General features: G+C 52.3%; 2 protein-coding genes and 1 non-coding gene across 3 annotated transcripts; 1 reads left to right on the forward strand and 2 right to left on the reverse strand.

Moving 5' to 3' along the window:
* Nucleotides 1-7866: 7866 nt before the first annotated feature.
* On the reverse strand, nucleotides 7867-33584 carry Rtn4r (reticulon 4 receptor). Its single transcript, XM_036197504.1, has 2 exons — nucleotides 33064-33584; nucleotides 7867-9550 (listed from the first exon to the last, which is right to left on the reverse strand). Exons 1-2 carry the CDS (start codon nucleotides 33083-33085, stop codon nucleotides 8151-8153), a joined length of 1422 nt encoding a protein of 473 aa, XP_036053397.1. The 5' UTR covers nucleotides 33086-33584; the 3' UTR covers nucleotides 7867-8150.
* LOC118589857 (translation initiation factor IF-2-like) lies at nucleotides 32198-35797 on the forward strand. The gene is made up of 2 exons (XM_036197505.1): nucleotides 32198-32315; nucleotides 32764-35797. The coding sequence occupies exons 1-2, from the start codon at nucleotides 32292-32294 to the stop codon at nucleotides 33781-33783; spliced, it is 1044 nt and encodes a 347-aa protein (XP_036053398.1). The 5' UTR covers nucleotides 32198-32291; the 3' UTR covers nucleotides 33784-35797.
* A 6115-nt stretch (nucleotides 35798-41912) lies between these two features.
* Nucleotides 41913-41983, reverse strand: Trnad-auc. The gene has a single exon. It is a non-coding gene; the product is annotated as a tRNA-Asp (tRNA).
* Nucleotides 41984-69931: the final 27948 nt, after the last annotated feature.

Below are 69931 nucleotides of genomic sequence, written 5' to 3' on the forward strand. Positions count from 1 at the left end.
ATAGGTGTATCTCACTCTCTTTTCGGGCCATTGTGCAGAGGAGGGACAGATATAGCCTGCAGCTTGGGACCTAGAAGGGAGACTTCAAGACAGATCTCTCTCAGTGACTAATCTTCTCTTCTGCCAATTCAGGTCTCTAGAACTGTCTGGAGATGTATGATAGTGAAGTGAATGGGGGGAGACTGCCCAGTCATTGCCTGACCCCAGAACCCATCTTTCCCTGCTGGAGCTGGTCCCTAGGGTCTGAGGATCTCGCATGGGTCCCAGGAAGCAGGCTGTGGAGTCTCAACAAACAGGCCAGACCCGAGGACCCTGTGGATTCCTCTTCCCTATGAATTAACATCTGGCTTGGGCCCAGTGTCCCACAGTGCTAGCAAATAGTCAGCTGCTGGGGAATTGGTTCCTGGAGGACATGACAAATTCCACAGGTGGCTACTGAGGGCCCATGTAAAGGTCTAACCATTGAGTGCATGCCTGGGCCCGTCTAGATTGAAGCCAACTTCAGAAGAGGCAGTGGTGGTGAGCAGAGGCAAGGGCCAAAGTTAGGAGCACCTATGGACAGCAGGGTCTAAGGGGCAGAGGCTTCTGCTGCTCCCAATCAGGGGTCAGGTCTGTGGGTAAGAGCCTCGTGGTGTCCTGGGTGCTGGGAAGCGTCTCCTTGTGTTAGCTGCCAAACATGACAGAGCCAGAGCTGCCTCAGTGGATGGGTGGTCACAGCCTCCAGGAAGAGGCACAGGAAGGACATTCTGCTAGGTGCTGCTGACCCTGAGACACACACCAGCTGAAACGGAAGGAAGATAGTGGCTGAGACCCAAGGCTAGCAAAAGGAGACTTCATGGGTTGTGGGGGTCCATTAAGGAGGTCCTCACACAGAGGAGACGCCCCCTCCCAGGAGGTGCCACCTCCACAGGCTTCAGAAGGGCAGGTCTGCATGCCCATCCATGCCCATTGCAGGGTCTGTCAGTGAACTGGGCCTACTCCACATCACCCTTGGGCCAGCTTACTCCAGAGGTGAGCCCAGCTCCTGCTAGACCCAGAGTCTGTAGCTGTGTCTGGAGCCTGGGCATCCCTAAGGAGGTGAGGGACTGCAGGGCTGAGCCCCTTTCTTTGGGGTGAAGTCCAGCAACACTTGGGGTCCCTGTAGTGGGGGAAGCCAAGGCGGGAGGATATGGAAGGCAAGATGGCATTGGTGAGGGTCCAGGTGCCACGAAGGCTCGGGGAGGATGGGTGGCACCTTCCAGATGGTTCTAGGCACTCCCACCCTGGCTTTGTCCACCTAAAGCTGTGGAACTGACAAGTGGGGGCGGTGCTCCATTTCCTGTTTGGGCCTCACAAAGCTCCACGCACTGTCATGGTAAGCAGGGAGGGGCCAGGGACCAGGGTGACAGGATCAGGGTCTCTGAGCCTCCTTCTTTCACTCCTCTTCATACAGGCCGGCTTCAGGTTCCCTCTTCCCCAGTGTTGACACAGCCCTGCCCCCAGCCCCCACGCCCTCATTACCATCACCGCTTCCACTGGCTCTGTAGGGCAAGTCCTGCATCTCTGAACTGCTCTCGCTTCATATGTGGTGAGCCAGGGCCAGTGGGAGGCAGGAAGCACATCATGGCTGTGCTCTGACAGCTGGCACAGCTTCGTGGCAGTCTGGCACAGTTGCTGGGCAAGGAAATCTGGGACCCCAGACCCTGAACCATGAGCATTCAGGATCCTGCCTTTCGACCTGCTTTACGGGCAGGTCTTGCTCCATTCCCTCACCAAAGGCCCATTGGGCTGAGTGAATGGTTCACCATTTGTTACCTAGAATGCAGAAGGTGCTCTCTGCCTGATCTTGGAGCTTCTCCAGTCCTGGCCTAGACATGAAGACTACCCAGTCTCAGCACCCTGGCCTGGTGAGCTTTGCCTTCAGGTTCAGCTCTCACAGAACCGAGACTGGGTGGACCAGGATAGCCCTCACTTTACCAGCCCAAGTAGATGGGGGGGGGTCTGTGTCAGCTAAGTGCTGCATCTCCAGGGGGGGAGCTTGTCTACTTCCCCACACTGTTGTCTGTCTGTCCCTATGGCCTCTGAGCCAGCTGTGTTTCTGTCCTTATGCTGGCCTGGTGGGGAAGCTGTACCTGTGGGTACACAAGTGGGTTAGTGAAGAACCCCTTAAGTCCCTTGGTGGAGGGTGGTGGGGATGGTGACTCTGGGTGGTATTTGCATTGACTTCTCCAAGCTGGCCGAGGTGCCAGGCCGCCTCGGTGGTAAGTGGCAGGTACACTAGGTGTGGCCTACTCCTACTGGGCAGTGCTGAATTTAAGGTGTCTGCTCCCTGAGATTAGCCTGTACAGAGTAAACCCACAGAGGTGCTGACAGCTGCAACCAGCTGCTGGCCTGAGTTCAGGGGTAGGCTAGGTGCAACTTTTCTCCTCTTGTCCAACCCCCAAGTGCAGCTGCCCTGACTCACCCGGGCAGGTGGAGTGGCACCATCCGTGGACCTCATTCAGGCCTCTGAACATGCCAACCCAGTGGTAGGGTCAAGAGGGACCCAAGGAGCCACTCTCAAAGGCTTTCTGGAGGGTGGCAGAGGGACTGTGGTACAACTCCCTAGGCTGGAGTCCCTACTGTGGTCCAGGACTATGGCTAACTTGTCCCTCTACAGGTCTGGAGGGTTTCTTGTGTGGAACTGGGAAAGACAGAGTCCTGGAAGGTACTGGCTGGGGATGAGATGGCATGAAGGCCATGGTCACTCCTCTATCGCAGAGCCTTTGAGGGTGGACAGATGGACAGACCACAAGCTTACACGATAGTTAGAGGAAGTGGAGGGAGGGTGCAGCTGTAAGCAGGCTGACAGGTAACAGCAGCAAGATGGGCAGAGAGGATGGCATGGGGGCCAGGGAGGGCTGGCCAGAAAGCCTCAAGATGAAGCAGCAGCCCTAGGGAGGGCACCTGAGCAGAGTCCCTGAGCACCTGCGGCCCAAACCTCTTACACCCTCTGCCTAGCAGCATGCCCACAGCTGCCCAGAAACCCACAGCTCGGCCAGGGGCACAAGTTCCGCTCTCTTATCTCTCCCCTCCCCTCCCCCTCTCTCTCCTCCATCATTTTTCAAAAATAATTGTGAGGCAACTATCAGACAGTGGCTGGGCCTTGCCCCAGAACCTGGGCCCCAGATTGCTGGCTCAGTTCAGTGTCCCCAGATCCTCACAGGGTGGCCTGGCTGGCAGCTGGGTGCAGAGTTCGCCCTGCGAGGTCTTCATCCTTCTCTAATTGTCCACGTTTTCTTCTCTCCTTTGTCAGCAGCTCTGCAAGGCCTTGGCGGCATCATTAATGCAACTGGAGTGCTCTAGAGTGAGGAGGGGGCTGCCCGGCTGCCGCTCCTCTTCCCGCCCTGAGATGGATGTTCCTTTATTGCCCATAAATCTCTGCACAGTTCTCTGTGAAGACAAATAGGAGGCCTGCTAGTCCCTCGTGTTTGTTGGGCTGGTCGGTGGTGGGCTTAATGAGGCCCCAGCACGCACAGGAGCAGCTCTGGAGAGCGGAGGGGCAGACCACACCACGCTGGGTCTGCAACGGAGCAGTCCTCTGCCCTCTTGCTTTGTCTAGGAGAACTGAGGCTGGTCCACATGAGAGAATAATATGCTACTCCTCCCTCACGCATGCTGGACCTGCAGCGTGGCCCGCTCTTGCCCATCTAGCCCTGAAGCAGCCCAGGTCCGAGCTTGCCTGAGCAACCTCAAGCAGTGCCTGTCAGCCCTCAGGAAGCCTTCCTTTCTGTGGCTTCCTTTGGAACACAGTTGGTGCCTAACAGAGGCATGAACCAGACAGATGCCTAGATGAATGGGGCCCTGCCTCTCCCTGCCTCTCCCTGCCTCTCCCTGCCTGTGCTGAAGCATGAAGACATTTCTCCAGGTCCAGCCACAGTACTGGCCAAGAGGTCAGGATATAAATGGGAGCTGGGTGTCTACTGATACTGTGCAGGCTGCCAGCCCTCATGTGGAATATGTTATTTGAGCCAGGGAGGTAGGTAGATGTAGGTGTGTGTGTGTGTGTGTGTGTGTGTGTGTGTGTGTGTGTGTGTGTGTCTGTCTGTCTGTCTGTCTCAGGATGTCAAGTGGATTGCCCTGCTGGTGTGCCCACAGAAGTGAGGTAGGTGTGTGCTGATAGCCCACTAGGCCCAGTCAGGTTTCCTTCTATCATTTGCTACATGACGTTGGGGGCCTTTGCTCCACTCAAACCTAGAGTGTGAGGGCCGAGAAGACCCATAGCCTTGTGGGTAGGCCCTGGAGCATGAGAGGCTGTGCCTAGACGGCTCAGCCAGCATGGAGATGCTGATTTTAAGGCTAAACCCACAGGGGCTTGCAATGACTTTGGGGCCATATGACTAGAAAGCAATTGTAGTGGTCACATAGTCAGCATGGCCTAGAGTGTTGTCCCCCTCCCAAATGACAGAGAGGTTGATACCTAGAATTCTGTGACATTTCTGTATTCCAGAATGTCCTGGGGTCAAGCCTAAAATCATAGGCACTTATGTAAACAAGTGTGACCTCAGGTCCATCCCTGTTCAGACATGTCTCTTCATTCCTCTGGCCTTCACACCAAGGATATCAGCAGTGTCCCTGTGGGGCCCTGAACGAAAGGTTCCCACCCCATGCTGAGGAGGCAGAGACCTGGGGCCTGGTCTGTGGCTGAGGCACATGTCCTCCCACTGTGAGGAGAGGCTCCCCACCTTGCTGCAGCTCCCCTCTGTGCTCAGCTGGTCTGACAAAGTCTCACTTCTCCACAAACATGTTTCTGGCATGTTCCCAGTCTCACTGGACACTAACTGGACATCAACTGCTGTGTATTCTGCTGCTTCTATTATTTCAGAACTAATTTAAGGATTAAAAAATAACTCTCCCAATTACTGTGCCAAGTCCCACCAGCGAGGTTAACGGGACAGATGCTTCTCTAAGTCCAGCTGTGCAGCTCTGAAGCAGCTTCTGGGACACCTCTGTCTCCGAAGGACCTGCAGGCATACCTCACCACCCTCTTAGGGTCCTGAGTGACCTTAGGAGATCCCAGCTCTGAGCCCAGCGCCTCAAGAGCTGCTTGCTCTAGACCCATTTCCCAGAGTAGCTATAACCACTGTGAGCCAGGCTCCAGATGTCAGGCTCCAGAAGTTATGCTCAGTGGTGTGGTCTTGAGAGGGCTTGGGACTGAGCCAGGGCTGTGAACAGGGGAGGATTCTATCACAGGAGCCCTGTGGTTGGCCTAGAAACCTTGGAAGGGGGCCAGGTGTGTCCATGGCAAAGCAGTGGGCACCCAAGGGGGGCTGGCACTCTCCACAGTGCTTCCCATGGCTTTAATTAGCTTCCTGCACAACCCTCAGGGACCCAGAGACCTAGGCTGGACAGTGGCCCAATTGATGCCCAGAACCTTACCTAAGGGAGTCAGCTGAGCCAAGCCTAGGTGGGTAGGGATAAAGAGGGGTTAGGGTGGGCCAGAGTGGAGTCCTGGGGCTTTGGTCCAACCCCCACTCCTTCCAGGTCCCTCCCCATCACCGGCCGGTGATCTCATCCATTCCCGGGCTGTAAATATCACCCAAATGCTCACGACTCCCAAATGTGTCCTCCAGCCGGGCCCCTCTCCTGAGCTCAGCCTGCACAGCCCACGCGACACCCCCGCCCAGATGTCTCCTGGGCCTCAACAAGCCGCTCCTGCTGGAACCCCTCCTCGGGGACAGGCGCCCCTTGCCGGCTGCTTAGGGCAGACGCCTGGGAGCCCTGCCCACCGCCTCCAACCATCCTGTCAAGTCCAACTTGAAACACATCCCCTGCCTTCTGGATCACCCACCCCTCAGGTCTGGCCCCTTCCTGTGTGCAGGCCCCACAGTGTACACCACTGCCAGAAGAGCCGTCTCAGAAAATTAGAACTTGCTCACTGCCCCCCCCCCCCCGAGGCAGTCAAAAAGGATGCATGCTCTCTCTCACACACATACCTCTGATCATTGCCTGCATATCCCGTCCCCTGACTCACCCTTAGCCTCCATACCACCTTCATTGATAGCCTGGCTAGACCATTGTCCCCACTCTATAACATGTCCCAGATTTCTCTCTCTGGGGAAGGGAATGAATGTACAGGGACAAGGGACAGCATGGTCTGTAGAGGCAGCACCCAAGTGATGCATTTCCGGCTGTTAGCCTGGTTACAATACGGCATGTGGTCCTGTGGTAGCCTTCTTTGCCATTACTGGGGGCTGGCTTCCAATGCCCACCTGTGGGCCAGCTATTGGGAACAGAAACAGAAATTGGCCTGTCAGTGTGGAATAAGCTCAGCATAGGTTGTGAACTCCCTGCTCCTAAAGGCATGTGAACTGAGATGGGACCCTCTGCTCTGTAAGCCACCAAAAGTGCCAGTATCTGCTGTACATGTCCAGCTCAGAGCCTAAGGTTCTTTGCCAATGGTCCTGACTTACATTTTGGAACACATAGCCTTACCTCCCAGCTCTGCCCGTCACCTGGACTCAGCAGGCTGGGTTGGTCTTCTCAAATAGGCAGGAGCTCCTTGGAGGTGGGAGGAGTCAATGAAGACCCCTGTCCACTGGGTGCAGGCCAGCAGCCTCCTAGGGTAGCTCCCATGGTAGCTGTCTTCTTCACAGGCTGTGCATAGAGCCGCCTCTGCTAGGGATGTGAGGGCAAACGAGGTGTTGGAGGATGCCTCCTGAGAGGAACTGGCAGACCCTAGGCAAGCAGTGATCTCACCTGTGAGACCTGCTCCAATTGCAGCATTCCCAGCCTGGGGACAAGCAGTGATGCCCAGGCCTGGAGCTCAGGCCAGAGTCCACTGTGCAGAAGGGCAAAATGCAGGTGTCGGTGTAGACAGCCATGCGGGTATGGGCGGTATCACCAGCAGGCCCAGCCTGGGGCAGGGGGAATTCCTGGAAGAGGCTCCCTGCTGAGGAAGGGCAAAGCCAGACTGGGCCTCAGCACTCTACCTTTGCCCCCCGTCCTTCCTCAGATGGTGACTGTGAGCACATTTCCCCCACCCCAGCCTCCTCACTGAGTTTCTGGATCCCTGGCCGCCCCCGTGGCCATCTGGCTCCCCCAGTCCCCTCCCCCAGTCCCTACATTCCCTCCTCCCTTTCTCCCAGCTCTTGCCCTGTGGGAGAGGCAGACCCCTATCCTGTGCCCCTCACCACTACTTCCACCCACAGTTTTCTGGCCAAGTGGCTCTCTGCTTTGTCTCTGGGCTTTTCCAGCTCAGGCCTCAGGGAATCACACATGCATCTTCTTGTCTGTGCTGTTTTTAAGCACATGCATACACACGTGTCTGTGAGGCTCTGCTCTGCCATGTGTGTCTGTTATGTGCTCACGTGTGCTCATGGGTACATGGATCCTCAAGGGCTGTAGGGTGGTGTGAGGCACCCAGGCATGAGGGCTGTGACCTGGGGCAGCCATATGAAGGTGCCCACAGACCTTGCAGGGTCTTGAGATCTCCTTTGGAGCCACCCCATTCCTGGTCATTCTTCCAGCAATAGGAAGGGGCATGGGCTTAACATCTCACTCGCAGCCTCCTCCTGGGCTGGAAAATCCCAGAGTAGATGGCCCCACAAAGACAGCTTGTTCAGAGCTATGTAGAGCTGGGCAGCAGTCAGCCCAGCTTTCAGAGAAGTTGGCTGAGCTCAAAGATGTCAGCTACGGGACAAACGCACTGGTGCAGCTGGAGGATGGCAAGAATGTCACTTCACTCCTGTATGCGAGCCCCCACCCCCACTGCAGCCCAAACTGCCCCACCAGTGAGGGTGGGCAGTTCTATCTCCTCTCAGGCCTTCTGTGCCAGTGTCTGAAGGAGATGCTATGCTGGGACCCACCCTCGTTTCTCACCACCCACAGTACCGCAGCCCAAGAGGCCACAGCATAAGAAAAAAGCTCTTTATTCCACGTCATCCGATATTTTACACAAAGTAAAATAAAATTCATATCTCTATATACCGCAATCCGGGTGGGAGGCGGCGTTCTGGAACAAACGCCACCCCCGGAACCCTGTAAACATGATGGGGTGGAGATGTGGGTGGGCTGGTGGGGAGGCATCTGTCAGGGAGGGCCTGGCCTGCCCCACGGAACCTGTCCCTGGCTCTGGCTGGCGGCATGGAGGGAGACCCCATATGTACACACACCTGATGGCTGGTGGCTGGTCAGCAGGGCCCGAGCACTGTCCAAAGTACCAGTGCAAGGCCCAGAGGAGCAAGGCTGCAGGCCAGAGCAGGCAGGGCACCTGAACCCTCTGCTTCCCCGGCCCCACTGCTTCCACTTCCTGCTTGGCCCAGACGGCAGTGGCTGCGCGTGCGATTCTTTCGGGAACAACCTGGCCTCCTGCGAGGGCCGGTGGTGGGCAGTCCTGGTGGCTCGGAACCCCCAGGCCGCAGAGCAGTCAGTGGGGGCTCTGCAGAGCTGGGCAAAGTCCCAAACGGAGAGTCATTGATGTGCCGTGGGCCTGAGCCATTGCCTGGTGGGGTGTCACCAGGAGGCACACGTCCCTTGAGTGCATTACCAGCAGAAGCCGGCCGTCCAGGTTCCAGCACTGAGGCTTTGTCTACAGCGTCTGGCTGGCAGCACTTGGGGAGACCCAGTAGCTCCTCATCAGTGAGCTGAGTGGTCTGGATTGGGTGGAAGGGCCCTGGAGCCACGACACAGCCCTCTAGGTCACTGGCAGCCAGGCGCTTAAGATCACGGCCAGCCAGGCGTGGGGGCAGGCTGCAGGGCACCTCTGACGAGGAACCTCGGAACTTCTGCAGCCAGGCCCAGAGTGGACGTGCCCGGCAGTCACACACCCAGGGGTTGTCATTGAGTCGCAGGTACTGCAGAGACCTCAGGGGCATTAGGACCTCTGCGGGTAGCATGGAGAGGTTGTTGGCAAACAGGTAGAGGGTCATGAGTCGGCCAAGGTCCTGGAAGGCATGCGGATGCACACGCATCACATGGTTCTGGTGTAAGAGGAGGCGGTCAAGACTGTGCAGGCCACGGAAAGCGTGCTCAGGCACGCTTGGGATACGGTTGCCATGCAGAAAGAGGTGTGTGAGGTTGCCCAGGTCACGAAAGGCATTGTCGGGCAGCGCCTGCAGATTGTTGTCTTGTAGGTAGAGGTACTGCAGAGCTACCAGTCCACGGAACAGGCCGGGACCCAGCTCCTGCAGGCCACATCGATCTAGGTGCAGTGTGTGCAGGTGGCCCAGGCCACGGAAGGTGGTGGGGTCCACAACACGAAGCTGTGCATTGTCGCTGAGGTCTAGTTGCTCCAGGAGGGTCAGGCCAGTGAAGGCAGTGGCATCAATCCGGGCCAGTGCATTGGAGTGCAGCCACAGGATAGTAAGATTTCGGCATGAGTGGAAGCTGGCAGCTGGCACATGAGAGATGCGGTTGCCATGCAGGAAGATTCGCTGGCTGGAGGCTGGGATGCCAGTGGGCACAGCCTGTAGGCCCTGCTGGGGACAGCTTGTTGTCACCTTGGGCTCACTGTAGCACACACAAGCACCAGGACATGGTGCTGCTACCCGCCAGGCCTGTAGCCATAACATCCATGCCAGCAGCCGGCTTCCTGTAGGCAGAGGAAAAGGTGATCAAACCAGGGCCCTAAGAGGTGGGAGCTCATGCTGGAACCAGTTCTCAGGGAATTGGGCAGGGTCCAACCCTGCCAACCCTGGGAATAGGGCTGTAGGACCTCTGCCTTCCATGACACAGACAATACTGGGCTGGAAGTTGTCCTTGGAGGCACATATTCCACACTGGTGATCAATCATGCCTGCACCCCCAATCCTCATGCCACCCTTCCTCACACACCTGCTGGCATGATTGTTGCACTGTTGCTCACCCCATAGGGTCACCCTAGTCCGTCACCAAAAACACGTATGGGAAGGCCTTCTGGGGCAGCTGCACACACCATCTCAGGACTCCAGGGCACACAGCCCCTGGGTCCCGGCTGCTGTTTATCTCCATTGGTCTTAGCCTTATCCTTGGTCTGGCCGACTCAGCCCCACCAGGCTACTGGTTAAGATGGAAAAGGGGAGTCTGAAAAAGACCGGAGGAGCAGCCTGAGACACATCCCTAGGCCTACAGGTCCCTTGACCCAGTCTGTGTAGGAGGTCTGAGGCTCACAATCACATCCTGCCCAGCCCCCTACAGCTCTTGATAACCCCTGGAATTACAGAGAACCCCCTCATGCCAAAATGGGAGCTATGCTTGAGCCCCTGAAGAGCTTTGTCTGTAGGGGTCTCCTGAGGCCTGGGGTAGTCTCCTTATTAGCTATCTGAGGAAGAGGAGCCTGGGAGCGGGGAAGGTGGGGAGGGAGGGCCCCTCCCAGGCCCCCAGGGCAGGCTGCTCCCTCCTCCACACAGCCTCCCTTTTAAGCACTTCCTGACTTGGCTCTGAACACCTTCTGCAGCCTCCTCCCCCGGCCTCATTCTCCGTTCCATCCCTTCCCAGCCTTCCTGCCCATCCTGTTACCATTCTACCTCCCTGGCGGCCCCAAGGCATAGGCCCCATCCTAGTCCCTGGGCCAGATATACCTAGGTGTGGCCAAGGACCAGGGCTGGGATGCCACATTCCTAGGAAAAAGCTCCTTGGCCTGTCACTAGAGCCCCATTCCTTCCGATGCGATGCCGAAGGCTCTTTCAGGAGTGAGTCTATTAAAATGTGAATCCCCCTGGGAGGGTTATGGCTTATCAGCTAACACCGTCATTGACAGCTAACTCCTGTGTTGACAGCTAACACCTTTCCTGGCAGCTAGCTAAGAGCAGGATTCTGCAGACAGGAGGCCAAGGCTGGCTAACTGCTTGGAGGTGGGAAAGACCAGGAGCCAGCCTTCCCTACCCAACCTTGACCTCTGGGGACTGCTACTCCACACTAGGCCCCTTACCACAAAGGGTCCTTGTCTGGCTGGTGCATTCTGTTGCTCAACTCCGGAGCCCCACAGGCCAGGCAAGCTTTCAGGCTCCTGGAGCCCTCTTCTCGGACTCAGTGACTTTATTATAGCAGCTTGGGTTTGCTGGGCCTGGGGTCATTTGTTGGCAGCTATGGTGGCAAGTCAGGCCTAGGAGCCCCCAACCCATGGATGCCCCCCCCCCCCCGGCTGGCCATGTGTGGGTTGCACTTGGACCTGAGGCTCTGTCTAATGAGGCTCTCACATTCTCTTCTTACATGACCTCCCTGGGACACCCCTTGATGCCTTAACTGCTGTCACAACCTCAGGACCCAAGGCTGTAAGTAGGAGGCTTTCATGCACCCAGGGCCAGGCTGGAGATTTTACCAGCATGGGTGCCTGGGAAGGGGGCACATCACCGGCCCTGCCATGCCACAGACTGCCTACTAATGCAGAATGCCATGCTGCCAACTGGACCTCACATACACACCAATCTCTGTGCCATCCACCACACCAGTGAGTGGTAGGCTGTAGCTCCCAGTCCTGAGGTTGCCCAGCTCAGCTGGGGTCAGTGGGGGTCCAGGGCTGAGCCACAGTAGGGAGGTGGACAATTGGAGGAGCCGCTGTGTGGTGCTCAGCCTCGCCAGGCAGATGGGAAGACACAGCTGTGTTCCTGTTGGAAATCAACTTCTGAGAGGCGGCCCTTCTCACTCACCCTGTCAGCACAGGGGCTGGGTGGGGTAGGCTCTTCTGCTGTAGCCACAGTAATTGGCTCTAGCCTGGCCCCCCTTGGGGCCTGCCTGCTGGTCTCCATGGCAACCCCTGTGCTGAGCAAGCATGAGGGGACATCTTTTTATGAGATAATCAAACCCAACTTTGCAGCATAGCTTGTGTTCACAGCAGGGTTTTGGGGAAACACCGGACACCTGACCAGGCGGTGAGGATGTTCCCTGACCCCACCCCAGGGCTGCCATATTCAGTCTCTCTGTCTGCTGCCTTGCACGGCCTGCTTTGGCTCATCCTTGTGGCTTCTGCAGTGCTTTGAGCCACAGGCCTCCGAGTTTCAGGTCTGGACCCCCATACTCTGTTTTCACTCCAAAACCTGCCCACAGATTCTCAGTGGAGACGTCCTTCCTTCTGGGGAGCAGCCTGGCCCTCTTGCTCCCCTGAGGCCCCCACCAGTCTCTTTCATGTTCCCATGGGCAGAAAGTGGTCCTGGAGGTCCATCCCTCTCACATGGAATCCATGCAGAGACCCCTCAGGACCCTGCAGCCACTTCAGCCAGCCTTCCAAGCTATGCACAAAGTGGTATTTCTCCAGCTATACCCAAGTCAATTTTCATCAGACTTGTGTGTGGGGCTCCTCCAGGGCTTTTCCGTGGGGAACTCACTGGCTGTTGGAACTGGGTCATGGCTAGTGGCTTAGCTCAGGTCATCTAGGGAGCCACAGGGACATGAGGTGATAGTGGGAAAGGGCTGGCATTCTAGTGCACATGGCTTGGAGATTTCCCAGGGAGGGCAGTAAATGGATACAGACCCTGGGGTCCTCCTCCACCTGAGGCAGCCTCATCAGGCAGGATACAGCCACTGGGCTACACTGGGCTACACTGGGCACTCGGCATCCGCACCAACAGCTCTTTTGAGTCAAGAGCCCAGAATCACACTCATTGAGGAGGGAGGAGGGGAAGAGAGGAAGGAGATGGGAGAGGGAAGAGGACCAGGGAGGAAATAGGAAGCAGAAAGAGGGCAGGGGCAGAGGGAAAGAAGCCAGGGAACTGGAGGATGTGAAGGGAGAATGGGAACGGGAGGGACCGGGTAGGGTGGAGGCTTCTGGGGCCTTGCCCAGCCGCTCTTGCGCCAGCAGGCAGGCACTGCTGAGGTCAGCAGCTCACCTCAGCAGCCTAGTGAGCTGCTGAGCCGAGAGTGCCTTCTTTAGCATCTACCCAGCCTGCTGCGCTCTTGCATTCTCTCCACCCTAGCCTAGCCTAGCCTGACATCCCGTGGGGATGTCCTCTTGTCCTCACCTGATAAGGCGAGTGACTATGTAGGCTGACAGCTTCACAGACCCAGGACACTGACTTTTGTCTTTGGGTCCTGGTGTCTCTCTCAGTGACCACCCCCACAGACTCTGGAGGGTCCAAAAGCCTTAAGTCAGTGCCTCAGAGAATCAATCTCCTTCTCTTTCTATCACCATCATCTATTTACAAACCAGGAAACCGAGGCAGTGAGTGTTGGAGCGCTGCTTCTACATGGAGGCAGTTTAAAAGGAAGGGGAGGCGAGGGTGGGATGTGTGTACCTGGAGGGCTATCAAGGAGAGCCCAGCCAGCCCATGAAGGACAACTGCTATGTGGCCAGGGCAGTCAGCGGGTGCTGGACTTCTGGCCTGCTGGATAGGTCTGGGGGCATGAGGATCTCCCATGCTGCCCACAGCTGGGAGGATATCTCCTCCGATACACTGAGCTGGAGTCAGAAGGCTGTAGAAGGGGCTGCCTGCTGAGGCAGTGCAGAAGAGACCACAGTTACAAGGCAGAACAGCTCAGCCTACAAGACCAGAAATAGCTCTGGGAGAGGGTGGAGGGACCGATGTCATCCCCACACTGCAGAGAGTCAAGACACCTTCTCTGGGCCCACTCCCCACTCCTGACAGCCCATCCCTCCTGACCCATCTGTAGCCCCATCTTCACTCATTTCTCACACACACTGCCCACCTTCCACCCGTCCTTGGGCCCACAGACACATGCAGTGGCAGCTTGCATTCACACTGTGCTTTCTGGGGCAGGAAGATGGCAGCAGCTTCCACAGAGGAAGGCCACCCTGTATCTCTAGGGGTGTGGTCACCAGCATCTGCTGTCCTGTCCTGGTCCCTTGAGGCCTTGTTTCTTATTGATCTTAATTATAGAGCAAAACAGGCAGGCCAGGTCGATATTGGTAAGGTCACTTACCACAGCCGGCAGATACAAGACCCAAGCTGACGTGTCCCAATGGGGAAACTGAGGCCTTGCATGTATTCTAGCTGCTGGACACCATGCTGCAACTGGAGCAGAGCTGTTGGAAATGGCCTTTGACTGCGTCCAGTTATCCTCTTGTCACCAGAGAACTCAGAGAAATCCACCTGCCTCTGCCTCCTGAGTGCTGCAGTTAAGGGCACGCCCCACCAAGCCCGGTCCTTTCCATTTTATTGTTGAGACACAGGGGCATGAAGTTGCCCAAGCCGTCCTTTAACTTGTGATTCTCTCACCTCAGCCTCCCAAGTAGCTGGGACTACAGGTGTGTGCTGCCAATCTCTTCCAGGGATTCATTTTTGGTCCCACTTCCATTACCTAAAGGGCTCCAGAGCCTCACCAGGTTCTGCAATATATTCTACCCTGATACTCTCCTCCAGACCCGCCCATGAACTCTGCTCTGCTGGCCTATGGTGCCAAGCACCTAGAGGTTCTGCCTGGGTGAAGCCCATTGAACCTAGAGACTTCAGTGTCCCCTCCCCAACAAGAGGCTAGTGGCCCCCATCAGGTGGCCAGCAAATACCTGCTGCCTAATTACCTGCCTCCCACCCCAGGCCTTTGTGGTCCTGCTGCTAATTCAATCCATCTTCCAGTCCGGACTTCAGTCCCCAGGACACTAATGAGCAACCAACCAATGACTGGCATATCCCTACCATAGGTATCCTATGAAGGAGACCTCCTTAGGCCATAGTCTAAGCCCCAGGACTGCCACATAAATGCCCCTACCCCCTCCTCCCATCTGATGCTGCCCTGGATGGAGTGCTTAGCCCGGCAGGCCTATAGTTCTGCCTTCTGTGTCTCATATCTGTTTCTGGGACAAACATCCCAGACTGAGCCCTGGGTCTCCCACCCGATCCCCAAATCTGCTGTTGACCTGTGAGGCCTGGAATGTCAGCATGTGGGATAAACACGAGACTTGGGGTGCACGTGGGAGTTATATATACTTGGCCTCAACTGGAAGATAACATATGCTAGAGGACATGCAGTCAGGTTGGGGAGGGCAGACACAGAAATGTGTTGTTAGTACACGTGGTATGCAAAACAGGATGAATGTATTATAGAAGCCAAGATCCCTTGGGCATGGGGCAAAAATGAGTTGGTACAAGGGGGCTGTGCAGACTTTGGGACCTAGAGGAGGGTCTGCTACCTGCAGCAAGAGGAAGTAGATGACAGCTCCCCACGTGTTCTTGCATTTGTAAAACATGATCAACTAAGCAAGGAGGTGGCCTCTGCCCAGGCTGAACTTACTTTGCTATTAAAAAAAAGAATAATAGTATTGCAGGTCTTGAGGCCATGGTCAGTTTGCAGCCTCTGGGACCCACCTACTGTGCCTCTCGGCCACTCATCAGGAGGGAAGCAGGCAGACAGGACCCACTGGAGAAGGTCAGTTAATAGCGCCTCTGTACACCCTGCTAAGCTGGGCTGCCCCAGTCTCCAGAGATCTCTGTCACAAAGGCAGTGGCAGTGGCAAGGCAGGCAGGGAGTGCCCGTGGGAACAAGTATGCCAAGAGGAGGCATACAACCCCTTCAGCTAGATGCTCCCATTGGAATTACCTTTCAAGGCCAGAGTGCTGAGACCATGGAGCTAGAAGAAAGGCTGAGGGGCCCCGGGCAACCTGGCCCACGAGCTGGCTGTTACATTAGCAATAAGCTGGTTTTTGGCATGCAGCCACATCTATGTGTCACCCACGATCCATGGCTGCTTTCGGTACAGTGATGCTGGCACAATACATGGTGTGGCCCTCTTACAGGAAGTTTGCCAATCTGCTTTGAGACTGAACACCTACTGTGTGCAGTGTTGCAATCTTTGCACTCATGGCCCAGACAAGGCTACTCAACCTCCTGACTGAGGAAAAGGAACCTGAGGGTCAAAGAAGACCATCACTGTCCTGCCAAACACACGAGGCTGGGCAGGCTGAGTACAGTGGTCTCTCACCTTAGTGCCCCATTAGCAGAGGAACACTGGGCAAGATCAGCATTTGGGAGGATTGGAGGTCGAGTGTGAAAGGGAAATAGTGAACACTGAAATTCTGTTTGGGCCATGGAAAATCAAGTATCTTGCTGAAGACACTGTCAGCAAGCAAGAAATTAAGCATGCATAATGGAACACAACTCAGAAATCAAACAGGGAAGCTGCAGCAAGATGTCACAGGCTAGCCTTGGCTAACAGACATTCACAGTTAAGACCAAAGGAGTTACTATGGATGAGAATACTTAGCTCAGGAAAGGTGAAAGCAATACTTTTTGATAAACAGGAAGGTCTGGACCACTTCTGATGACCTCAGAACCAGATGCTTATGCAGACCCATGGCCAGGGTCACAAACCGAAAGTGGGCATCTCTGTGATCACTGTCATCACCAACACTATTGTCACGATCACCACCATCATCACCAGGACTGTTGCCATCACCACCAGCTTCATTAATGTCGCCAACATGGTAATTACCATCGTCACTGTGCCACGGTCATCGCTGTCCTTACCACACCATCGTTGGCATCGTCATGGTGTTAGTCAGCTTTCTGTCACTGTCACAAAAGCTGAGTCCACTTTTAGGGAGGTAAGGTTTATTTTGGTTCACAGTTTTAGAGGTTTGGGCCCATGGCAAGGCAGGGCATGGCAGACATGCACAGCAGGGGAGTTACTCATTTCACGGAATCCAGGAAACAAAAAGAGAAAGAACAAGAAGGGGATGGGGCCTTACATGCTTTCAAGGGCACACACTCAGTCACTTAACTTCTTCCCCTAGAGCCAATCTTCTAAATATTTTACCACTTCCCACCATGGACTGGGGCTAGGTGTTCAGTACAAGGACCTCTGGGGGACATTCAGGATCTAAAACGTAGAAATTACTACCACCATCACTACCATCACCATCATCACCACCACCACCACCACCGTCACCACCATCATCACCACCACCATCACCACCATCATCACCATCAGCACCACCACCACCATCACCATCATCACCATCACCACCACCATCACCATCACCACCACCATCACCATCATCACATCACCATCACCATCACCACCATCACCACCACCACCATCATCACCATCATCACCATCAGCACCACCATCACCACCACCACCACCATCAGCACCACCATCACCATCACCATCAGCACCACCACCATCACCATCAGCACCACCATCACCATCATCACCATCACCATCATCACCATACCACCATCATCACCATCATCACCATCAGCACCACCATCACCATCACCATCAGCACCACCACCATCACCACCATCACCACCACCACCATCATCACCATCACCATCAGCACCACCATCAGCACCACTACCATCACCATCATCACCATCATAACCACTACCATCACCATCACCATCAGCACCACCATCACCATCACCATCAGCACCACCACCATCACCACCACCATCACCACCATCAGCACCACTACCATCACACCATCACCATCAGCACCATCAGCACCATCACCATCAGCACCATCAGCACCACCACCATCACCACCATCACCATCACCACCACCACCACCATCACCATCAGCACCATCAGCACCACCACCATCACCATCAGCACCACCACCATCACCATCAGCACCACCACCATCACCATCACCATCAGCACCACCACCATCACCACCACCACCACCACCATCACCATCAGCACCACCACCATCACCATCAGCACCACCACCATCACCATCACCATCAGCACCACCACCATCACCATCAGCACCACCACCATCACCATCACCATCAGCACCACCACCATCACCATCAGCACCACCACCATCACCATCAGCACCACCACCATCAGCACCACCATCACCATCACCATCAGCACCACCATCACCATCACCATCAGCACCACCATCACCATCAGCACCACCATCAGCACTATACGCATGATAAGCAGCTACAAGCAAAGAATTTGATGGAAAACACACTGAGACAAGCTTGGAGCACTCATGGAGAGCAGCCGGCTTCACACAAAGGCAGGGAATCACAGGTCAGCGAGCAGGGACCTTGTCCCAAGGAGGTTCCATTCTAGCACCAGAGGTTTGAATCCATTCAGGAGTGTCTTGGATGAGCAGCTATTTCCTAGAGGGGCACTGTCACGGCCACCATAACTTCAACCTCACTGGAGGCTCAGTAGCAAGGCAGGACAGAGGAAAGATGAAGGGAAGAAGGGAACATTCCCGGACAGCTGTCTGCTGAGGGTCTCTTGACCTCCCTTTGGTACAACCCCCAAGCGGTGGTGTGAACGAGAACGGCCCACATAGGCTCATATATTTGAATGTTGGTCACCAGAGAGTGGCACTATGTTATTAGAAGGATTAGGAGGTGTGGCCTTGTCGGAGGAAGAGTGGCAATGGGTGTGGACTTTGAGGTTTCAAAAGCCCAACCCAGGCCCGGTCTCTCTCTCTCTGGGAATCAGGATGCAGCTCTCAGCTCCTTCTCCAGCACCAGGCCTGCCTGCTGCCATGCTCCCTGCCATGCTGATAATAGACTAAGCCTCTGAAACTGTAAGCAAGTCCTCAATTAAATGCTTTTTTAAATACAAGTTGCCTTGGTCATGGTCTTTTCACAGGAATAGAACAGTGACCAAGACACCCCATTGCACAGTGAGCAGGGGATCATAACTTCTACTTCATACATAAGAGTCCCGAGGCATGGCAAAACCCAATAGGGTACCAATGAGGCCAGGGGACTAGGCACATAATATGTGCCCCAGGATCCCTGCAACCTTACCCAAGCCCCCAGGGATCACAGGGCAGGAATGGATAGCTACTCTGGCCTTCTTGATCCCTGCAGCAGGCCACTCTTAGCTCAAGCCTTGTTCCTTGGGCTGGCTGAGGGTTGAGGCTCAGTAGGCTCCACCCACTTTTGGAATAGCTGGAGAAGAGGCCAGGCCCCTAAGTCTGTCACCACACCAGCAATGTGAGAATCATGCTGGGCCAGCACCATCACTCCAGGGCCTGGTGCTGCTTTAGCCTGGAATCCTCACTGAGGTGTCCCTAGCAAGGTCTGGGCTGGGGCTAGTGTCCTGTCTCCCTAGAAGTTAGCCTAGAGTCTGACACCCAAGATTGGTGTAGCCAGTCTGTATATCTGGCCTGGGTCACTGTGATTCAGGTGAGGAGCTGGAAAAGGTGAGGCCCAGCTCAACACAGGTGTTGTCCTGGAGCCACAGAACCACCCTGGCTTGGCCTGACTGTTTGGTCCCTGCTCTGTGCAGAGAGTGCCATGTCTGTAGCGAAGGATAGCCCGGCAGGTAGGCTGTGCCTGACACACCTGGAGCTGTGTGTCCTGCCCTCTCTACATTCATCTCAGCATGTTTGTGTCCTGCACAGCCTGCCACACTTTCCAAGAGCCTGGAGCTCGGGCAGCAACAATGCTTCTGCTTCATCACCAGGACCTCTGTTCTCCCTGCTCTACCCAACCATCACCACATAGCAGACTCAGGGAGCCAGATACAGACACTGTCCACTCCCCTCCAGAATGACAGTGACTGAGGAGCATGCCCTATGGAGAGTAGGGAGCAGAGAAACATCCATCTTAGTATATGGGAAGCCCAGGGCAGCTCCTGCTTGATGGTTCAGGACCTGCCAGCTGACATGCGCCATCTCAGCAGAACCCTGAACCCGCTGCCCCCGAAAAGGTGATCAGCAGCCATCACCTGTGTGGAAAAGGCACCAGTGCAGACACCAAAGGAAGTCATTCAAGAAGCGGCAAATAGAGGGTCATGAACAGCCAGAAATTAGGGGGATCTTCTCATCAGTGCACCCAGGGATAGAAGTGGATTTCAAAGAGGAGCAGGGTGCTATGACCAAGGAGTCACCAGAGAACAAGAAAGAGTGTCTAGAAATTAAAAATAGAATTGCTAAAATTAAAAGAATCAATAGAAGGGCTGGAAAACAAGGTCAAGAAAATCTTCCAGAAAGAAAAACAAAAAGAAAAACTGAATGAGATTCAGTGGGCAAATATAGGTCGAATGTGTTTTAGGGCAATTTTGTGAAGAGAAAACAGCAAATGGAGGTTAAAAAATTACCCAAGAAATAATACCAGAAAATTTCCTAGAGCCAAGGACCTGGACCTTCACTGGGCATTTATGGCAAACTTCAGGCTCCTGGGGACTCAGGGAAGCTTGAGTCCAGGAGGAAAAGCTGGTCACAGGTAAGGCAAGGTGGCACCAGAGCCCCCCAGAGCATCCTGGTGCCAGGTACCTGCAATGCTGCAAGACTCCGAAGAAGCTTTAAAATATGGAATTCTGGCCCCAGCCAGTCCAGCTTAGACACATTTACAAACATGGGAGGCTCAGATGGCCTTCCCCTATACCTTCCTCACAGGGGCTTCAGCCAAAGGAAAAACATACACTCACAGAAGTTAGTGTGCTTCTCATGAAAGAAGAAAGTCGTGCAGTGGCAGGGCAAGGGCCTAGGATGGGGCCTGGGGTGGGCGGGGGTGGGTGTGTGTGAAAGATCCTTAACCTTGACCCAATGAAGAGCTCGCTCTCTTAGATGGGCAAGAGGAGAAACAAAAACCAAGTCAACTGCACCCAAGCAACAAAGGACACGTGAAAAGGAAGAGGAAGTGCACCTTCCTGAGCAGAGTCAAACTCGGGTCAGGAAGTAGAGCTGGAGGGCACAGAGCATGGACACCCTGAGCAGGGGCATGCCGTTCACTGGTGCAGGCCCCTGCTCAGCCAAGGGTGGCTGAGAATGTACCTGGGTCTCTGATCCACTCTACATTCTCTGTTATAGGGGCTTCTGCAATTAAGATGATGCTCACAAGTTCACCTCTGCATCCTCTCCCTCAGCCAACCCAGATGTCCCTCCGCATCCACTGTGTTCTGGCTCTATCAACATGGCCAACCCCCACGCAGACACTTCTCACAGTGCTACCTCCCTGTTCAGGCTTTGGTCTCCATCTCAGGCTGTTGTGGGGAGTGGGGACGTAGTTGAAAGTCTGCAAGCGCCATCTTGTATTCAAAGTAGGACTGCAGCCGCTGGGCCTCAGCCCAAGCCTCAGCTTCTCTATTTTCCCAATCCTAAACCTGCAGCAAAGCCCACAGCACACAGACAGGGGCAATGTGAATAAGTAATTGCTCTTTTATTAACGAGTGATAAATTATTCCTATATGATTGTGTGTGATAACGCTTGCTTATTTGAAATCAATTTGGTATGGAAATTGTTGGCGGCTTCTCACCTGCGCGGGTGGAAGCCAGGCACTCTTGCCTCCTACAGAAAAGGAGGTCACTGTATTTTGGCTACATCCTGATGCTGCTGCATTTAGGGTGCTGTGTCAGGCATCGGGGGGAGGGTAGTGGCCCTGGGGCTGTGAAGCCAGGGAGCTCAGGTACCTCTAACCTCACTTCTGGGCAGCACCTCTGTCCAGGGTGCAACATAGGTCAGCTCAGACTCTCAGGGTGGCTTTTCTGAGGCCTCTATCTGCAGCTCTAAAAAGTGCAAAGCTCTGTTGGTAAGGTGCAAATGTGAGGACCCAAGTTAGGATCCACAGCACCCACAGAATAGCCAGACATGGTAGTGTGAACCTGTAATTCCAATATTGGGAAGACAGGGACTGGAGGGCCCCTGGAGCTCACTGGCCAGCATGTTCAGACAAATTAGCATGCTCTAGGCTTGTGGAGAGACCATGTCTACAAAGTAAGGTGAAAAGATCCCCATACTAGTCCAGGACCCAGACTCCCTTTGGGCTGGGAGAGTTCCCTCCCCAACAGGCCCTAAGCCCTATTGGGGACCACTCCAGTGACCATAGCATGGCCAGCAGTGTCAGGGGCCACTCCCAGATCTGGCTGCATCATCTCTCCCATATAATCCTTGAGGACCTGGGAGCCCTGTCACCTCACACGGGTCACACCCAGTGCCCACTGCCCAGCTCTGGCACTGCTTGGGCCACTTACAGCTCTCATTATCAAGCCTCAAAAACCACTTACCTTTTTCCTGGTCATAGTTTCCACAAAACGTGGCTCCATTCTATTCCCTCCCTGGAGCCCAATGCTAGAGGGTCAGAGAGCTCCGCCTCTGCATGGAGGCCCCCTAACCAGGTCCTACTTTAGCACCTCTTCTTGGGGATACATATTTACAACTCAGCATCCAACAAGCCAACCACATCCTCCCTCCACCCAGGCCCCACCCACTCCTCAGCTGTTTTGGGGGTGGCTGCAGCAGGCACTGGTGATGATGACTTGGCCAGTAGGTGTCAGGGGTTAGTCCCAGGTCTGGCTACACTCATCTCTCCCATGTGACTGTTGAGGATTTGGAAGGAAGCAGCGAGGCTGGGTCACCCTTAAGTACAGCTACACCGGCCAGCTCAGTCATCACTGATGCCTCATGAGCCTGGGTTTCTTATCTGTGAGGCAGGAGAGCTGGTCCCAACCTTCCATCCAAAGCTAAGGTTCCCACCTGGCCGCACAGGTTGGCCCAGAGACTGGACAGAGACCTAGCTAGTCTCTGCCATGCACCTTGTTTCTGTCCTGGGCCCTGGGGGCACCATGGAGGTAGAACCATGGCCTGTGACAGGTGTACAGCAGGAACACTATGTATGTTTGGCACATGTGACGACATGCTCACTATGGCAAGTGGCAGACTTTGGGTAGCTGTAGAGATGGTATCCCCCGAGGATGGCCAGGGCTGGAGGGGTACTGATCATCTCCTGACTGGCGGGGGGCTTGTGCACCCAAGTGCTGAGGTTCTGAGTGGCCCTCAAGAGTGGCTTCACTTGTGTGATAGATGTTTGTACTGCTCCTTCCCACCACCGTTTTTTTTTTTTTTTGTTTTTTTTGAGATATTGTCTTACACTGCTGGACAAGTTAGTCTAGAATTTACTGTGTACCCAGGCTGGCCTCAAACTCATGGTGATTCCCTGCCTCAGCCTTCCAAGTAGCAGGATTACAACATGAGCTACAGTGCTAAGCTTCCCCCCAAAACATGTACTGAAGTCCCAACCCCCAGTGTGACTTATTTATTATTTGTTTGTTTATCTATTTATTTTGAGAGCACCAGAGGCCTAGGATCTCGGACGCTTTGTGTTGGGCTTCAGGGAGGAAACAGAATGTAGCCCTGTTTTGTGGAATCATTAGGACTATGAGCAGGGAAAAAGTAAGGGGTTTTTGGGACTTGGTAGTGAGAGCTACGAGAGACCTGAGCTGGGCCCTGGGTGTGACCTGTATGAGGTGACATCCTAGAATAGTTTGGGTCACTTTATTTTATTTTCCTTTTTGAAATGTTTATGGATATTTTGCCTACATGTATGTCTGTGTACCATGTGGATGTAGTGCCCCTAGAGGCTGGAAGAGGGCGTCAGATCTCCTGGGACCAGAGTTACAAATGGTTATAAGATGCCATGCGGGTGGGGACCCAAATGTGGGTCCTCTGGAAGGGCAGCCTGCAAGCATCTCTCCACCCCAGCCTGGAACTCTGTCTTTCTTCCTTGGTCAAATGTCGATGCTTTAGGAGTGTAGCCAGTGTACTCTACTCCTGACATGGCGGTATTTAAAGGGGTTAGTTAGTAGGAGGTGGCTAGGGTTGACACCTCAAGATAAGGTCTTAAGGGTGAGGCTTTGAGATGGATCGGTGGCCTAGCAGAGACTCCAGAGAGGTCATTTCCTACAGCAAGAAAACCATCTGCCCGCCAGAAACAAGTAGCTCACTGGAATCTGACTGCGTTGACACTGATCTTGGAGTACTAGCCTCTAGAACTGAGAAAATTAATTTCTTCCATTTGTGATGCCCAGTTCACGGTATTTTGTTACGGCAGTATGAGCTAATACAACCTCCTTCTCAAAAGTTTGGAGTTTCTTTTCAGGTTTTCAGCCATGAGTATGATCTGGTAAAACCCAAAATGTTTCTAGCATGTTCTGTTTGGTCTCATGTTGGTGCCAGAGCAGCCCTGTGTCCTGAGGCCCCTGCACACCACAGTCAATCTTGTAGGGCAGCCCTGAGTTTATCAGGGTTTGGGAGTCCTGGGTCCACTTGTGTGTGGGGGGGGGGGCAGGCTGAGGTGGGGTCCCCAATCTCTAAGTTTATTCTTTCATCTAGAAATAGAGGTCAGGAAACCTACCTGGTTCATGCAGGGCAGGTGCACTGTGGCTGCATAAGAGGCGTCCAGCTCACAAGCTCAGAACTGCCAGAGGCACTTGGCTTCTTCCTGAGGAACTGTCCTCACCTTGTGGAGGCAAAGCCCATCCCACCCTTCCCTTACCTCCTGCAGGTCTTTGTTCAAGCAGCTCCCCCTTGGGCAAGCCTACCTTGTTCCCAGGCCCATGGCCTCAAGGAAGCTCTTCTTGCCTGAACTCCACCCACCACTTTAAGGAGGCTGGATCCTTCCCACTCCTTCGACACTCCTGGCCTTGTTCCCGCCCACCTTCAGACCTACAGGGCTTCTGTGGAGCCCTCTGGAATCAGAGCCCACAAGCTCTATCCATGGGGCACTAGGGTCCTGGACATCCTGACCACAGCAGGTCTCCACCTTAGATGTTCCCAGGCAAGGACAATGAACAACCTGGCCAGAACCAAGGCCCTGGGCTGAGGGCCTCTCTCTCCCTTTCTATCTGCCACCTGAGAACCACATGTAGCAAATCTTGCCCTCCCAAGGGCTGTTGTCACAACTGATAAAGATGGTCCTATGACCTAAGGGTCTGGAGATGCCGGGAAATTCATCTCCTGAGGTTTTGGGTCTTGGCAGCTGTCTTGGGGTGGGGTGTGCTTAACCAGAGGGGGACCAGGTTGGTTGTGGAGATGCTGGGACCAGGGACTGCCCTGGAGTTGCTGGATGTGACTGAGGCCCTAGGGGATGGGTGGGAATGGAGTAGGCTTCAGTGTTAGGGAGGGCTCTGAAGAGGTCTGATGCCCCCCCACACACACACCTTGAGCCACCTCGTAGCCAGGCTGTGGCTCTGGCAGCAGGTGAAGAATGGAGCGTATTAGGGCCACCATCTGTCTCGGCTGTGATGGGCTCTCTCTACTGACATCCAGGAGCTGTGTAGATGGAATATCTTTATGGGAAGAGTTTTTCTTTTGCCAATTTTCAAACAGGAAGCCAGACACTTGTCACACCTGTCCTCGTGTCAGCCTCTGCCTGACATAAATTGGGGCTGAGGCAGGGAGATGAAAGACAGCCTGGACACGGCCCAGTGTGCAGAGACCACGTGTCAGGCCGCAGAACACACCGCCACGAGGGTGTCCTGCTGGGGCTCGGTGCAGTGAGTTCCTCCTCTGCCTCCTCCCTTCCCCTGCCCAAAGGCCAGCCTGCCCTGGCACCCCTGCCTCCCATGGAGCAGGGAGACATCTGCTCTGACACAGCCAGCCCCCTTCCCTGGCCCAAGCTCCAGTTCCACTGGAGAGGAGGACCCCACACAGAGGGCAGACCTCAGGGCCCCCATCCACTCTGTTGGCACCCACACTATACCTTTCTCTCTTGAGATTTGAGGACACCTCTTTGGAAGCCGGGATGGCTTGGGGAGAAAAGATGTTACAAGGATCTCCAGGTCTCCATTGCCCAGCACAGGGCTGGCCTGTAACTGGTGATGCCAGAAGACTTTGGTGAGAGAAAGGAGAGAGAGGCCAATGCTACCCAAGGCCTTCCTGCAGCGGGAGCCACCCAGAGCCCAGCCTCCATGTGGAGAGCCCAGGGCCCATCAGCTTTACCAAGGGCAGGTCTAGGGCCCTCCCAGAGGCACACCCAGGACCACAGCCCTCGGGGACATGCAGGTAGGCAAGGGACAGTCCCAGTGGGGAACACCAACAGTCCTGCTACTTCCTCAGACAGTGGTGAAAGTCTGTGTCTACAGCCCTCAAGGAGACCTGAGAGATCAGCTCTGCCAGGCTCCCAAGTCACCATCATGGGTGCGGGGTGGGCACCAGGCCACTCTGTACTGTCTGGGGATGGGGCACTGGATACATCTTGGCTAGGGCAGGTGAAGAGTGAGAGATTATCAGGGGGCCCACCAGAGCCCCATGAAAGGGAGCCACTGGTCAGGTCAGTGTGGAGGCAGAAGCAATCGTGAGCACTGCAAGTGGCAGGTTCTGGGTGACCTTGGGCTGGCCTGTAACCCTCTCTGGACTGCTATTCTGGAGGCTGGCCAGGCTCAGACAGCAGCTACCCTGTCTTTCTGTGGAACTGTTTCCAGCCACAGTTTTGGGGTCCACTGCCAAGACTTCTTCCAAGGATCAAGTAGGCACACAAGCTGCCCCTCTCACGGGCTGCCAGTGGAGATAGAAAGTCTACAAATAAAGGAGGTGCTACTCCTGGGTCAGCCAGGCTCCTGCCCAGTGGCAGAGCTGTGCCTCACATTTCTCAAAAGTAAGAAGACAACCCCCCAACCCGATCCCTGACAGAGATCCTAGCGTCTCTCTGCATTCCCTGGCTGCTGCTGGGCCTGCCTGGGGAGAGTGTATCCCACTTCACCCCACCATGCCCTCTCTTCCCAGTGACCACGAACTAGAGCATCACCCCCCTCAAGACAACTGGTGAGGAGTCTCTTGGCAGACAGGCTGTGTGTGTGTGTGTGTGTGTGTGTGTGTGTGTGTGGGGTGGTCCAGACATGCACCCTCAGAGCTATGCACAGGCTTGTGATCAGGAGCTCACAGGGCTCACACACCTATTCCCACTTCCTGTCTGGGGGTGGGGCAAGGGCAGGTGGGACTGACCAAGAGTCAGAGGAAGTACAGGAATTGTACTCCCACCAAGGGCTCCAAAGCTATCCCCAACCTCTTTCCACAGCCAGTTCCCTCGGTCTATGCTGGAGGCACAGGACTGTTGCAGCCTGCTGGGAGGAGTCCCATCATCCGGATGACCAGGAACTGGCCAGCATGGCCAGATCAAACTCCCCGCAGCCAGCTGGCTTTCACCAGCATGTCCACCTTCACACTATCCACATGCCAACAGGGAGGCTCAGGAGCCAGCATCCGCCTTTGGGTTCTGGAGCCTTCACCTGGAGCCATCTTGGCCAACTAGGCTGCCCTTGACTGCCAGTCCTGAGAGCTACCGGCGTGGATATTTCCCAACAGATACAGGGCAAGCGGTGGCCGGGAAGAGTGCTCCTCTTTGCTGACACCCAGCAGCCTCTGGACCTCCCTCTGCAGCTATTTATTTGCTGGGGTGACTGCCCACTGCTCATGTTCCCCAAACCCTCAGGCCAGGCGGGCTGTGTGGAGGATGTGGGTGGGGAGTCGGGCACCTGGAACCCCGGTGACAAGAAGGTCCCCATCAAAGGGTGGAAGAGACAGTTCCCACACAAGATCTTCTGGCCCACCCTGAGAGCAAGCGAGCAAGGCTTTAGGGGCAGCCAGCAGAGGCTTTAGGTAGGCTCAGAGGCCACCCGGCAAGCAGACAGCCCGGGGTGGAATGGAGAGCATCTGTGCCGATAGGCCAGGGAGAGGGTGGCTCTGAGATGGACTTGCAGTGAGGGCTAGAAGGGAGTAAGACAAGAGGTCAGACTGGACACTGGACTTGTCTTTGGAGATGAGAAGGAGGAGGAGGCACCGACTCTGGGCTTGGATGATGGGTGTAGAGGATAGGACACCATCTGGCTGAGTCTGGGGAACCTGGGATGCTCGGGGAAACACAGCTGGGGAACTGTGGTATCAGTTGGGAGGCAGCTGGGTATCAGCAAAGATGAGTGGCCTCACTGGTGTGAGAAAGTGATCAGGTGCCTGTTCATCCCTGCACCACCCAGGAGATGCTCAAGCCGGTGACCCTAAGGGGTGGCCTATCTGGGGCTAAGACGGGTGCAGGCTGAGTGGTCTTGGGCACTAAAGACCTCTAATTGGCCGCACTAGCCTGGTACTTGGCAAGGAGGCACATTTTGAGCACTTACCACTGCCAGGCCAGGTTGAGCTGGACTGGACATGGGGTGGGGGCGGGGCACATGAGTGTAGGGCTGTGATTCCCAGATGCTGTCACCTCTTTTTTGCTTTCCATCCATGTCTCAGTTTTTCTTGTGTAGCTAGTGTGCAGGGCCTGCTCCTGGCCCAGCTGCCAAGTGATGCCACACGCCAGCTCTACTGTTAGCACTCACACCACCCGCCATCCCCCAGAGAACAGTACTCCTAGTATTGAGGAGGACTCTGTGTGTTCCTGGTCCTCAGGGCACTAAGCTGCAAGTACCACTCTGGGAAACAGCCACAGACTACAGTGACCAGCAAAGAGTGGTGAGGCCCAAGGTCACACAGCAAGCCAGCACTGCATGAGCTGATCCTATGGCTGCCGGACTCGGAGGAAGGGGAACTCCTGGCAGGTTCCCAAGCTGGCCCCATCTGGGCCCTGGCAGGAGGGTGAATAAAGCCAGCATCTTAACAAGGTCACAATCGTTGGGACAAATTGAGGACACAGTGTAGGGATTGCAGACAGGTCAGGGACAATCTGAGAGGGCTCCCGGGAGGCAGTGAGCACCCTAGAGCCTCACTCTGGTCTGAGACCCTGGGCACTCTAACATGTTCAGTCCTACCCCCTACCTCAGTGGGCCCCTCACCCAGCTCCAGCCTTTGCCTGACATTTCCCGTGACATTTGCTGCAAAGAAATAGAGTCATAAATGCAAAGGTTAAATTTGCACATTGCCTTACAATGCCAGGGAAACCTGTCCTTCCATCCACCAGGTGCCCCAGGGGTGTAGCTTGGTGTGGGACGTCCTACCCATCCCCTGGTCCCTCCACCCACACAAGGGTCCCCCAACACCATTTCCCTAAATGAATCCACCAGGCCATGAAGCTTGTTGCATAGCTTCCTTGTTGGAAATGCCTGCCCCATCTGAAACCAAGGCCCTGAGGTGCCCTGTGGGAAAGGCGCTGCCCGAGCAGCTTAACCCAGCCTACTCCAGATTCAACCATCAAACCTTTGTGTGAAATCCAGTAAGATCCCATGGAACTCCAAATCCCAGGAGGGTCAAAGAGAACTCTTGGGCAAGCTGCTCCCAATGAGGCTGTGTCAGCTCTGGACACCTCTACAAACCACCTCTGCCAACCTCCACGTGCCAGTGTGCTGAATGGGGCTTACTACCTGGGTCAACTTAGGGAGGCTGACTTCTGCCTGCTCAGCACCTCCCTAAAGACACTTGGGAAGGTGTACCAACAGTCCCTGCTTCTCGACTCCATTTGCTGGGTCTAGCAGTTCTGGGGGAAGGTTATGGGGGTGCATGGGAACACCTCAACCACCTCAGCCTCCAACCTTCCACAGCACACAAAGTACTAGGAGCTATGTGAACAGGGCTGGAGAGAGGTGACCCCAAAGAGTCCGCTGAAGACATGGCCACCCTTACAGTTAGAATCTTGGTATACTTACCATGTCATCCACCTGACATGTATAAAAAGGTGGGGCGGGGCAGATTAGGCCCTGGCTGGAAGTTGGCCCAAGTGTGTAGGAAGGGGCACACGTCCTGGCCCTGATGAGGCCTTGTCAAGATGTATATGGTGAGTTGAATGGCTGAAGGCAATGCAAAAGGCCAAGGCATGTTTAAATGAGTACGTTTTGGTGCATTCTCAGGAAGGGATTCCACACTCACCATTTAAGCATGATTCACAAGAATAGTTCCCGATGTGCAAAGTGTTTAAAATACAGTGACAGAAGAAGAATCTGCAGTACCAAACACCGGGTGTGATGGGACCTAGCCAGGCCCACGCATTCTGGGGACAGGCAGGGAGATGGGGGGCATGTCCCCTACACCCACTGCTGGGCTTCCACTGATGCCGGTGTGGTCACCCTTCACTGTCTGATCAGAGTAGGATCTGCAGGCCACAATGAGCAAGTGAGTGATGGAGGGTGGTGAGCAAATGCAGCATCTGGGATTTGGCCACGTGGATGGCACAGGTGACCTTGGCTGCGTGTAGCCAGGCCACAGGGCAGGCATACTGAAGGGTGCAGAGGGTGCCAGGCCCTGAAGAGATGGGCAGAGCAGCCACACTGGTTCTTATGGGTCTGGGGGTCGAGGCCCTGGCTGGCTGCTGAGAGTTAGGCAGCCCTGCCCGGGGTTGAAAGTCAGGGCTCACAGAATTGGGGAGAGCAGCATAACCTTCACTGACCAGGTACAACGCAGTGCCAGGAGTCTGGTAACTTTATGACAGGGTCAGACCCTCTCATATACTTCTTCCATATCACACACACACACACACACACACACACACCAGTCTTCCTTCTCCTGACCCATTTCATGGATGCGCAGCCTGAGGTTCCTGGGAGTCTTTCTAGGCCACAGCCCCCAGAAGGGCTCCCTCTGCCTCCTTTGCCAGCTGGACCCCTCCCCTCCCAAGGAGGACATGGTATCAGGAGGCTGGCAAGAGGGAGGCATGATCCCACAAACCCTGCCCCTCCTAGACAACTTACCACTTGGAACAAACAGCAGCAAGCCTGGGCTTCTTCACGGCCAACGAGCCAGCCTGAGCCCTCCAAGACTGCAGGCTAAGACCACCTTCCAGGGCCCTGGGCAGCCTCGGGGTTCTCTACTTCTTGTTAGCCACTAGCATGGCTCTTACTCTGTCACCACAGGTCAGTCCTGCCTGAAGGACACAGGCTTGGCAGGGCTACCGGGGCCCTGTTGGTATAGGGCAGAGCCACAGGCTCACCACCATCATGCTCCCTGCTCACAACCTTCTTCAATATCCCAACACATCTTCAGGAGGAGGGAGGGGCTTAAGTTGGCAGGAGTCCCAGGAAAACCCCTGTTGACTAGGAGTTGAAAAAGCGTATTTGGGGGAATTTTAAAGCAGAAATGCTGGGGGCCCAAACTCTTGGGAAAGCAAGGTTTGGTGGCTGAGGACAGCATTTCCAGTACTTGGGAAGCTGAGGTGACTCCAAGTTTAAGGCTAGCCTAGGCCCTGTGGTTGCACCTGCCCCAAAAGCAAAACAACACTTAAAAACTCCTTGGAACAGGGCATGGTGGCACATGCCCTTAATCCCAGCACTCGGCGGATCTCTGAGACCAACGTCATCCTGTTCTACATAGAGACCCTGTCTCAACCCAGGACAAGCCCCATGCCCAGGAGTAACTGATCAGCACAAAATGGTCCTTTTTTAAAGCTCTTTTTTATATTTTTGTCTTACTGAATTTTTCTTTCTGTTGTCTGTTTTGATTTACATTTTTTTGGTTTTTGTTGTTTTTCTTAGGTTTTGTTGAACATGAAGTTGGGTTGGTAGGGAGGTGGGGAGGATCTGGGAGGATTAGGGAAGGGGAAAGGATATAATAAAATATATGGTGTGAAAAATTAAAACAAACAAACAAAGCCACCTCCTTGGGAAATGTGGGCAGACCCCACTGGGCGTCAGCTTGGAAATGCTCCCAACAACCTCAGATTACCAGCAGCTGAAACAGGGAGAGAGCTCTTTAAGAAGACACATTGGCAGGCCTGGTGAGCTCCCCTTTGCCAGGAGGGATCTGGTGCAGACCACACCTGGCTGGCTGAGGTCCTACCATGGGAGCATGCCTTCCTCCCCTGGGCTAGTGTAGGACAAGAGAGATGGGAAGACAGGTCTGGCCTTAATGAAGGGAGTGGCCAGCTGTTACCCACCTGAGCTAGGTGAGCACTACAGAGCAGTGCACCAGAAGGTCACCAGGATGGGACGGTCAATGTGCTAAAGGCAGGGCCTCCCGGAGGCCACACTGGGTCAGATGCCTCAGTTGGCGGAGCTGCAGAGGCAGCCAAGTGTGCTCAGGCTCACACTCCTCGACTGTGGTGCTGACCTCAAGCTGGGAAAAGAATCTTCCTTGCCCAGGTAGGTTCTAGTCCACCACAGGCCATCACTGTCCCCACCCTGGCCAGTGGGAGAGCGGCTGGAAGACTCTGAACCTCACAGCTTGGGCTGGGGATACTGAACAAAACATATTCCCCAGGCGTTTGGTCCAGATTTGAGCAGGGTAGAGCCAGAGCCCTCCTAGGTACACAGGGGCACCCACATCCAGAGGCAAACTGAAATATGAACATGTGCATATAGGCACATGTGGTCATGCACACAATCACATATGTGCAGATACATACCATGTTACACACATACTTGCACACACAGACCCAAGCACTGTGAAGGAGACTCCAGGTCTTGCCCCTCTGTCTGTGGGTCCAGCTGCCCAGAGCCTCCCTACTCAAAACCGGATCACATTTACCTTTGAGTGGGTCCTGCTAAGGGGCCCCAGCATGTGCTAAGCATGAAGATCACAGCAGGCAGACTGCGGAGATGCATGTGTATGGTCATAGGTATGTAGGCAAGGAGTGAGGACAGCGATATGCACCCTTAGAGTCCGTGTGTGTACCCATAGTGTTTACGCATGTGCACACTAGGGCAGATTTGGTATAAGTATGCACTGGAGGTATGCAAGACTATATGTAGCCCACATAGACACGTGCAAAGAAACGTGTGTGCAGCCTGCGGCACCATGGACATCAGCAAGGTAGATAGGGTGGGCACCTGGGGAAGGCAATGTGTTCACTCCAGATTCTCCAGGTAAGGCATGCCCAACCTACACGAAGCCCATCCTCCCTTGCCCCTACTGCGGGGACTTCACACCCGGATGGGAGGAGGGATCCCACAGGGCTGCCAGGGAGGGGGTGCTTCGAGCACCAACGCCCCTCAATGGAGCCTCTCACTCTCAGGAGCCCTCCCGATCTCGGAGGAGGAGGCATTGCTTTGTGTGTGTGTGTGTGTGTGTGTGTGTGTGTGTGTGTGTGTGTGTGTCCGTCCTCGCTACCTGCCCCAGGGACAGCGCTGGGATTGCCCTGTCCTCCACGCCCTCTGCCGCCGCCGACACCCCTATCATCCCTATTTCGTTTGACCCCAAAGAAGCAGCTTCTGAGCTGAGTCCGCCCGGCAGGCGAGATACCCCATCTCGGTCCAGTGCCCACGTTTCTGCAAACCCCGCTTATTAACCCATTCGCCGCCTGTGCGCTCGCAGGTGGGACCCCGCCCTTCCAGCCCGCAGCCTCCACCCGGCCCTGGTCCAACATCTGGAACCTCCGACCCGCCATCCCTGGCCCCGCCGTCGTCGTCAACTTTCCCGCAAAGCCGCAACTTTTGCGGCTGCCGCGGGCTCCGCCCTCGCGGGGCCCAGCAGCTAGCGGCCAGCGCGCGGCGTGGCACTGCGGTGGCCCTCGGGAGCGCCCGGCGACCGGTCCCCGGCTCCGGCAGCGCGGGCCGTGCCCTCGCCCCCGCCGCCCCGCTGCAGCCCGACTCTGGAAGAAGCGCGGACACTCACCTCCGGAGGACGCCCTCTTCATCTTCGGGGTCGAGCGGGGCGCGTCGGGCACTGGAAGCGGCTTCGGGGCGGGCGCCCGTCTGCGCGCGGCCGGGTCCGCATCCAGGCGCCGCCGCTCCGGCCAGGTCCCGGCCCGGCCGCGGGACGAGGCTCGGGCGCTCCGCTCTACCGGGCCGGGCTGGGCTCGCGAGCTACGGGCGCGCAGGGCGAGGGCGGCGGCGTGGACTGGCGGGGAGCTCGCAGCACGGGCCGGGAGAGGATGAATGTTTTATGGGATCATGTGGTTTGACGCGCGGAATCCGCCCGGTCTCCCCGCCGGCCCGGGCGGGGCGGGGCCGGGGCGGGGCCTGGCGCCGGGCGGGGCGCTCACCTGGGCGCGCGGCGCGGGCGCGAACCGGTGGGTACCGGGTGCAGGACCAGCCGGCGGGCGGCGGGAGGGGAGATGAGGGTGCCTGGCGCGCAGTCCAGGTGGCAGGAGGCGCTCAGCCACCCGGTGCACGGGCCACGCGCGGCCCCAGACAAAGGCGGCGCATTCCTGAAGAGGCGGCGGCCCCTGCAGGCGACCGCAGGCACCGCGTCCCGGAACGGGCCGTGGGCGCGGGCTCGAGGGCGTGGCGGCCCAGCCTGGCCGAGTCCCGAAGGGAGTGCTGGGCATCGGAGAGGCGCAGCAGGCCTTTGCGTGGCCCGCTTCCTGCTTGCCCCTTAAATCCCTTTGCTTGAGAACTGAGTAAGAAAACTGAGAGACAGGCTTAACAGTGTAGTGATGCTCCCCTCCCCGGTGGTGAAGCCCTCTATACCCCACCCCCCACCCCTGTCCCAGGAGGGCACTCTGGCCTTGTCTTCCCCTGCTTCTGCACAGGTTCCCATCTCTTTCCTTTTTGCGATGGAGATTATAGAGTCCGAAGACTCCTTTGAACCCACCCTCCACCAAGCCAGACTAATAGAAGTCAACACACACACACACACACACACACACACACACACACACACACACACACGTCTCATCTCCCACTCCTGCTTGGGTGCTCCACCTGGAGTTCCTAAGTGCATTCTGGAAAACTTCAGCTGGCTGCCAGGCCATTGTGTGTGTCTCTCCGGCACATGAGCCAGCCAGGGAGCTGGGTAGGGCTCATGGTCTGCCTGCCTCACTAGGGAAAGCCAACATCAAGTAGGCATGGCATAGCTTGGAGACCGCTGAAGTGGCTGCAATGGCCTGGCCCTCTGACCAGACGTGGAGGTTACACTACTCAGGCCTTCCCTGGCTGGTGTACTGTGTCCCCAACCACACCTTTGCCTGCCTTGACCCAGTCTTGGATTTTCAGGTCACTGGAAAGTGGATTCAGTTTCCAGGCACCTGGGAGGTGAGGTGGACCCAGAATGGGCATTCACAGGCACTTCTCCATTGCATACTGGTCACTGAGTGCCATCAGGTTGGCCCCTGAAGTGGCTGAATTCTCATCCCCCTCCGCACCACATGGGAAGTTTGTCACTCAAGGACAGATGAATAACCCAAGGCCAACCTCAGAGAGCCAGCAGAAGGCCATGGCCTATCATCTAGGCCAACACCTTTCTTCCGGCATCCTTGAATATAGCAGTGTCCAAACCAGAAACTGAGCTCTCCTCAAAGACTACCTCAGGCCGTGTGACATGGCTGAAAATCTGAGGACAAAGCTTGAGTCCTGGGCTACAATCTTGGCACTAAGGTTTGGAGAAGGCATTTCTCTGCTGACTGCCCACTGGAGAGGTAGAGATTGCGACCCCCTCCTTCCATTGGTAGGGCCTGGGATAGGTGTGGGAGAGGAAGGAGAGCCATTGCAACCACGGAGGCTTCTAGAACCACAAGTCTCTCTAATCAAAGCTGTTTGCTCTGGGCTGGGGCCTGGACACCCCTGCCTGCTCACCCCTGCCTGCTCACCCCTGCCTGCTCACAGGTCTGTGTGGTGGGAGCAGGGCCAAGATTTGTAGTGTGAACTGGGTATCCATAGTCTATAGGCATGTTTCTGTGGTCTGCATACCCATTCTGGTCAGGACTTTGGTGCTCCTCTCAGAGGCTGAGTCTGTTGGATACCTGGATGCCGGCTAAGGTGTAGGCCAGCTCTGAAGGGGATCTACTATGGAGCAAAGTGAGCTGGGTGCTGACCAGTCTGCCTCCAGGAGGACATTGCTCTCTTCTGAGACAGGGGATGTGGGAGGTTTAGAGAGGCATATTTATCAGGGTGTGGGCAGTTACTGGGCAATTCAAGGAACAGATCCCTTTGCCAGTGGGCAGGCACTGCACCCTCACACCCAGGGCCCCAAGGATGAGGGAGAGCAGCTGGAAGCTAGTGATGGGCTGGTGGAGGGCTTAGTAGGAGCTGAAGTCTGGTTAAGAAACATGGACAGCCTTAGTTGACCCCTGGAGAAGAGTCAGAGGTCCAGTTGGAGAAGCTGGGCCACTTATTGTCCTGTTGATGAGGTCTACAAGGATTGATTTCTGGGAAGCTCCATTTGGGCTGGAAGGTGTGAACTCTCCCAGCCTCGTGCTCTTGTGGCTTGGGGATCGGAAGAGGATGTGGAGTCTGCAGACAGCTCTCTCCAAAGCCTTGGATATATCAGTCATTCCCTACCTGGGCTGGACTTGCAGGGCCAGACTGGAGGTCTGTCTGGATTGCCTCCTCACCCCTAGGGTTAGCTTCCCCCAGCACTGCCTCCTACAGTGAGACCCTGCACTATTGGTGAAATTAAGGCCACTCCACATAGTTAAAAGGGAGGTTTATTTTGTGGGGTAACTTACAAATGAAGGGATAGGTTGCAGGGTCTGGGAAAGGTATGGCGCAGTCCAGCGGTGTGCTCTGGAGAACTCTGCTTGGTCTACCTCCAGCATCCAGGGTCCTGGAACCAAGAGAAGCCTCTCCTCTGGATCCTGGGTCTTCAGCGTCCTCCCTCAGCCCCGCCTTGTGGGTGTGACCATTGCCGAAGCCTCAGTGGGGGTTGGAACTTCCAGGCCAAGGCTGGGATGGCTACCCACTCCACAGCAGTGCTCCAGCACTGTCTCACCTTCCTCTCCTGTGATCTGTGTGTGGCATGAAATTGCCCTGCCTGGCTGTGTGACCTCAGCCCAGTTCTTTGCATGTAGATAAAGCAGAGGTTAATGCTTTGGGGTGTGATCAGATCACTGTTCCTTCTTTGTCTATCTCTTCTGTCCCCTGAGAGAACTATGTGGGATCCTAGCAGGGATTACAGGGATGACTCAAACCTCCAGGTCCACTCAGAGTTTAGCATAGGGCCAGCCAGGGCTGACAGCCTTGGAAAGTGGCCACTGTGGCAAGGGCTTGGGGAGCTTATGGGCACAGGCCCTACTGGGCCATCCTTCTAGGACACCCACACAGCCTCAGGCTGTTGGTGTTCTCTAGGAAGGGAGAAAGAACTAAGGGGACTTGGTTCTTCTTGTTCTGCATGCTCTGGGCCACTCTGGGACAGTGCAAAGAGGGACCAGGAAAGAAGCGAGAAGGTCAAGCTGTACAGCTGCACCTGCTGCCTAAGCATGCCAAGGCCACCAACCTGAGTGGGTGGCTGGGGATGAGATCGCAGTGCCAGGGAGATGGGGGCCATCTGCTCTCACCACAGAAGGTGGCTTTATGCCCAAGGCCTGAGAGGACTCTGTGCCAGGCCTGCTAATGCATGGTGCTATTGGTCCTGTGATGGCAATACCAGTACCTATTTTTCCAGACAGGAAACAGGGCCGGAGTGTTTAGGTAGATGAACACTGTGACAGCCCCTTTTGGATCCACACCTCTGCTCCCTCAGGGGCTTCTGGCCATCATCCACCTTGAGTTCATCAGCTCTGAACCTCCGAGGAACCCACCCTGAGTCCCTCTGCCCAACTTTGGTGCATATCAAGCCATAATTAATCAGCTTCCTCATGTCTTATTCATCAAAGGCACACACAGCAGCAACCGGGGCTGGTGCAGGGAAGGGGCCTGGCATGTCCCAGAATCCCACTGGGCCTACCCATCTCACAGCACTTTTGGACTTGGCTCTGAGCCACGGCCTCCTACAGGGCACCATCCTGGGTTCAGCAGTGCTAAGCATACCTCCTGAAACATCATGTGTGCACCCCACCTCTGAGAGGTTTCTAGGGGATACTGGGTAGGGTGTATGCACTGCAGGGTCAGTTCGCAGTGGTCACTGTGGCCCATCTTTAAGATGAGAGGCTGAGCCTCAGGCCAGGCAAGATACCAGTGCTGATACTTGGGCCCAAAGGTTCGATCTATCCCGTCTTCCAGCTCCCATAAGGATAAGTGAGTTCCCAGAACTTCCAGAACTTAGGCGTGCTTGGGATACTGTGATATAGTTGCTATAGGATAGATTCCTGGGGTTGTCTCCTAGGGAATGCTGCTGAGCTGGTGATCTTGGAGTGGGCTGGAGATGAATACTATGTCCCAGAGGGCCCAAAGTTTGGTATAGGGATAGGGCTCAGGGAAGCACAGTCCCAGAGCTATCCCAAGTCATCAATCACTGTGGCTCCTGGCCCCTCCTTGGCCACTGTGGGAGGTGGATTCTTTTCCAGAACCACTGATCTAGCAGTGATAGCTAAACTGGAAGCTGCTGTTCAGGCCAGGAGACCAGAGGGCAGTCAAAACTGGGTTGGGGTACTGTCTAAGTAGACTTATGAGCTCTGGATGAGGAAGGCACAGCTCTCTCATTGAGAGTAGCCATAGCTTGCCGCTGTGTGAGCTGGGGTTAGAAGGCATCTCAGAGCCCTTCCTATGCCCTCAGTGAAGGGTTTCTGCTGGGCCAGCTCCACTCCTGACCATGTTGAGTACAGCTCTCCCCAGCACTCCCACGGCCCAAAGCACATGTTTGGGCCACTGCCACCCACAGAACATGAATATTTGATTTATTTTCCCAATGGGGACTCCATTGGTTAGCCTTAGAGTGCTCAACTGGGGACACACATGGACTAGCTTGACTCAGCCTAGTGGTCCCATCGGATGGGCACTAAGGAGGCTCTTCATCATCTTTTCCTTATTGCCCTCGACATTTAGGCGTTTGGTACTTTGGGAGGTTAGCTCACACTTCTGCTGGATTTTGACTCTTCTCATCCCTTCAGGGTACAAAAATGAGGACTCTGCACCCAAGAGGGAAGGATCTTGCTCATATAATACAGAACAAAGAGTCTATCCATGGTATGTGGTCAGCCGGAAGCTCAAAGGGACAGGACAGAGATTGCCTGGCCCTGCCTAGCTGCACCCCCATATTCTGTTCCACGTTCCACAAGCATCCTGAGAAGCATGGGACAGCCCTGCTGCCAAGATTGTCCTAGACCAAGCCTCCCCTCTGATTCATGCCCTTGGGCACCAGACCTGGCTTTTGGATGAGACAGAGGTCCAAAAGCTGGTTCTGGAGGCTGAGCCTGGGGTTTGAGACATACTGAGTACAGAGAATTCATTTTTTCACATTCCCAGTGAGGGAGGTCGGGGGTTCATGTGGTCCTATGTGAAGATGGTTCTGAGAGAAGGCAGCAAACAGTCCTCTGAGTCTGTGGTGTTTTTAGCCAGGATTCTGCTAACAGTCCAAGATGACCAAGGTTTGCAGTCAGTCCTGTATGCATGTCTCCCAGCTTGTGGTGGACATCCAGGGTCTGACCATCCCACCCACCCTCTGCTCCGGGCCCCACTTCCTGCCTTGGACCTTCCCACTCATGTGCTGGTCTACCCCAACAAGTCTCCCACCGTGGGACTGTGCTTGATGAGTGTGCGGCTGAAACTGGGCTAGCCAAGGATCCCAGGGTCCCAGCCACCACTCTACCACTCTCAGGTGGCTGAATATTAGGTTCCCGGAGACTTCACTCCCCAGGCTCAGGCTCCGCTGGAATGCCCACAGGCTACTGTGTCCCACCTGTTGGAAATACTGCTTGGACTGAGAAGCTCATCAGGAAGCCAACAACCATCTTTCCTGCTCCTGGATCCTTTCTGTGACACCCTTGTCTAGAACCGTCTACCGCTCTGATGGCTGGGCCTCTCCAGCTGGCTTGGCATGGCCAGGTTGATGGTACACACACACACACACACACACACACACACACACACACACACACACACATGCAACAGAGGCTGCACTTCAACACATGGAGCTTCCCATGTTAGCCAGGAACACTTATCTTCCTAGACTTCAGAGAAGGTCCTCTGCTAGGCCCCTTCCCAGGCCTCTCCTTTGTCCCGGGGATGAGGCCAAGCCCCGGTCTAGCACCCTGGACAGCACCACGCCAGCGTCTTCCATCTGAAGTCCAGGGAAAGGCCAATGTGATGAACCAGATGACAAAGCCCAGTGCTGGAACCGACCCACGAAAGTCCTGACTGTCCCTTGACTGTGTGGGTATCCATCCAGAGCAATTCTGAAGGTCACAAGGCAAGAAAAAACAGAAGAGATCGCGTGGCAAAGGACGGATGAAGTAATGAACCCCAGTCATGAGAGCGTTATGATAAAGCGAACCGTTTTTAAATCCTAACTCTCGTGGATTTGTTTCTGGTGAAAAGGGAGTAAACATACATTTGATAGTGAAAGGACAAGATCCAACTGAAGTTTCAGCTTCTGTTCGAAACGGCTGTTCCACGGACAGAAGCTCCTCAGTGCCAGAGGCTTCGGGTTTGAGGAATTATGGCATATGACTTGTTTGTTTGTTTGTTCAAGACAGGCTCTCTCTACATATCCCTGGCTGTCCTGAAACTCATGATGTAAATCTGGCTGTCCTCTAACTTACAGAGATCTCCCTGCCTCTGCCTTGTGAGTGCTGGGATTAAAGGCGTGCGTCACCCCCGCCGGCTGCAACTTTTTATAATAAAGTTCTGTTTGTTTTAGAGAAGAGCTACAGAGAGTGATTGAAAGCACTGACTTCTCTTCCAGAGGACCCAGGTTCAATTTCCAGCACCCACATGGCAGCTCACAACTGTTTATAACTCCGGTCTCAGGGGATCTGACACCTTCTGACCTCTGAGGTCATGAGGCATGCATGTGCTATACAGACATACATGCAGGCAAAATGCCCATGCACACAAAAATAGTCTTTTAAAAGAGAAGGAAAAGTTGAGAAGGGGGGGGAAGGGGTAAGAGGAGTGACTAGCTGTTCTGAATCTTGAACACATTACATTCTAAGACTGCAATAATTAACACAGTCCATGGGCATCAGATGATGAGGAAGAAAATCTCAGAAAAGACTCAACTACAAGTCTGAGAATAGATAGATAAAGTCCAGGAAGAAAGGTGAATTATTCAAAGGCTAACTCTAAACACACAATCATACAGGGTTTTAGGACAACTCAGTTAATAAGCCAATTGGAAAATTTGAATCCCTGCCTCAGTCTTTCATATTTAAAACAAGTACCCAAAGGACCAAAGGTTTAAGAAGTAAAAACAATAAACTGCTCTTTGAAAAGAAGGCACAAAGCCTGGCATAGTGCTGTAGAGGCAGAGGCAGGAGAATATCAATGAGTTTGAGGCTAGCCTGGTCTACATAGTGAGTTCCAGGACAACCAGAGCTACGTAGTGAGACCCTGTCTCAAACAAGCAAACAAAAATTCACAGATAAATAACTATAATCTCAAATTACTCTTAAGAATGATAAAAACCTAGAAGCTGTAAAGTGAGAGATGGGCATATTCAGCCTCATAAAAATAAAAAGTAGCTGCATGGGAGAGACAAAATCAACAGATAAAACGATAAAACGTGAAACTATCAGCAATTCATTTCACAAAGGACTGTTCTGGGTTATACAGAGAAAAAAATGGGTATAGACATAAAATAAAACCACCAATATACACCAGACCTCACCCAAACTAAGCAAGAAGCATGCATGCTCATGGTACACTGCGATGTAGCTTCCATCTCTCTAGGCTCCAACTCTTCTCGAAGACAGGGAGGCAAGGTGGTGGCTCATCCTGCTGGGTTGTGCCTGGGTTGCGCCCTCTAGTGGTTGGCTAGGGACACCTGGAGATTTGCTGGAGAGATGCGGGAGGGGATGTCTACAAAAGAAGCACCTGCTGCTCCAACTGGCGGGACAAGGAGATTTCTGCCTGTGCGCTGAGGCTGTGAGGTGACTGGAGCAGGCTGTGGGAGAGTGTCCATTCACAGCAAGAAACATTTAAACAGGAGACTCGGACACTTAGCCCTCGATGCTGCCACCGGTGACGCTGCAGTAGCAGGGGATCCCTTGGCTGTCCCATCTGCTCAGAGGTCCATGCTAAGCGCTCACAGCTGCCTGCTCGGCCTCTTTGTCTTCATTAGCACCCGGTTAGCAATGGCCTGTGTTAATTAATTAGCTCTTGCCCTGCTGTTCAGGAGCAGTGCCAGATTCAGCTGGGGCCTCTCCTGGTCCCAGCTCTGACTATGAGCACCTCTGTTTGTCCTGATGCTCCAGCCAGTTACTCCTCATCACACCACACATGTGTCATCTGGGACCAAGAAATCCCGTCTCCCAAAGACCCGGTCTAGGTAGTGTCTCCGTCTTTCCAGCCTCAGTTTCTCTGATAGTGAAATGAGATGTATTATTTTTGCACTCTGTGACAAAGATACCTAACAGTGTGTGTGTGCGTGTGTGCGTGTGTGTGCGTGTGTGTGTGTGTGTGTGTGTGTGTGTGTGTGTGTGTGTGTGTGTGTGTGTGTGTGTGTGTGTGTTCAGAGAAGCTCTCGCTCGGTAGCCCAGGCTGATTTTGAACTCCCAGCAACCCTCCTGCCTCAGCTTTCCAAGTACTGAGATTATAGCATGCGCCATCATGTCTGGCTCTGACACTCCAGCTTCAGTAAGAACAAAGATCTTGAGGTCTGGCATGTGGACCATGTAGGTCCTCTACAAATGGCCTTTATTTTTGTTTTGGAGGTGCTGAGGTTTGAACCCATATCTTTTGTGTGATAAGCAAATGCTCTACCACTGAGCTACACCCCCAGCCCTACCAGAAGATAAAAAGAGGAAAAATTCATTGTGGCTCAGGGGTTCATGGCAGGAGGGGATGGTGAGGTAGAGCAGGACACTTTAGGAAGCACAGGAGGTGGAGAAAGGAGATACAGGAAACAGGCAGTGCAAGATACGCCCCCAAGATTATGCCCCAGTCCCTGCTTTCTCCAGCCGTGCCCCACCTCAGCCCTTCCACCACCTCTCAATAATATCATCGTATTGTGAGTCCATCCCACAGGCATGTTGTCATCTACAAAGTTCACACAAAAAGAGCAAAACTAAAATGAAACAGCAGCAACAGCCCAAACAAAACTTCGTGATGTTTTAACTAACTTCGCAGTTTTTGTTAGGCCACACCCATAACTGTCCTAGGGTGCACGAGGGCCCATCAGCCACAGGCTGGGTACACCTGAGTTAGGCTGGAGTCCCTTGTGATCCATCTCCTCTGGAGACACCCTCACACACACACACACAAGTATCACAAGCGACTAGGAAATCTTTCATCGATCCCTTAGGTGGTTCTCAATCCAAGGCAACAAGACTGATCACTACAGAGAGAGACCTACTTCCTGTGAGGGAGAAACTTGAAAATGGAGAGGGCCAGAGGAGGGATTTATGAGAGGGGGTCCCAGAGAAGGCGGGGATTCTTGTCTTGGTTCCGATAAGCTCATTGGTTAGAGCAGAGGGGTGGCTAACCTACACTGGCCAAGACCACTTGCCCACCTGTGTGGGGACTAGGCCTCCTCATAGCTTAATCTGTATGCCTGTCCTGCGGGGTTCCATGCCAGGTGACTTTCACACCTTCCTGTGTGTCTGGAACCTGGCTGAGGTCAGCCCCAACCCCATGGCTGACTTTATGGACAGACAGACTTTACTATGTGAAGATAAAGTGCCTGACAGGCCTGAATGCCGGGTAGCTGCTGGCCTGAACCCCAGAGACTTAGCAAGAGGAAACCATTCTTCCAGACTCATCACCAGTCATACTGCCCTATCCATTCTGTGTCTTGATTTCTGGATAAAGATCACCTTTTCAGCTAGGGTTGGTTTGGAGGCAGGAGGATGGCTGTATGCTTAGGAGGTGATAGTTAGGCATAAGAACTATAGTTCTCACTTCCAGAAGCCACACTATCTTTGAGGGAGCAGGCCCTGACCCCTTCAACCCCATCCCATCTGGCTGTAGGAAAAAAAAGACACCATGGTCTGTCCCTCAGGTTCCCGAGAAGGCGTGCCTGCTCCATGATCACAACACAAGTAACCACGGGTGGTGGCGCCGCAGCAGTAATCCAGACTCCTGTCATAGGTGAAGAGACAAGCTTGGGAGAATGTCTCCAGTAACAAGGGAGGCATTCTGACCTGATGTAGGTTCCTTTACCGCCACAGCAGGCCTGACCCCCAAAGATGCGCCTGGAAAGCCTGGGGGAAGGGTCGCAGAGTGCCTGTGAGGGCCCAGCTAGTCAAATACGCATCTCTCCCTGTTCTTGGGGAGTTTGAGACCAACAGTCAGATCGTGGAACAGACAAGGGGAGCTATTGGGTCAGAACTAAGAGAATGTGGAGAAGGGATGGTTTTGTTGCTAGGATCCTCAGTGTTGGCTCATCAGTGATGGCAGGAGTGTGGTGTTAACAGCAGGAGACTGGGTGTGTGGCATATGGGAGCTTTCTGTACTCTCTTTGCTGCAAATCTAGAGCTATATTCTCAAAGAAAGCTTATTTTAAAATGATGACTTTATTAGCAACGCCAAGCAGAGCCTACCCCAGTCTCTGCCTGGAGCAGTTCTTGCCCAGCTCAGGCAGTCTGTGACCATTGCCCCTGAGTCTTGTACCCCTCCTGTGAGAGCCACCAACCCCAGCCAGAAGTACTCTCCTTGGTGGTGAGAGACCAAGTTGGCTTAATCCGTGTGCCTGTCCTGCTGGATTCCACATCAGGCGACTTTCATGCTGCTGCCCGTCCCTGTGAGTCTGGAACCTGGCTGAGATCAGCCAGATTATGCACAGACAGCAATGCATGGCAGTGGCCTCACTTGAACTCTCAGGAAGTCAAGGGCTTGAGGATGGGCAACCTCACACCTGGCCATGTGAATGTGGCTGTGATGTAGACTCCAGGCCTCACTGGCTCCATTCCATTTCTCAGTACAAAGCAGAGTGTGGTGAGAGATGTCTGAAGGCCAGAAGGGCCAGGTTCAAACCTCCTCCCCAACTGAACCTCTGCCTGGTCTTGTTACTCTTGGTGGGAGCATTCTGGATAGACTAGCCACCCCTCTTCCACAGCTGTGGGTAGCCATGTGGGCAATGGGGTATATTCAGTTATGCTGCCCCAAGGAGAGGCAGGGGTTTCCTCCACCAAGTCGTTAACACTGGGAACTTGTTTGTGGAAGTGTAGGATGGAAGGGCGGGCAAGCTGTTCCACTCCTGAACTGCTGTGTGCTGAACCTCAGGATTGGCCTGTTAGGGTTTGGGGTAAGTCCCAGCCTCCAGGCCTCCAGACACAGTCATGTAGGCCTGTTGGAGTCTCATACAGCAAGAGACAACTGGGCCCACTGTTTGGGGTTCCAAGGATGTCACAAAGGCTGGGGAGTGGGTGGCCAATACACTGTCTCTCCTGCCAGGGGAGCCAGTGTCTGACCTAGTCCAGAGGCCACACACCCACTCAGATCTCCAAAGTTTGCAGCTCCTTGTGGGTTTTTGACAGCCTTGCCTGGCAAGGACAGACCCTTCCACTAGAAAGGGAAAGTAGTCATCCCCAGCATCCTTCCAGAATGAGAACCCACTGCTAGAAGGTTTACGGTAAATCACCAGCCCAACCGCCAGACCTGCATAGCCACGTCTCACTGGAACCAGGGCTTGGGTCACCACCCATGCAGCAGGTGAGAGCACAGCCTGCCTGGGTCTGGCTGCTGAGGTGGAACAGGTAGGTGTCTGGGATAGGTCAGGAATTCAGGAAAGGGCAGAGAGCTCAGATGCGTGGGGCCAGTCTGTCCTGTGCTCTGGGCTGCTGCCTCTGCTCCGACTTCCTTCCCTCCGAGTGAACTTTCAGGAAGTCTTTGACTTTCTCAGTGGAATGGCAGACCTGCCTTGGGACTGAGGAACTCCTGGCTTGGAGCAAGAGTCAAGATGTCCCTAAAGAAACATAATGTCCCTGGGCACAGCACAGAGCTCAGCTTCCCAGGCAGCCAAGGGCATTGGCTAGAGGACAGAGGGAAAACTGAGGCTGGGTGGTCCCAGACCTGCCCTGAGGGCCACTGGGAGAAGGTGACACATCCCTCTTCCTACCTTAGGACAGGAGGGAGGGACTAGCTGTCATCAGAAATCCTGCTGGAGATTTTTTTCTACTTGCAGGAGTTGAGATGATTAAAGGGTGGGTCATAGGGAGACAAAGACGCCGAATGGCACACAGGATGGAGAGGAAGTGGAGAGTCTCAAAGACCCCACTAGGCTCTCAGTGGGTGACTCAGACAGTGCCGATATGTAGGACACGTGGAGAGGGCTAGCAACTAGCTCTGTTGCCCGGTTAGGTGTCCTGAGGCAGTGCAGCTCACCCCAAATCACCCACTCGTCAGGCCCTGGTTCTGGGGCCTGGAGGAAGGATGGCAGGAACTCAAGGCCTGTGTCCTGGAGCTCAGAGTCCCAGCAGGAAACTGTTGGTGTAGGGTAGCACTTTGCGCCCAGGGAAGGAAGGGTATCTCTGCTCAGCTGGCTGCCTGTCAGCCAGCCCTTGGTGTCCTGTGTGTCAAGTATTCACAGACTGCAAGGTGACCAAAGAGCCAGCCTCCCTCACAGACTAGATGTTTCTGTTTCCCTCATAATGTTCAGCTTGGATATCTCTGTAAAAGCACACCTGTTTCTAAGGTAGGGCTTGGAGATGAGTGAGAATTACTGGGTGTGATACGCCTGCCTTGGCAGGGTGTGGCATTCAACTGGACAAAGAGAGGAGGCTGTTTCTGCCAGCAACTCAGGCGGTCATTCCAGCTACTCACTCCCTAGCCCACCAGAAGAGGTAGGAAGCCTTGAAGTACCAGGCTTGTGAATGGCCCATCTCCATGGCAACACGTGGGCACAAAGGGCTGGGCTGGTGAGCAGGCAGTGGCTTCGCAAGCCTGGGAAGAGGAAGGAAAGCTGGTAATGAGAAGGGAGCATAGGAACACTGGGCTGTACTCCGGCACTGTTCCTGAGGTTGTAGCCTTACCCCATAGCCCGGGGCTCTGAGCAAGTCCCCACCAGGCACAGCACCGACCCATGGACATAGACAGGAGAAGGGCAGGGCTGGTACTCAGTACTCAGAGAGCTACCCTCAAGGGAAGGAGCCTTTATCATCCACCACACCAGTGTCTATGCACATGTACCAGGACAGGGGCCATGAAGGCTTCCTACTTGACCAGCAGTGAGGAGATGAGACCCCACACACAGCAGGCTGGTGCAGAAGTGGAGCCCAGTAAAGACTTGAGTTTGGTTCCCAGCACACACTGGTCTCTGCTAGGACTCATGCATGTGTGGTATGCATACACACTCAGGTACATCACACACACACACACACACACACACACACACACACACACACACATATTTAAAAAAAAAAAAAAGAGGATTCTAAGGAAAAAATCTCAAACAAGAGACCAATGTGGGGGAGAGGGTTGGATCCAGGAGTTAGAGGGATGAGTGGAGGGTGGACATAATTAAAAACAAACAAACATTGTATGCATGCGTGAAATTCTCAAATATTAATAAAAATATTTTAAAAGAGAGACTAGAATAGCCAGACACAGAAAGAGCCACCTGTGCAAAGGCACAGAGGCAGACAGAGCTGGAATTATCAGGCTGGCTGGCAATGTGAGCGGCTCAAGGGTGGAGCTAGTCCAATGCAGGCATGCTCCTCTCCTTAGGCCACCCTGGCTTTGCACAGAGGGGCCTTGAGCATTGGGGCAATGACCCTCCTGTCACAGGTGAGGCTGCAGCCCACTCCTGTTTTCTAACCTTTGGCTTCACCTTTCTCTATGCTCCTTCCCCTCAGGGCTCATACCCTGTTCTCTGAGACTCCACAACCCGGGAAACAACATTCCAGGTTGTTTGTTTGTTTTGAGACAGGGTTTCTCTGTGTAGCTCTGGCTGTCCTGGAACTCACTTTGTAGACCAGGCTGGCCTTGAACTCACAGAAATCCACTTGCCTCTACCTCCTCAGTGCTGGGATTAAAGACATGCACTACTGCCACCCAGCCTGCATTTCAGTTTTTTAAAGAGTCTAATCCCAGATTGGAAGGAGGGAGGAAGGGGAGAGAGAAGGAGAGAGGGAGGGAGGGAGGGAGAAAGAAAGAGAGAGGGAGTCCTTTGTCCAACCCCTCATCCTTACCCCTTTTCCTCAAGCATGCATGAAGTACAATGATGCTTGGTGAGATGGGCAAACCAACCACACTGCCATCCAAAGCCAGCGCTGTGCCGAGCCACCAGCTCGTTCTGTGTCTTCTCTGCCCCTGGCCGACTCGTGAAAAATCCAGTCATGGGCCTGAGGGAACGGATGAAAGATGCCATCCTTTCCACCTCAGGCCAGAGCTCTGGAGCCTCGGAGTCCCCAAGCCTTGTGGGAGTCTAGAGCCTGGAGCCTGTGAGCCCCAGCTATGCCAGCTCTCCTCTCCAGTGCTCACCAGACTGCATCATGTGTCGTCCTCATGTCTGGCGCTTCACTGGTGTGCAGGCCTCTGTCTCTAGGGCTACTGGCTGGGATCACTTTAGTCTTTGACATGCTCAATTTGGGGATCTGAGGGAGGGCTCGGGACCAGGGAGGGCTGGGAGGAGGGGGCTGGGAGAGGATGGCAGGAGGCAGGGATCACAGTAAGAGCTACATATTCAGAGGGGCATTCAGAATTCCTCCTGTTGGTCATTGTTCAGGAATGGCTGTGGTCTCTCCATTCCACGAGAACCTTCCCCAGTCCGTGGTGTCAGCATCACTCATATTTTGAATAGACTCTGGCCACTGGCCACAGCTTTGGGGTGCAAGCTCTGACAGAGCCTTAGCTCCTTGAGCATGTCCATACTGTTGATCACAGTTGAAGGCTTTACCTGCCCTTCCCCCATCCCACTCGAGGCTCCCTCTTGCATGGGATGTCATTTTCCTTTTCTCTCACTTCAACTCATCCCCAAAATGAGGACGCCATGAAGTTTGAGGGCCAGTAGAGAGAAGTGGTCCAGCTAGCCTTCAGGTTACCACTGTGGAAGACCAGACCATGATTGCCCACGGAAACGATCAGGAACAGATTGTCCCTCTGTACAGCCTCAGCCCCAGGTGCTACATCGATAGGAGCCCATGGGGCTTTCCATTAGCTGCAGTGGGGCCCAGTGGGGCTGAGAGCTCGGAGCTTCTTTCCACCTTCCTGCAGCCTCTTTGCTTCAAGCTGCTCAATGGCTGTAGGTAGTGGCCCCATGCAGAGCCCAGATAGGAAGTGGACAGAGAAGCCCTGAGGGCACCTTACACTCAAAAGAGGGCGCAGTGGGTAGGGGGGCTCCTTCCAGGGCACTGGAGACCAGGAAGCCCATCCCATGAAGAAGTGAGGGCACCACAAACCCCCAAGGGGTACTGGTCCAGGACCTTACGACAACAGAAACTCAGCTAAGACCATAGGCCCCTGGCATGCCTCCCATTGCTGCCCAGGGCCACTCAGGCTCCACCCAGCCTACTTGGTGCACCATGTAGTAGAGAGCTGCAGACAGCCTATGCAGGCTCCTAAATGTTGAGACAAGGGGCTCTGAGGGCTGGAGACATTGGGGACAAGTGTGTGAAAAGGGTGTGTGGTGATGTTGTATTCCCCAAAATATTGTGCACCCTAATAAACTTATCTGGGGTCAGAGAACAGAACAGCCACTAGATATAGTGGCCAGAAAATGGTAGCACACGCCTTTAATCCTATCACTTGGGAGGCAGAGATCCATCTGGATCTCTGTGAGTTTAAAGCCACACTGGAAACAGCCAGGCATGGTGACTCACGACTTTAATCCCAGGAAGTGAGCAAGCAGAAAGGTTTATAAGGTGTGAGGGCCAGGAACTAGCCTGGTTAAGCTTTTAGGCTTTTGAGCAGCACAATTCAGCTGAGATTCATTCTGGATGAGGATTCAGAGGCTTACAGTATGAGGAAAGAGGATCAGCTGAAGAAATGGCAAGATGAGGTAGCTGTGGCTTGTTCTGCTTCTCTGATCTTCCAACATTCACCCTAATACCTGGATACAGGTTTGTTTTTTATTAATAAGACCTTTTTAAGAACCTGCTACAAGGGTGAAGCAATGGGCAAGGCTAGTGTGTGCTGAAGCTTTTGTGAGTGGCGGCTGGAGTAGCTGTCTGTCCCCAGGAAGGGGCGGCACATCTGTAGGGTCTTCCCAGTGTCTGGGCAAAGTTGAGGACAAGGCAGTCCAGGGCTTGATGACTTTCAGGGAGCACACAGAAGTGACCTTCTGCCAGCTGTCTCCAGGTCAGTCAGCGGCTGGTACAGGACTGCTCAGCCCTGCTCAGCTAGATCCCTAGTCCCAACCCAGCCAGCCTTTCTTCCAGTGGCTCAGAGCGGAGGCAAGCTGCAGAGAGCCAATTATCCCCAAGGCAAAGTCACTGCAGATAATTGGAAAGACAGCTTTTGACTATAGAGCCAAGCTCTGGGGTACCTCGGCCGGGACCAGGAGACTTGGTGGCCCACAGAATTGCAGCCTAATTGGGGACCCCTTGTGCTGCTGTCTATTTGGAGTGGTGACTGGTGTCTTCTTCCTAGCCATGGAGCTGGGGAAGCCAAGACTTCAGAAGAGAGATCTGGGCTCCTCATGTCCTCTGCTGCCTTCTTGCTTGGAAAAACCACAATGTACTTTACCACGAGTTCACTGCAAGTGCCTAGACCAGACCTTCTCAGCAGAGGTGATATCGGCACCTCACCCAGCTAGGGTGGGAAAATGGCTACAATCCAGCCCAGGCTGCTGTCTCTGAAAGAGGCAAAGAAATGGGAAAAATAAAAGGTGCTTCTAGAGGCTGGAGAGATGGAACAGCAGTTAAGAGCACTGGCTGCTCTTCCAGAGGACCTGGGTTCTGTTCCCAGCAACCACGTGGTGGCTCACGAGGATCTGACTCCTGCTTCTGACATTTGCAAGCACCAGGGACACAAGATGCACAGACATACATGTAGGCAAAACACTCATATATGTAAAATACATAAAACAAATGCATCTTTTGAAAACGTGTTTCTTATTAAAACAGGTGGATCCCTCCAGCCATAATCACCTACATGGTGCCCCAGAATTGCCCAACATACTCTATGCCCTAGATGTGAGAAAGACAGGCAGAGAGGAACAAAAGCAGCCATGGAGGAGGCAGACACTGTTACAGTCTTCTCCCAGCCCTGTGTCAGTGGGCAGGTCTAGCCTGGGGATAAGGTATGCAAGAACCTCTGACTTCAAACTTCAGTCTTTGGGGCAAGCAGGACTTCCCTATGCAGGTTCCCTGGAGTGGGCATCTAGAGGAAGGCAAAGGCTCTGGCAGGTAGACCCTGCTGGGATCCCCTCCAGCTGACTGCGTTCCCCAAATGAGAATTTCCAGACTAAAAGGCACAACCTGTGTTCAGCAGGGCCTGTCTGAGGTGGGACTGGGAGGAGGGGCAGAACCCATCAGGTGGGGTTGTGGGCATACTTGGGACAGGGTACAACGAGAGGGGGTTATCTGTTGTGGATATCACTCTGTATAAATAAAATGCTGATCAGCCAGTAGCCAGACAGGAAGGATAGGCAGGACAAGCAGAGAAGAGAATTCTGGGAAGTGGAAGGCAGAGGCAGAGAGACACTGCCAGCTGCTGCCATGAGAAGATGTTAAGATACCAGTAAGCCACGAGCCACGTGGCAACTTACAGATTAATAGAAATGAGTTGATTTAAGATATAAGAACAGTTAGCAAAAAGCCTGCTATGGCCAGTTTGTAAGAAATATAAGTCTCTGTGTGTTTACTTGGTTGGGTCTGAGCAGCTGTGGGACTAGGGGGCAAGGGAGATTTGTCCTGACCTTGGGCCAGGCAGGACCAGGAAAACTCCAGCTACAAATGGCACCCAATGGGTTGGCAAGAGTTTCCACCTAAAACCTGAGATAAAAGATTCTAAAATGGAGCTAGAAACAGCTACCTAGTTGTCTCTCAAGTTAGCAGCAGCCTGTGGGTTTGAGCTACTATGGCAGACTCCTGGTGTGTGCATTTGACCAGCAGTATGGCGGGAATGAGGCATCTACAAGCAGCACATTACACTGCACTGTGTGGTGGATTTAGTCTTTGCTAGTGAAAAAAAATTCTGGGCTACATGCTGATTTGATAAAAGTGATAAAAGCATAGACCCACTGTTTCTAAGAGTTGATGGCTCCCAGAGCTGGCTGTAAATGTGCCACCGCCATGTTGGGAAGCTGAGGTGGGCAGAGCCACCAGCCACAGCTGCCATTTCAGTCTTGGAATGCTGCAGTTTAAAGCAATAGGTTCACAATAAGACAGATTCAGATGGAATAGTTTACAATGTATGTAAAATATACATAGGCTTGAAAGAGACAAAAAGGTGATATATACAGTTATATAAAGAAATACATAGTTTTAAAAAAGTCCTTAAAGAGACAGTAAAATTAATATAAAAAACAAGCCACGTAAAGATGGATACTACAAAAAAAAAAAAAGATGGACATTACACAGAGAAGATGGATTGTATTGTCTTTGGGATTCTTAACTGCAGAAAAACATTTGATCATAAAAGCTGTCGAGTTAAGCTGATATATATATTTTAAAGATACCTTGACTTCAAAATTTGGATCTAAGGATTTGTTGCTTTGGAAAGGAGGCTCTGCTTTTGTTTCCACAGAAAGCCAGAGGCTATGGATTTATTCCAGATTAAGATACATCAGATTTGACCAGTCAAGACCCTCTGAAATGTCTCCGATGACACCATGACCCAGATGATACAACATCCAGAATGGTTTCAAGGCAACTAGCTCAGACAATACAGCCTCACAGACTACTCCATAATCCTAAAATTTTGTTTGTGTCCCCATAAGATACAACGCCCCCCTCCAGCAAGAAGTAGTAAGAGAAGCTACGCCCAAATTCCCAAATATACCAAGCTGGCTTTGGAGATGGAATTGGCTCACCCCTCTAAACCCAAGCATATTCCTAAAAAAAAGATTGAGAGATTCTTGTGTCCCATATCAGAAGAGCCCTCTGGTGTGGGACAGAGAAAAACCAATATTTTTATTTAAAGCAGGTTGATTATAAATGCAATCTCTTTCTAAAGAAAAAAAGGGGATATGATATAGATATTATGATAGGATGAAAGGGTAGAATAATGAACTTACTTTTTTTTTTTTTTTTTTTTTTGGTTTTTCAGGAGACAGGGTTTCTCTGTAGCTTTGCGCCTTTCCTGGAACTCACTTTGTAGACCAGGCTGGCCTCGAAACTCACAGAGATCTGCCTGTGTCTGCCTCCCGAGTGCTGGCATTAAAGGCGTGTGCCACCACCGCCTGGCTTTTGAACTTACTTTTAAAGAGCAACAACTTGTTTGAAATGTTTTACATTGGTATAGATTTTAGTTTATTGATATAAATTTAAAGTTAATTTTGTTCTTCTATGTGTATAGTTCTACTTTTGTTTAAGGTATATGTTTGTACAGTTCATTTAAAATTGTAATGGATAATTAAAAAATAGATTAATAATTAGTCATCTATGATAATCATACTCGTAACCATGTTAGTTAAGTCTTCTAGGTATACATAGATATATTTCAGATAGATAAGTAATCTTCAAACACTTCAAAGACCTACAGAATATGGCATTTAAAATATTTTAAAGATTTAGGCTTTCTGGACAGTGAGACATGTCTGCTCCTGGCAGCACCGGATTTATTTCAAAGAGGAAGATGGGCATCGAAGACACTCTATATAGAGCTTATCTTTATCTTGGCAAAAAACAGCCATTTGGGTAAGAAACTGTTCTTGCCTGGACTGCTTGATTGACTGGACATGAAGGACCCCTAGGAAGGTGACCACTGAACTTTGTTTGACAAAATGGTCCTTTAGGTTCCTGCTTTGCAGAGGAAACTGTCAGACATTCTACAGGACACTGAGAAAAGTGACTGAGAGACTCTAGTCCTATGGGCTGAAGACAGATGCCCCAACTTTACAAAGGAACATTAGGTGACTGTCCAGGCTGCCAACTGTCTCTGTCTACTCTTGCAAGACTCCCAAAAGTTGCTTGTATCCTTTTCCCGTTTCTTAGGTAATATTATATCCTTCTGAGGTCTTTGATGTAGTTGAAGACTAGATAGTTATAATTTTCCTTAGTTATGATAAAAGATAAGTTAGATATGAAACCTTAGACTCACAAATATAGGATAGATAGGATATCTTCTTTAATTTTGCCAAATGGACTAGATATTATAAATAGACTAACTGTAATCCTTGCTAGATAACTATTTTGTTATATGTAATTTTACTAGGTGAAAGTTAAAACCTTTCTTTAAAAAAAAAAAGAAAAGGGGAAATGCTGTGGATATCGCTCTGTATAAATAAAATGCTGATTGGCCAGTAGCCAGGCAGGAAGTATAGGCAGGACAAGCAGAGAAGAGAATTCTGGGAAGTGGAAGGCAGAGGCAGAGATGCTGCCAGCCGCTGCCATGAGAATATGTTAAGAATATGTAAGCCAGAGCCACGTGGCAACTTACAGATTAATAAAAATGGGTTGATTTAAGATATAACAGTTATTGGCAAGAAGCCTGCCATGGCCATACAGTTTGTAAGAAATATAAGTCTCTGTGTATTTACTCAGATGAGTCTGAGCAGCTGTGGGACTGGCAGGTGAGGGAGAACTCTAGCTATAGTTCTGGGAGTTGCTTTTGGTGCCCCACAGACTGGGGTCAGAAGCAGGATATGACACATCATGTGTCTCTAAGCAACAGAACTGAGTGAGGTAAAGGGGACACGTGGGAAGAGTCTCAGCAGTGTGGGTTTCAGGAGCACCATGTTCAGGATTCAGCTCTGCTCCTCAAAGTTTCCTTGTTCATGTGAGTTAGCCACACCCTCTAGGCAACCCCCCTCTGTCTTTTTCCTAGCTGTCCATCAACCACCCTTGCTCTGATACCATTATACCGACTCAGACCATTGTACCATAAACCTTCCAGCCCCGGCAGGTCTGGCCATTGCAGGTTAGGGAGCCAGGTGGAGTAGGGGGTAGGAAAGGTCCTCAGTGCAGTATGCCGCCCCAGGAGTGTCCTGGTTAGTTCTTGTCAACTTAATAAAAGCCAGAGTCAATTGAGAAGAGGGAGCCTCAGTTGAGAAAATGTCTGCACTAGACTAGCCTATTGGCAAACCTAGAGGGTATTGGGTATTTTGTTTTGCTCTCTCTCTCTCTCTCTCTCTCTCTCTCTCTCTCTCTCTCTCTCTCTCTTTCTGTGTGTGTGTGTGTGTGTCTGTCTGTCTGTCTGTCTGTCTGTCTCTCTCCTCCCTCCCTCCCTCCCTCCCCTCCTTCCTTCCTTCCTTCTTTCCTTCCTTCCCTCTTTTCTTTTCTTTCTGTCTGTCTTTCTTTCCTTCTTATTGATCTGGGACAGCACAGCCCACTGGGTACAGTGCTCATGGTCCTGGATGGTATAAGAAACCAGGCTGAGCAAGCCATGGGGAGCAAGCCTATGGTGAGTAGCACCCCTCCATGTCCTCTGCATCAGCTCTGCTGTGGATATCGCTCTGTGTAAATAAAATTCTGATTGGCCAGTGGCCAGGCAGGAAGTATAGGCAGGACAAGAGAGAAGAGAATTCTGGGAGGTGGAAGGCTGGGTGGGAAGAGACACTGCCAGCTGCCGCCATGAGAAGCAACATGTAAAGACACTGGTTGTGGGACCGCGGGGGCTTGGTGGAACCTGGAGAGAAGCTCTCCAACTACACAGCTCTTTTGCATTCTGGTTCCTGCCTTGAATTCGTGCCCCAACATCCTTTGATAGCGCACTATGATATAGAAATGTAAACAAATAAGCCCTTTCCTCCCTAAATTTCTTTATGGCTGTGGTATTTCATCACAGAGATAGAAATCCTTACTAAGAAGGGAGGTTTGGGAACAGGATAGTAAGGGACTTCAGGGCAGGAGGTTGTTGGGGAAGGTAGAAACAGGAGTCATGGGGAGTCATGGCCAGTGGTGAGGATTTGGTATGACGGTTCTAGCCAGGATGTATGGGTCTAGGTGACTGAGCAGGACTGAGGAGTGGCCAGTTTGGAGCAAGGACTAGTTACACATATGGTCACCAAAGAAAGGTGGTCAGTGGCTTATGGGAGGTCTCTGTCAAATTCTAAGACCTCTTCCTGAAGGCTGACGGGAAGGAACTAGAACCTTCTATCTTGAAGGCGTAAGATCCCCATCCCTGGATAATGGCAAGAGACTAACCACAGCTCAGGCCGCAATCCTCATGATGCTGGGTCCAGGGTAATGTGGGGAGGGGCCTGGGGAACCTCTATAGGGACCCCAGAGGGAAGGTAGCTTGTAAGGGTGCTTACACCTAGTTAAGTGTGTGGCCATAGGCTTGCACAGGACCACCACTCTGGAGGAGCCGCGCTGTGATGTCCACAGATGTTATATGTGGTCCCGTTGGCTCACTTGTCATCCAGATCTCAGGCTACATGCTGTGGGGGGCATATATTAGGGAAGGTTAGGGCTGAGCCTGGGGGCTCACGTGTTCCTGTGGTGACCTGAGGGGGCTCTGAACCGGTCAAAAATTTCAGAAGGCAGTGAGAGGATGCAGTTGGTATTGGCGTAGGTGAGGCTTGATACTCTCCTGCAGAGCTGGGCTTGAGTCTGAGGCGTCCTAGACACGGAACAAAGTCCGAGGATCAGAGACAAAGCTGCTCCGGAATGCGGGAGCGATGGTTCCATGGTCTTCTGCTGCCCTCTACTGGCCGCCGCTGTCACTTCGGGTCTGGCCATCTGTGGGATTGAAGTGCAGTTAGTTGCTAGCCCAGGCAAGGATCTATCTAACAGGGCTGATAGTATCTGAAGGGGTCAAGCACCCAGGCCGATCAGCCTTGCCGGGTCAGCAGGGCCCGGTGGGCAGTCAGACCTGCTTGCACTCTGCCTTCCTCTGGTCCATTGTTTACTAGAGAAAGCCCTGTTCCCCATGCTCACTTCTCCGTGAACTGAGCATAACTGTGGCCTCTTGGAGACTCCCATGGAGACTACCCTGATGCCCTGCTGGCAAGAGCTCAGTGGATGGTGTCTACTGTCACAGCAACTGGGTGCTCTTCTCCACTGGTTTCTGTGGAACTGAGGATCCTCAAAGGGTTCCCCATCCCAGCTGTGCAGGGCTGTCCACCTCGCCCGGCTGCTGCCAACAGGGTGTCCTGTTGCCTGTATGGAGCAGTGGCTGAGTCTGACTGAAGGCTGAGCTGTTCCATGTGGGCAGGAGGAGAGTGACAACAGACCCTGCTGTACAGAATCCCTCAGACCTCCTGACTGCCTGCTTGCCTCCCTCTCTCCACCACACCCCTACCCCCACCAATCATGCCCTCCCAGGACATCCATCCAGAACATGTGCCAGGGCATCTCCCAATTGTTGCTTCACCCATGCCCCCTGGCAGTCAGTGGGCACAGCTGCTGAAGTCTCCTAATTTGCCCAAGGGCCCTTCAGCAAACGGAGAGCCATGTCCCTGATATGGCCTGTCCAGCATCTGCCACTTGGAGCTGTCCCAGGCTTATTTTGGGATGTTTATGCCCCTGTGGCGATATGGCTAGACACTGAGCTGGAGCACCAGTAATACAAAAACAGGACAAGTGAGAATTCCCAGGAAGGAAGGAGGGCGTGCAGGTGACAGACAGGTAAGGCCTGGTACAAATGCATCAGGGACAGTACTTGGTGACATTAGGGTCCCGCAGAAGGTGCCCTCCGTTGTGTGCACGTGTCTCTTTCTTCTAAAGGTGGGTGTGCATATGGCCTTGGACAACTGTCCTCCTTTGTGTACTCACAGACATGTGCATCCGTGTGCTCAGGAAAGGAGACTGGCTAGAAATATGCCCGCCATGCTCTCTGGCTTCCTCACGGTGTTGGGCTTTAGAGCAGCCATTGTACCATCCTTCTTCCCCTCTTCTCAGTGACCACTGAAGCCTGCTGCCATTTCACAGCAAAAAGGAGACAGCCTGGCTGGAGCAGACAGGCAGTAGGCTGGAGGATGCGTGCTGTGCCGGGGCCGGGCCTGGAGCAAGGCTCTGCTTGCTGATCTTTTAAGGCTTTATTTATAATCAACACATAGTTATTGTGAGTATTTAGATGTTTAGATATTGTGCATAATAAATGTTTAGAGATATTGCATAATGATCAAATCAGGGTAATTAGCATACCCAGCACCTCAAACTGTTGTCATGTTTTTCAGAGGAAACATCCAGACTCCTCTCTTGCAGCTCTTTGGGAAGCCATGCTGTGGTCTTGTTGACGATGCTCATCCTGCTGCGAAACAGAACCCAGAACATCTTCTAATCTAGCTACCACTAATAACTGTTTACCGCCCATAACTATGATTCTGCTCTCTGCATCTAGGGGACTGTTTCTTGGCCTCCACATGTGGAGGAGAACAGTGTTTATCTTTTTGTGTCTGGCTTATCTCACTTAACAGACCATCCTCCAGGTTCATCCAAGTTGTTGCAAATGACAGGATTTCAATTTTAATGTCCAGGAAGTGTTACAAACCACAGGTACCTCATCCAGTCATCTGGAATGGAGAAGTGGTTGACTCCTCACTTTGGCTGCAGTCAACAGGAACGTGCCGGTGTCATTTCTTTCCGATCCAGACCCAGTAGTGGGTGGAACTAGACTTTAAATTCCTATGGAACCACAAAAGACCAAAGCTGCAGGCATCACACTGTTTTATATATAGCAAAGTCACAGTAGCCAGCACAACATGGTTCTGGCCTCAAAATAAGCACATAGGCCAATGGAGCAGAACTGAGAGCCTAGAAATAGCTCCACACATCTGCAGCCAAGGGTCTCAACGTGAAAATTGACTTGGAGTCCGAGGTGCAGTCTACTGTGTGTTTGTGTATGACACACCTGCACAGCACTATGGCCAGGGTGAGCCACCTGGCTGACTTCTCAGTGCTCTACAGCACACTGGGCATCCTGTTACACCCTCCGACACCCCAACATCTCTAGATCCACCTGTGCTTCCAAATTCTCATGGGCTTGCCTGGGGTGGGCACCCCACACTCAACAGGAAGGGCTGCTGTTATATGGAGACTTCCTAGGGAGACACAACATACACATTTAGTCACCCCAGAACACAAACCTGTGACAGACTAAAATAAAGGTGGCCCTGAAGTCCAACTTGGTGAACCAATGAGTTTTTATTGGGGTTACTAATGGGCTTATGAGGTGGGGTTACTTAAGGAAATCTGGGTGACTCAAAGGCAGTCCCACCACTGTGAAGCCCAAGTGTGGTGATAACTCCCAAAAGCTGCAGCCCCGGAGGTCTCTGCACAGCTTGCCAGTGCTCCCCAGGCCTGAGAATCTCTTCTCTCCACAGCTGGTCAGAGTCCCCTCCCCCAGCAGCTGTTCACTCATAAATCTAGAGGGGCCTTCCAGAATCTTCCCAAGTTTCTGATTTCCCAGAAAAGTGACTTTTTGTCTACCTGGAGTCTCATGGGCCTCCGTCATGAGATGTTTCAATTCTGTCTAAGCTACTGTTCTTTTTTGTTTGTTTGTTTTGTTTTGTTTTGTTTTTCGAGACAGGGTTTCTCTGTGTAGCTTTGGAGCCTGTCCTGGAACTCACTTGGTAGCCCAGGCTGGCCTCACACTCACGAGATCCACCTGCCTCTGCCTCCCGAGTGCTGGGATTACAGGTGTGTGCCACCATCGCCCAGTTTAGCTACTGTTCTATTGCTGTGAAGAGACACTATGACCAAGGCAACCATTATAAAGGAAAACATTTTAATTGGGGCCTTGCTTACAGTTTCAGAAGTTTAGTCCATTATCATCATGGTGCCAAGCATGGCGGCATGCAGGCAGACATAGTGCTGGAGCAGTAGCTGAGAGCTACATCCTGATCCATAGATAGACAGACAGACAGACAGACAGACAGACAGATAGGTGATGGATAGAAACAGACAGATAAACAACACTGGGCTTTTGAAACCTCACTCTTAGCAACACACCTCCTCCAGCATGGACATACCTATTCCCACAAGGCCACACTTTCTAATCCTTCCAAATGGTTCAACTGGAGATGGAAGCATGTAAATACATGAGCCGATGTGCGGCATTCTCATTAAAACTACCACAAATTCCAATAACACTGCCATGCTACCAGGGTTCAGACCCCCGACACTCTATTACTCTGTTTCTGTTAGCTCGCCAGGGTGTAGTATCAGGAGGGAGGACCCCAGTTCCCCACCCTCTGGCCACCATGCTTGCTGCTACTGGGTTCAGGAGCAGGAGTGGCCTCTTGATTTACTCTGTGCTTCCTATGGTAGCTTAACATTAGCTGGTATCCTCAATGGAGGGACACCCTCCTCCAGCTGCCCCACCAGCCCACGTCGCTTTTTACCCTATTCCTGTAAGACGTTTCTCGCTGTGGCCCAGGGCAGCCCCATAGGCTTGCATATTTGAATGTTTGCTTCCAGCTGGAGGGCTGTTTACAAAGGACTGGGAGGAGTGTCACTGGGGCGGGCCCATGCCAGAAACACATTCTCTGCTTCTGTTTTGTTCATCCGACGTGAGCTCAAAGCTGTTGCTCCAGCGCATGACTGCCTGCTTGCTACAGTGACCCCTGCCTTGATGGTCATGGACCCACTTTTTGAAACTGTAAGCAAGACGCCAATTAAATGCTCTCTCTTATAAGCCTTTTATACTGCCTTGGTCACGGCGTCTCTGCACAGCAATAGAACAGTGACTGGGACAGGAGTTGGTGCCAGGGACTGGAGTACCACTGTGACAGGCCTGACCCTGCTGCTTGTTGGAGAAACATGGAAGACTTTAAGAGCTTTGGCTAGAAAAGCAGTTGAATGCTGCAAGACTTAATGGGCCATTCCAGTAGTGTCTTGGAAGACAGTAGTGCTTGTAAGGGTTTTGTCCTTAATTACATCATCATCCTGGGACACGGGCCAGCCTAAAAAGCGGGCGGCCCTCTGTGTCCCTCCCTTCCCTTCTCTTTCCACCCTCCATGCAGTCTCTCTCTCTCTCTCTCTCTCTCTCTCTCTCTCTCTCTCTCTCTCTCTTCCTCTCTCTCTCTCTCTCTCTGTCTCTCTTCCTCTCTCTCTCTTTCTCTGTCTCTCTTCCTCTCTCTCTCTCTTTCTCTCTCTGTCTCTCTCTGTCTCTCTCTCTTTCTCTCTCCCTCTCTCTTTCCCTGCCATGCCTGTAGCCAAACCTAGATCTGCTGGAGGTCTTAGCTTGATGTACCCATGCACCTGGGGGCAGTCAGCTGACTGGTTGTCTTTCTTTTAACAAGGCTGTTGATGGCCTGGCAGGGCATTCGCTAACCCATGACCATTTTTACTTAAAACAGGGACCCAACAGCTTTCGGGAGTCAGCCCAGCACTTGGCAATTTTGTTTTTGGGCTTTTATCTCTTCCCTGGCACACCTTAAATGCCACAGATGACTCTTTTGCCCATGGGGTCAGGAGCCTTGTTCTCTAGATACTTAAGTTTTAGTCGGGAGGTCTGGGGAACAAGAGATGGATTTTACTTGGTGTGCCCCCCTTCCCTTCTCTCTTTCCGCCCTCCACATGGTCTCTCTGTCTCTCTTCCTCTCTCTCCCCCTCTCTCTCAATAAAGCTCTAAAAAGGTAACCATGACTCGTGATTCTTCTGCCAGCACGCTTCTCCAGCTGGAAAGAACAGGCCTAAGGAATGATCTTTTGGTAAAGAGTAACAACAAATGGAAACTGATGCAAATGTTATTCAAGCAGGCCAGGCTGCATCCGAAGCAGGCAAAGAACTTGGCATCTTCCACTGTGTGGTTCTGGATTTAGAGTCATGAAGGATACAGGAGTAAAAGGGTTGTGGAATCTTCCTCCAGTTAAGGAGAGCTGCTGAGGCCAGGTGTGTGACAGGGGAGTCCCTGCATGGAGGCCCAGTGAGGCCAGTGTGTGAAGCTGTGAAGGTGAAGCCTGGATTGTGTTGGAAATCCCAAGATGCTGTAGATGCCTGAGCCAGGATACCTGCGGAGGACAGCTGCAGACAGGGAGTGGAAGCAGCTTGAGAGAGCGCAGTGTGCTCAGTCAACGAAGTTGGAAGGAGTTGGAGATCTGAAGAGCCATCTGAGCCCTCGGACATCAGATATAGAGGATTTGGAGTGTGCCCAGCTGGGTTTCAGCCTTGCTTTGGTCTAGTGTTTCCTCGCTGTACCCCGTCTCCTCCCTTTTGGAATAGTGATTGTAGTCTGTGCCATTGTGTGTTGGAAGTATAATTTAACTTTTGCTTTTACAGAGTTACAGTTAATAGATTGCCTTAAGTCTCAGAAGACACTTTGGACTTTGAAACAGTGTTGAGACTGTGAAAGACTATGGGGATGTTTGAGGTTGAACTGAATGCATTTCTACCTTATGGTATGGCTACAAGCCTATAGGGGCCAGGGAGTGGAATATGTCCCCATGACTCATGTATTTGAATGTTTGGTTTCTAGTTGGAAGACTATTTAGGATCAGGAGGTGCAGTCTTGCTGGAGGAGGCATGCCACGGAGGGTGGGCTTTGAGGATTCAAACATTCTCTTTCTGCCTCCTTCTTTTGGATAAAATGTGAGCTCTCACCGGGCGGTGGTGGCACACACCTTTAATCCCAGCACTCAGGAGGCAGAGGCAGGCAGATCTCTGTGAGTTCCAGGAAAGGCACAAAGCTACACAGAGAAACCCTGTCTCAAAAAAACCAAAAAACCAAAAAAAAAAACAAAAAAAAAAAAAGAAAGGTGTGAGCTCTCAGGTCCTTCTCCAGCACCATGCCTCCAGCTGCCATGCTCCCTGCCATGATGACACAGATTTAGCCTCTAAAGTGTTATGCCCAGATGGTGGGCACCCCCAAAAGACCACCACAGAGACCGAATCCCATATATAAAAGCAAAGAGCCTTTATTTTCAAGCTCAGAAACCACAACAAACATAATCCACATCCCCTCTGACCTTCTACAGCCTTCCATGTACCCTCAGTCTGTGTCTGTCCCTTTGATTCCTCAGTCATTTACTTCAGACAAATTTCTCTCTTCCTTTTTTTTTTTTTATTATTTTACTCTCCTGCTTTCTCTCTTATTTTTTAAATAAAGAAACTATTACCAAAGATTTCCCTCAGTAGTCTAGAATATATTGTAAAGCAACAATATTTCAAACAAGAACAGAAAAACATGCATATACTGTAACAGGATTAACTCTAAATTTGCATCAACACTGTACCAACATAAAGAAACTACTGGATCTGAGTCATCAAGGCAGTCCTGGCTACAACATTATAACATAGCTGCTGTGGCTTAGCAACCATAGGCAATAACATTCCATTCCTCCCTTGGAGCCAAACCTTGGTCAGGTTTACCAGGCAGCCCCAGGGCAGATCTTGGGAGCCGCACCCATCATCATGGGAGACAGAGTGCAAAATGGGGACAGAAGATCCCTGCCAACTCCAAATTCTCAAGTTCATGAGAGTGGCAGACCAGGCCTTTCTGGGGCTGTGACCCCAGTGGGCAGTTGTTCATCAGCTCCAAATCCCACCGCATGCCTGGGTCAGGCACACTCTGAGCTATTGAAGCCCTGCCTGCCTGCTCTGTGCTGCTCCGCCTCAAGGCTCAGGAGCAACCCTGGACCTGCTGTGCTGGGTCCCTGCATTGCTTATGGCCCTCCCTAGTGCCTGGCCTTGGCTAAGCATGTGTGTGTCTGTGTATCGTTCTGAGTGTGTGTGCGTGCGTGTGCGTGCGTGTGTGTGTGTGTGTGTGTGTGTGTGTGTGTGTGTGATGGAGGTATGTGTGTGTGTGTGATGGAGGTGTGTGTCATTCTGAGTGTGTGTCTCTGTGTGTGTTTGTGTGTGTGTGTGATGGAGGTGTGTGTGTGTAATGGAGGTGTGTGTGTCATTCTGAGTGTGTGTGTGTCTGTGTGTGATGGAGTTGTGTGTGTGTGTGATGGAGGTATGTGTGTGTGTGTGTGTGATGGAGGTATGTGTGTGTGTGTGTGTGTGTGTGTGATGGGGTGCTTCAGGGAGATTAAAATAATAGCTTCTCATAATGGTCCTGCTCCTTCAAATTTGCCTAGGACTTGTCAAATCCCCTACAAACTCCATTCCCAGGGCCCTCATTAGTCCATGAGCCACCATAGGCTACATCACACCCCCGGGAAATGCTCTCCTTCCACAGGAGACTTCTCAGTTAGCTGGAGGTCCAGACTGGGCTACAGGAGACCCTTTTTCAAAAGAGAAAAGAAAATGCATCATCAGTGGCCTGCACTACCCACCCCACTCCCTCTGCCTCTCATGTAGCTGCTGGTTGTCTTCAGGATTCTCTTGTAGCCCATGGGGCCATTGCCAGTGACCATGTCAGAGGAGCGGCAGAGGGCAATTTGACTTCAGGGATCGACCCTCCAGGAAATGGATGACTGGATGGGTGAATCTCAGATAAGCAAGGCCCTGAGAGCCTCACCCCAGATTGTCTCTTACTACTGCTGTGTCTTTGCACATTTAGTGATGCTATTTTTCTCTGTTTTCTGGCATGGTGTGAATGGATGTGGGGAGATTCCCACTGCCTGTAAGGTAGTGTGTTTATCTTACGGAACTATCCTGTTCTACTGGGCATTTTTACCTGTGGATTATTATGGAGATGATTTCCTCCCAAACTGGACTGTTTAACTGAAACAATGATTTTATATAATAATAGTGTTAGTTTAAATATGGTTTTGATGATTGAGGGTTTTTAATAAATATAGTAAGGAATTATGATACAGTTAGTGGAAAAGTTAACATAAGTAAAGGTGGGATAAAATGTTGCCCCTGACTCTGATAAAGCAGAGGCTGCAGAGGATAAAAAGTAAAACAAGGAAGTGTCACACAGCTAGAACACATGGGAGCTGTATAGACTTAGCTTAGGTTAATGAGTAAGGAAAACAACTGAATCCTAGAAGCCCAGCTAGTTTAAATTCTTTTTTTCTTTTTTCTTTTTTTTTTTCCCAAGACAGGGTTTCTCCGTGTAGTTTTGGTGCATTTCCTGGGTCTTGCTCTGTAGACCAGGCTGGCCTCGAATTCACAAAGATCCGCCTGGCAAGTTTAAATTCTTTTAACCTTAATATTGGGAGATGTGTTCACAGGTTTCAGAATGCATCACAGCTGAAAGAAAGCTTTGAAAATAACTTAAGGTTAGACTAAGTTGTTTTTGTCAAATAGCTTTAAGGAAAGAAACCCAAGAAGATAATCTAAGGTTTTAGAAAGACACATAACTGAGTGGGGGGACTTGTTAAGGTCAGAGAACAAGAACAAAGCACCACAAAAATATCAGCTGACATACCTTTCTTGATAGGATGGGTTGGTGACCAAAGGTGATGATCAATTCCTTGTGCCCATTTCTGCCCTCAGCTTCCTGATATAAAAATCTGTTGAAGAATGGGTATGCACCCCAAGGATATATATATATATATATATGGTTTTTTGAGACAGGGTTTCTCTATGTAGCTTTGGAGCCTGTCTTGGAACTCATTCTGTAGCCCAGGCTGGCCTCGAACTCACAGAGATCCACCTGCCTCTGCTTTCCGAGTGCTGGGATTAAAGATGTGGGCTGCTGCCACCACCGCCGCCACCACCGCCACCACCACCACCTGGTCCACCCTGAGGATTTAAAATAGAGCTGACTGATTGTTTTTCATATATGAAAGTCTAGATTTGTGATCCTTCCTAGATTTCTTATAAGATTACCTTTTGAGATAAATAATAAAATGATTGGTCCTTTCTTTGTAACCCCAAAATGCAGCCTGCCAGGAAAAGAACTGGCTGAAAAAAAAATGCCTTGCTTGCTCACACTTTGTTAATCTATAATCAGTTCTTAGACATGAATGTATGTGGTGTTATGCCCAGATCTCGGGGACCCCCAAAGACCACCATGGAGACTAAATCCCATATGTAAAAGCAAAGAGACTTTATTTCAAGCTTGGAACTTGGTCTCTGTGTCTGTCCTATGCAGCAGTGAGAACAGAGGTCTCTGTTTTTTTGTTTTTTTTTTTATCATAGCAGAGGTTGGGGTTAGGGGATTTTTTAGGGTTCAGGAGCCTGATTGGCTGACATTTGTCTAGGGGTATCTTGGTAAAATGGGGATATACATCTGTGCTAGGACATCTAGTGATCTAATATTAATGGTTGAAATGTTTGGGGTGTCAGATACTTCTCCTTAGATGCTGATTAGATGCTGGCCCATCCTTGGGTGGGTCCCTGGGTAGAGTAAGCTTATGGCTTTCCTGGATCTGGATATTGCCTGACAGTAAGCCTGTCACAGCAGCTATGTCTAGGATCCTAAGCCTGTGATGGCAGCTTTATGGTCAAGCTGTTTCTGTCCTCCCACAGTGGGTTCTTGAGATGACTTTGTTTAATCAAGTAAGGGAAATGGGAAACACGTTTTTTACCTGTATTCACTTGAAAAATAGAATGCAACCACATTGTAATTTTTATATTGCTTGAAAGATTCTACTGGGGTATGCAAGATGTAAGGGGAAAATAAAGTGAGTTAGAAGGAAGACATCAAAAATGAGAGAAGGAAACACCAGGAAAAATGTAGAGGAAAAATAAGAGGAAGAAGAATAAAGACGAAGACAGAAGGAAACCATCAAGAGAGAGTGTGTGTCTTTCCCCTTACTCCCTCAGATAAAGAAGTCTTAGTTCACTGACGCCATGGATCCCCATCAGCCCTGCACTGCTGGAGGCTGATCCTCATGGCAGCAGTCATGGATTCTGAGGTCTTTCACAGCATCTCACCAGTTAGAAGGGCCCTGGTTCTGGGCTAGTGAGTTCTGAGTGAATGTTGGGCTCCAAGAAAACCACTTCAGTGCTCACCACATCCCAGTGACAACATCACAGGGTAGGCAATTGTTGTTGTTCTTTGCCTGAGGAAGTTTGGATCCTGTCTGGTTGGAAGCTGCTGCTTATGGCCTTGCTCTGTAGCTTATGGGCTCTTTATGAGCTGTGTCCAGGAGACAATGAAAACCGAGTCAGCCTTGCTGCCATTACATGCTATTCAGGGCTGTTCCCTCCAATCGAGGCATCCCATACCCCAAGCCCTCCTCCCTCACACTCACCAGGGAGGCACATTTGCCCGGCTTCCACTGCACTCTCACTGCCAGCCTCCCTCTGCCTTTCTTGTCAGCAGTTTTCACCGTCCTGCCTCCTGGGCCTGAGTGCCACCGGAAGGAGTTGACCAAAATGATAAGCGACTCTGGTTAACATGTGGAAAGGTCATGAGGCATGAGCCACAACCAAATATAGTATCAGAGCTTTATTAGGAAGAGGGGCAGGGGACAAAAGAACCAAGCCTGGGGAAAAAGCATGTGCAGAGAGGAGAGAGAGAGAGAGAGAGAGAGAGAGAGAGAGAGAGAGAACAGAGAGCAGAAGAGGAGGAGTCTGTTTCCAGTTTTTTAAGGCACAGGTGGGCTTATGGAGTTACACCATGCATGTGAAGATTGTGTGACCACACCACGCAGTGTGCACTGAAGACGTAAGACACATGACCCCTTCTCAGCTGCTGAACTGCATATGCGTGTGGTCATGCAGCTGGATTGGTGGCAGAATCCTAACATTCCAAACTTTTTGCTTATTTTTAAAAAGTGGGTGAACAGGAATAGAGGTGTCATTCCTTCCGGAAAAACTGCTTCCAGCTGACTTGGTGGGTGTCGCTGATTTGGGGGAGTAGGGAAGGGGGCTTCTGAGGTAGATCAGCGTCCTGGGATGGTGGGCTGTCGTCTGCTGTCTCAGAGCTGTTCATCTCTCTTGCGTTGGCATTCTGGCTGCTTTTGTGTCTGAAAGGATGCTGGTGAGACAGAGAAAAGCTTAGAAGAAAGAATTACTATTATTATCTTTATTTTTTCCTTTTGGGGGTTCCCAGGATAATAGAGGGGTTCCCAAGACCAGGGAAGTTTGGGTTTGGCACTTATCTTGAAGTAGATCCGACCTGTTGGGTGGGTTTAAGCTGGTTTCTGAAGCTTGGGAAAAATTTTGAACATATTAAGAAGTAGCCATGAGAAAATTAAAGTCTTGGGCTGGTGACCATTGTAGTGTTTGGTATTCTGCTTATATTGGTTAGTATTACTGAGAGAGAGAGAGAGAGAGAGAGAGAGAGAGAGAGAGAGAGAGAGAGATTGGAACATGTTCTTAATTTTTACCTGAGATAAGCTTTATCAGAGACAGATTATTATTATTATTATTATTATTATTATTATTATTATTATTATTATTTTGTTTTGGAGCTGAGGATCAGACCCAGGGCCTTATGCTCGCTAGGCAAGCGCTCTACCACTGAGCTAAATCCCCAACCCTGAGACAGATTATTTAAGGCACCTGTTTTCTTTACTAGTCTGGCATCCAGGAGACAGGTGATCAATTGTTGAGAGCATTGAACAGTAATAGATGGTTATATTAAAGTCTGAATTTGTAGCGCCCAGACACTTTTGGGTCTTGGGGTGTAAATACCTTTTAACTATTACTGTTCCTTTACCACCTGGGTATGTATTTGTGGTCCCTGGATTCCAGCTCTATGGTGATCCTGCGACAATTAACTGAGAGAACCAGGAAGAGAAAAGATTGTGGGGTGAGACCTCATTCTTCTAGAATTGGGGACAAGGCAGTGGATCCTGGTGTCCTCTGGAACTTGAGAGGGAGCAGGGCCCTTGTCTGTGTCCCTGTGCGTGAGGAGGAGAAGCACTGCTGACCGATCTGGAGTGAGGCACAGGGAGGGAGCAATGAAATGAAACCTTAGCTGGAAACTCTCTTCCCATTACTAACCCTGAAAGGACAATTAAGTCTGGTGAGGTGGGTAAGGCTGTTCCCCTACCCTGACAATAGGGAAATGAGAAGGAGAGGTGGACCTTCAAACACCCTCAGGACTAAGTGGCTCCGGTGTCTAGAAGGAAGGAGATGGGGTGCCCAGATAGTATTGTTACTGCCCTGAGTTCCCTGTATGAGATGGGAGTGGCTGGGCTGGGAACCAGGCAGCTTCATTTGCTGCTGAAGGCCAAGCCCAGGAAGTCAGCTGGAGGGTGGTCCTGATCTGATGTCCCCATGCCGCTAGGTACACTGAGGCAGTCAGCTGACCAGTGGCAGCATTTTGGGCAAGGCCCTATATTGGTGCCCTCATGGGGTGGTGGTGTAAGCCCGAGCCCAGTGGTCTTTCCCTGCACTTAAAACAGAGACCCAGCAGCTTTCAGGGAGCCAATCAGATAGTATGTGCCGGCATTTGGCAGTTTCTTTTTTGGGCTATTTCATCTCTCCCATGGTACACTTTAAATGCCACCACTAACACTCCTGCCTGTGGGGTCAGGAGCCTTGCTCTCCAGATGTTTAAGTTTTAGCCCTAAGGTCAGGGAGCTTTGGGAGACAAGAGACAGATTTTATTCCGAGTCTTTAATTATTTTTTAACCTAGTCTGCTGGTTTGAGGACAGCTTTAGGAAGACCCACCGGGAGGCAGGATGTAAACTAATCTCTGGCTAGCCATCGGATAACTGTGATCCCCATGTGGGATAAACTTATTTGCATGCATCCTAGCCTGCTTCCAGACCTGTCCTTGCTTAGCGGCCTGCCTGGTACCAGAGAACAGATAAGATAAGGTTCTTTGGAGTCAGAGATTGGGTTCAGGAATGCAAGTGGGCAGGAGAGAATCAGAAAGGGAGGGTTTTGAGCTTTGGTGAAAGTGCGGGGATAAGGTAACTCTTCATTTGCCCATTCACTGGCAGAAGTTAGATAATTCCCATGAAATATCCGGGGTTAAATCAGCGGTGATGCGGCCAAATTTACTGGTATCTATCTGGGGATATTTAAGACATTTGTCAGAGGAGGGGTGGAACCATGAGAAGAAAGCCCACATGTCCCATGACTGCAGCCAAGAGAAAAAAATTAAGATAACGAACGGGATTCCAGGCTCCTATCTCAGGTGTCCCCAGGATAGGTAGTCCCTGGACCAGCATAAATTAACAACACAAATTATCCAATCGTCATCACGAGAAGGACAAGGACAAAGACTGGGTGTACATCGCAGAGGACTCTCCGGGAGTCCAGACAGCATTCACTACTTTAAGAGAGAATGTGTCATGGTATGCAGCCAAGGACTCCCCCACCCCCACCCCCAGGGGTCCAGCGTGAGGAATATATCTCAGGCTACAGTTGCCGGAAATGGAGAGGGACTGGAAAGGGGGAACCTTACCAATCTGTTTAGCGGGTGTGTTGTGTGGAGCGTTCCGGCAGCTGGGCAAATGAAAAAATTGGAGTGGGTAGTCGCAGGTCCAATAAACCGTGGTACAGGATTCCAGACGCAGAGCGTTGGAAGAGTCTGTCTCGTCACAGCACCAATGTTACAAATGATAAGTGGTGCTGGTTACCATGAGCAAAGGTCATGAGGCATGAGCCTCGACAGAACCCAGTGTCAGAGCTTTATTAGGAGGAAAGGGGCCTGGGGAAGAAGCACGTGCAGAGAGCAGACAGAAAGATAGAGATGGTGGGGCAGGAGAGAACGGAGAGAGAGGAAGAGCAGGAGTCTGTGTCCGGCTTTTTAAAGCACAGGTGGGCAGATTGTGTGACCATGCCTCATGTGTGTAATCACGCAGTGTGCACTGAAGATGTAAGACACAAGACCCTTACTTAGCTGCTGAACTGTGCATGTGCGATCATGCAGCTGGAATGGCGGCAGAATCCTATCACTGAGGAGGCCCACGGCCCTAACATACCCCAGACCCTGGGGAGAAGCAAGAAACTCTCAGGATAGGGACCTTGCCTCAAATCTTGCCATGAGCCCTTGG

This window comes from Onychomys torridus, chromosome 8, assembly GCF_903995425.1.
Source record: "Onychomys torridus chromosome 8, mOncTor1.1, whole genome shotgun sequence".
Classification (NCBI taxonomy): Eukaryota; Metazoa; Chordata; class Mammalia; order Rodentia; family Cricetidae; genus Onychomys; species Onychomys torridus.

Coding starts and splice junctions, on each gene's coding strand:
- LOC118589857 (XM_036197505.1), top strand. CDS start 32,292: ATGTGTTCACTCCAGATTCTCCAG. Junction 32,316..32,763: donor GTTCACTCCAGATTCTCCAG/GTAAGGCATGCC, acceptor GTGCGCTCGCAG/GTGGGACCCCGCCCTTCCAG.
- Rtn4r (XM_036197504.1), bottom strand. CDS start 33,085: ATGAAGAGGGCGTCCTCCGGAG. Junction 9,551..33,063: donor GAAGAGGGCGTCCTCCGGAG/GTGAGTGTCCGC, acceptor CTCTGCCTACAG/GAAGCCGGCTGCTGGCATGG.